This window comes from Xenopus laevis, chromosome 9_10S, assembly GCF_017654675.1.
Source record: "Xenopus laevis strain J_2021 chromosome 9_10S, Xenopus_laevis_v10.1, whole genome shotgun sequence".
Classification (NCBI taxonomy): domain Eukaryota; kingdom Metazoa; phylum Chordata; class Amphibia; order Anura; family Pipidae; genus Xenopus; species Xenopus laevis.
The window spans coordinates 107,551,864-107,605,827 of NC_054388.1; the positions used below are offsets into that span (position 1 = coordinate 107,551,864).

The following is a 53,964-nucleotide window of genomic DNA, read 5'->3' on the forward strand; positions in this document are numbered from 1 at the left end:
ATGTGGCATATATGCTAGGTATGGGATAACTGGGTGCTGTTGATCTATAGCTTCCATGGACAAATGGTGCCAGAGGGTATTATGAAGAAAAGTTTTGATTGGAGTGTACCAACTGCAGCAAGTTGCCTACTAACAGCCGAGCAAATATGGTAGCCATTGTGCGTTTGTTATGCCTTTTAGAATGCTGGTGCCCATTCAGTATTTGAGCAGAGGGAAGGAGTAAAGGTAAAGGTGACCAGAGGAGCTGCTATAGGATAATCCTTGTATGCTTTTAAAGGCCCAACACCCAAGCTTCATGTTTTAGACTTCATTACTTTAAACTCCCTTTTTTATGTTTCTGTTGATTACCTCTTGCTGCCTGCCGATTCCCAATCACCCCCCAATCTCTGTACCAACCCCCACTGCTGTACCCGCTGATCCGATAACTGATTAACATAAGGTTTTCAATTATTTTTATTTTTTGTTGTTGTTGATGTTGAGGGTTGGGGCAGTTGTGAAAAGGGGGGGACGTTTCTGTTTTATAAAGTTTTTTTTTTTGTCATTCTAAATAGTGTGATATATAGGGCGGGAGGGCATGGGTTAATAAGTGAGTTTTGTGCAATTGGCAAAGCTACTGGCAAAATAAAAAAAAAATATATTAAATCCTTCCTTGGTATATTGTCTGGCTTGTCATTTCTTCTCGGTTCTGGTAAGTGGTGTGAATCACCAGAGAGATGCCTGGTGGTCTGTTGGATATTGGGTGTCAGTGTGAAGGTATAGGGGTGAGGGAGACTTGAGTGGTAGATCCCAGAGATTAGGCACCGAGCTGCTGTCTTTCTACTCATCTCACTCAATATAGTCTGTATTGTTACTGAAATAATCAAGTTTATATTCACTATTCCTCTCTCAGCATCTGTTTCTCTTCATTCTCTCTTCATACAGCAGTTGGGTGTCAGATATTCATTGACAGTTAGATCCAATATATCTTATAGGGAGGCTCCTTTTGCCTAGAAGATGTATTAGAGATCACTCTATTAAAATCACCAGACATCATGTCTCTCTACATGCAGAATTTGTGCAAAAGGCAGTTATTTTGTTAGATTTTGTTTGTACTGGAATCAGTTATTTGAGTGAGCTCTAATACATCTGCTAGGAAAGGAGCCCCCCTATAAGATATATTGGATCTAACTGTCAGTGAATATCTGACACCCAACTGCTGCATGAAGACAGAATGAAGAGAAACAGACGCTGAGAGAGGGATAGTGAAGATAAACTTTATTATTTCAGAAACAGTACAGAATATTTAATTGATTGTATTTAGAAAGTTTCTTATTTTTGGTATGCTGAAGCTTATATTAAATTCTCATTTTCGCAATAGTTCCCCTTTAAAGGAGAAGGAAAGTAGTTTACCACTTGGGGGTGCCAAATGTTAGGCACCCCCAAGTGATTGTATTGACTTACCTGAAACCTCGGGCTGGTGCTCCCTATCAGCAGAAAACTGCAGTAAAATGAAAAAGCCAGCTTCTTAGTTAAAGGTCAGCCTTTTACTCTAATGCGCAGCTGCGAGAAGAAAGAAGAAGATGATTGCTCCGTGGTGCTCATTGGAATAACCACGGCCGGTGCAGTTTTCTGCTGATAGGGCCACTGGCCGGGGGTTTCAGGTAAGTAAATAAGGGATGCACCAAATCCACTTTTTTGGATTCGGCCGAACCCCCAAATCCTTTGCGAAAGATTTGGGCAAATATCGAATCTGAATACTAATTTACATATGCAAATTGGGGTTGGGAAGGGGGAAAATGTTTTACTCGTTTTTTAACAAAAAGTCACTCCCCGCCCCTACTTTGCATTTGCAAATTAGGATTCGGTTCAGCCAGGAAGAAGAATTCGGCCGGGTTGGGTACTTGGAGGTATGGGGCAGGTCTGTCTCTGCTACAATGTATCGAGTCCGTACCAGAGAACAGATCATCCTGTTTTCAAATCTAATTACATTTACAGTTGAATTTTAGATTTTAAATGGGACCAAAAAATGGCGTACAATCAGGGAAAATGTAAAACAAGGGAAATGCATTATTACCCTTTATATTTTGGTGGGACCACGAAAAAAGGGTCTAAAATGTGAGCATGGAAGCTTCTGCAAGGTTATCACTGTACAAATAAACGTTAAACTATTAAATGATTGTTTATTGGAAAGTGGCTTTCATTTATCATTTTTTTTAATATAAAAAAGTAAATGGGCTTCTCCCTTGGTCTTTCCTTGGTTCTTAATAGGCTACAGGATCAGGTACAGAGGGTGGTTGTTAATGAAACATTCTCTGTTGGAGTAAGGTTCTTAGTGGGGTCCCTCAGGGCTCGGTATTGGGTCCACTTTTATTTAACTTGTTTATTAATGACTTAGGGGAGGGTGTTGTAAGCAGGGATGGGTGAATTTGACCCGTTTCAATTCGCCGCCGGCGAAATGTCGCAGACGCCCATTAAAGTCTATGGGCGTCAAAAAAATTGTCGCGCGGCGAAACTGTTTTGACGCGCGTCTTTTTTTTTTTGACGCACGCTGCCATACGAGTCTATGGGCGTCATTTTTTCGGCGAAACGAGGCGAAAAAATTCGCCCATCCCTAGTTGTAAGTAATGTATCAGTGTTTGCAGATGACACAAAACTATCAGCCCAATTAATTCCATCCAGGATGTGGCACTTGCAACAGGATCTTGTCAAACTGGCAATCTGGGCAGCTAAGTGGCAAATGAGATTCAATGTTGATAAATGTAAAGTCCTGCACCTGGGATGTAACAATATCCACTTATACCCTTAATGGGACTGCACTAGGTAAATCCATAATGGAGACGGAGCTTGGAGTCCTTGTAGATGATAAACTTGTCTGTAGCAAGCAATGCCAGTCAGCAGCATCAAGGGCAAATAAGGTCTTGAGCTGTATTAAATGGGGCAAAGAGTCACGGGAGGAGGGGGTCATTCTTCCACTGTATAGAGCACTGGTAAGGCCCCATCTAGAATATGCCGTACAGTTTTGGTCTCCATCACTCAAACAGGACATTATTGTATTAGAGAGGGTACAGAGAAGGGCAACTAAGCTGGTAAAGGGAAAATCTTAGCTATGAGGAAAGACTGGCCAAATTGGGGATGTTCCCGCTGGAGAAGAGGCGCTTAAGGGGAGATATGATAACTATGTATAAATATATAAGGGGATCATATAATAATCTCTCTAATGATTTATTTACCAGTAGGTCTTTCCAGCTGACACAAGGTCACCCATTCCGATTAGAAGAAAAGAGGTTCCAGCTAAATATTGGGAAGGGGTTTGTTACAGTGAGAGCTGTGAAGATGTGGAATTGTCTCCCTGAATCAGTGGTACAGGCTGATACATTAGATAGGTATAAGAAGGGGTTGGATGGTGTTTAGCAAGTAAGGGAATACAGGGATATGGGAAATAGCTCATAGTACAAGTTGATCCAGGGACTGGTCCCATTGCCATTTTGGAGTCAGGAAGGAATTTTTCCCTCTCTGAGGCAAATTGGAGAGGCTTCAGATGGGTTTTTTGCCTTCCTCTGGATCAACTGGCAGTTAGGCAGGTTATATATAGAGTTGACAGGTAGAACTGTTACTATGTTATTAATAACAATTATAGGTTGATAGTGAGACGTCACTGTGTTAATCTAAAAGGATGAAATCCTCCTGATCTGTAAAGCAAGGACACAGGCAGCACTGCGGGGAAGGGAGGAGCTTGTATCTACAGAACTTATTCCCAAAGCGATTAGTTGGATAAGTAAAGTGAACATTCAGGCAAGCTTGTCACTGTTCATTATTTCAAGCGGTGACAGCAGTGAAGGGAACTAATAATTGCAGCCACTCAGTACACTGGTACCTAATCTCACCGCCGCCATCTCTATGACACTCATTAGCTCAGTTTCCCAGTCCTGTAGCCAATCACTGCTCCACAGACAGCACGATGACCAATGAGCTCACAGCAACATCACAATCCTCTTCCAATCAGCGGCGGGAAGGGTTACCTTCCCAGGTAGTAAAAGAACAGTGGAAAGCGCTGGTAGAAACCAGAGCCAATCAGATACGACAGCGAGCATCTCTTGCCCAATAGCGGCGCGGGGCGGAGTCTTTGCCGGCTCTGTAAATCTGTATGTTAGGACTCTGCGTTCCACTGAGCGCAGGATGGCTACGGCGGCCGCATCGGCGAGTAACACGGAGAGGGGCGTTTTGGTAAGTGCAGAGCATTATGCTGCTGGCTCCTTGGCCTTAGCATCTGCTATTGCAGCATCCTTGTCCGTGACGGAGCCGTGAAGCTGCTGCAGGTTGCAGTTGGTCGATTGAGAGGATGTTGTCATTGAGAGGTTCTGCAGCAGCGGTTCCCTTATCCAGTCAGTCTTCTAGTTCAGTTGTGCTAATTATACAAATATTGTATTTGAAATATAATGAATCAGTGTCTCCTTCCAGGACCTTGGCCTTAGGGGTGTCATGTCCTTTCCCAGGCCCTGGAAGTCATTCTTCATTCAGTATATCATATAGCCCCCCCATCTGCTGTTCTTTATCTTTCTACAGGGTCCTGGCTAGGGTTGTGACCTGGCGGTATTTTACTAATGATGGCTCATCCCAATGTTATTAAAGGAGAATTCAACCCTTTTACAAAAAAAACTCGTACCCCCCCCACCCCATGTAGACCCCTCCCCCCAGCCAACCCCCTAGGGAAATGCCCCATACTTTACACTTACCCCTTGGTGCAGATTCAGGCATTGGAGTTCCACACATCCATCTTCCAAATCTTCGGCAAGCTGAGTGGGAGATCGGCATGTTGGTGCATGTGCAGTTGGAGCAATTTGCCCGTTTGCGACAACTGCGCATGCGCCAAAACAAACGAAAATTGCTAAAGTGCAGAAGAAAACAAAAAGACCCGGAAGATGGCTGCGTGGCACTCTGATGTCAGAATCTGCGCCGAGGGGTAAGTATAAAGTATGGGGCATTTCCCCGGGGATGGGGAGGGGGTACGGGTTTTTTGTAAACAAGTTGTATTCTCCTTTAATAATATAGGAAGGCCGGTATGTTTTTGCAGAAACGGTGGCAACCCTAGTCGTGGCCCTAGAGAAATGTTTAATAGGAATTGAACACTCACTCCAAGAGCCATACGGTGCCGATAAAACTAGATATTTATTCCAAGATCGCTAAAACAAAAGGTCCTAACGCGTTTCATACCTAGAGTTACATAATTATGGTACCTATGATTGCGTATCTCTAGATACAAAACACATTAGGACCTTTTTGTTTTAGCGATCTTGGAATAAATATCTAGTTTTATCGGCACCGTTTGGCTCCTGGAGTGCGTGTTCCATTCAAATTATCGCTGGTATTACTCCCCAAGCTACGGGGTCGGGTTGCTGCACACTAGCCATTTGATGCCATCGGTGAGTGTGGTAAATTTACTGTTTTAACTATTGTACACCGTAATGTGAAGAGGCTGAACCTGAACACGATATTTACACCCAGGTCCAACTTTGTGCTGGGTGAGCTACACTTTGTAACACATTCATTTTTACGGGTGGGATTGAACCGCAATTGTCCATAGTCTGTGTGTAAATGTTTAATAGGCACAAGGTGCGGCCCCCTGATTCCACATAGGGACGGGAGCCACACACGACTGCTATAGATCATTAAAAAAAACCCTATTTGGATAATGAATGTCAGTATTAACCTTCCCTGCCCTTCGCTGAGCTGCTGTAAGAGTAATGTTGCACGGCTGACTGCAGATTCCGCATGGATGTGTTGTGTATGGTGTAAACAATGGCTTCCCTCGTCCTGGAATGGGCTCTCTGGGCTGATGTTATTGTTGCCTTGCTTGTGAAATGACTGTGGAACAGGTACAGGCATGTGGCTTTGAATCACTTGTGTTGTGCAACAAAGTGTTAAGACAATACCTTGTCACGCCCACGTGCACATGGGACATCCACATTTGTGCACTAACCTCGCATACCGGAGCATTTTTCTTTGGCCATGTGCATGCATAATAATCCTTGTTTAAAGGGGAACTAAACCCAATATCTTTTACATTGGAAAACTGCTTAGAACTTTAACTTTTTTTTGTCATAAGGCGACCTTTATTATTTTAGGGGCTTATATCCCCTTTAATGTATGCCTGTCTCCAATTCTTCAGAATGATTCAATAGCTGGCAGTAGCTCACAGCAATTTCCAGGAATTTGTTTTGGCTGCCGACCCAGGATGTTGGGGGGGGGATCACATGAAGCTTGATCTAAATGCCAGTAGCGCTGCTCCCACTACACACATAATGGGGATTTTATAGTCATATACATTCAGTAAACCGAGAGAGAATACATTTACAAGCAGTGCATCCATATTGCACATCTGGACAATTAGCCTAGACTCTGAAACAATGAAGCAGAAGCCAGATATTCTGACATTATTTCATGAGTTAAAGGGGTTGTTCACCATTCAGATACATTTTATTATGATGTAGAGAGGAATATTCTGTGACAATTTGCAATTGGTTTTCATTTTTTTTTTTTTTCATTATTTCTGTTTTTTTGAGTTATTTAGCTTTTTATTCAGCAGCTCTTCAATTTGTATTTTAAGCAATCTGGTCCAAATTTCGCTAGCAACCATACATTGATTTGAATAAGAGACTCGAATATGAATAGGAGAGGCCTGGATGCAAAGATGAGTAATAAAAATTAGCAGTTACAATACATTTTAGCCTTACAGAGCATTTGTTTTTTTTTTTAGAAGGGGTCAGTGACCCCCATTTGAAAGCTGCAGTCAGGAGGAGTAAAAGGCAAATAACCATAAAACTATAAAAAGTACTAATGAAAAAGTTACTTAAACTTGGCCATTCTATAACATTTAAGGGCAGAGACACACGCTGTGATTAGGGGAGAATAGTCGCCCGGTGACAAATCTTGAAACATTGTGTTTTATCTGGGTCAAGAGCCTATGTCTCAATAAAGGCGTTTTACGAAAATACATTCATGGATGGTGCTGTCTGTGATACAAAGGATTCGGAGTAAAGAAGCACAAGCGACTCGGTTGTTCTAAAAGGAGATGAGAGGAAGGAAGAGGCGATGGGTAGATAATAGCAGAGGAGCTATTTACATCTCAAGGACAAAAGTTTATACTGGCATTATGTGGGGAAGTTTTAACTGAACTGGGTGCAATTGTTATCTTTTGTGAATAGCTTTATAGGGGCGGTTCAAGGGGTAACAGCCTCATATAATTTGATAATGTGTTGTAATGGCCTATAGCAGTTGCACAGATATTACAATCCAGCACTGTACAGGTAGGGCCCTATAATCTGAACTCTGGCTCAGCTCTTTGGAAGTCTCATGACTTATGATTTAAAGGTTACGTTTCCCTTTGCACATGACTGCCTCAGGTGATTGCGGTGTCATTCACTTCTTGTGTTATTGCTAAGATCCCCTGTACAAAACACAACTCCGCAAGAACGGCATCTTGTGTTTGCTCATAGCCTGTACAGAGAGATACCATAAAACTATGGCAGCATAGGTATTCCCCTGTACTTAGCACAATTCAGCAGGAACAGCCCCTAAGTTTGCTCATAGTCTGTACAGAGAGATAACATAAAACTATGGCAGCATAGGTATTCCCCTGTACTAAGCACAATTCGGCAGGAACAGTCCCCTAAGTTTGCTCATAGCCTGTACAGAGAGATACCATACCATAAAACTATAGCAGCATAGGTATTCCTCTGTACTAAGCACAATTCAGCAGGAACAGCCCCCTAAGTTTGCTCATAGCCTGTACAGAGAGATACCATAAAACTATGGCAGCATAGATATTCCCCTGTACTAAGCAGAATTCTGCAGGAACAGTCCCCTAAATTAGCTAATAGTCTGTACAGTATCGGGTCGGCCCTCACATCACTACAGCATAGGTATTCCCCTGTTCTAAGCAAAATTCTGTAGGAATCCTCGATTCGTACGATTTTTGGACCGTGTGTGGAGAGTCCCGACATTTTTCATCCGGCGTAGATCGGTCGTTTGGTCGATCGGACAGGTTAAATGATTTCTGTCGGCTGCGGGTAATATCTCTGCGTGTATTACCGATCATATGATTTTCAGTGGGAGACTGACACTAGCTTTGTAGGACATAACCATCATATGATTGCTGTCAGGGGCAGGACATCGACTGATCTTTTCTTTTCTACTTTATTTGATCGGAATGGTTAGTGGCAGGTCGTGAGATGGGGACGTCTGATCGTACGAGGATTTGTACGATCAGATCTTTGCGTCTGTGGCCAGCTTTACTCAATCCCTTATATTAAAACATGTGAAGTGATAAGAATGATCGGTATTAGATAGATGTCTGAGTCCTAGACTAGAGTGATAGCTAGGATGTCAGCCATAATGCAGGGCAGGACTGCTGTTTTATGAAAGAAAGGAAGGGGACTATTTGATCACACTTCCCCATCCAGGCACGTTTCTCTATACAAATGTTATTTTTTGATATCAGCGTCCCCTGGCTAGAAGAATCATTCTGTTTACCATAAGCCATTTCTAGGGTATGGCTGAAGGATTTAAATAGTGAAGTAAAATTAAAAATGTCTGCCCTGCAGGTGCAAATGCTGTTTGACAGCCTTCATGTCCAAGCAAACAAGTAGCCTTCGAATATGAGGGGATTGTGGGAGTCAAGCTCCATTCAGAAGTGATGACAATAGTAATAGCCGAGTCACTTTTTTTTTTTTTTTAAAGGACATGAAAGCAGTTTTGCGCCCCACCAGTTCTCCTATATTCGTTTACCTCAGAAACACTGACAAATGGATTCACAGTGCATTTGAAGCGCTTGCAGCTGCCATCTTTGTGCAGGAGCCCCTGACTTCCTGTCACTCTGTGTCATTTCTGTGTAAAATGCAGATACTGCCATTAGAGCATAAGGCTTGAATTACTGCACATACTCTGTACCCATGTGCTGGGGCTACAACATTAGAGGGAATTTATGGGTTGGCCTAAAACCTGTTGCAGCCAGTAGCAGGCCTAACTCTACTCAGGGCCTTCTAAGCTGGTGCTGTCTCCCTCGCCCCATTGCTGTTATTGACCCTGCCCCAACCCCCTCTGGCGATGCATCTGCTGTACCCTGCCAACGTCTCGCTTCCCAGAGAGTCAGCCTTGTGTTTCTAAATTGTGAGGGAACATTGGCTTAGGTTGGGCTGGAGCAGAAGTGCTGCCACCAAGAATTCTGTATGAGGAAATTCCAATATGGCACTTGTTCAATATCAGACTTTGTCTTTTAAGCCAAATCTGCAACAAAGGGTTAAATGGGTAATGCCCTAATGATAAACATTGGTTATTGTCACCCAAGTTCTAGAGGAGGCCTGTCTTGCTTAGGGTGGACAGAACTATCCTGCCTGTGTAACCCTTCTGTTTGTATTGTGGGCACTAACCTTGTTTATATGCCCTGCAGCGCAATGTGTATCAGTCTCAATGCCTCATTCCAGATCTGTGCCCTTTACTATCAGAGCTCAGGATACAAAACAAACATATTGGGCAAGCAAACTGCTTGCTTGGCACCTGAGGCCAATTTCAACATACCTTTGTTTTGGAGAATACCTAGCCTGCCATAGTTTTATGGTCTGTATACACAGATTTTAGGGGGCTGTTCCTATAAGATTGTGCTTGGTACAGGGGAATACCTATGCTGCCATATTTTTATGGGATCTCTCTGTACAGACTATGAGCAAACTTAGGGGCTGTTCCTATAAGATTGTGCTTGGTACAGGGGAATACCTATGCTGCCATATTTTTATGGGATCTCTCTGTACAGACTATGAGCAAACTTAGGGGGCTGTTCCTGCTGAATTGTGTTTAGTACAGGGGAATACCTATGCTGCCATATTTTTATGGGATCTCTCTGTACAGACTATGAGCAAACTTAGGGGGCTGTTCCTGCTGAATTCTGTTTAGTACAGAGGAATATCTATGCTGCCATAGTTTTATGGGATCTCTCTGTACAGACTATGAGCAAACTTAGGGGACTGTTCCTGCAGAATTGTGCTTAGTACAGGGAATACCTATGCTGCCATAGTTTTATGGGATCTCTCTGTACAGACTATGAGCAAACTTAGGGGGCTGTTCCTGCAGAATTGTGCTTAGTACAGGGAATACCTATGCTGCCATAGTTTTATTGTATCTCTGTACAGACTATGAACAAACTTAGGGGACTGTTCCTACAGAATTGTGCTTAGTACAGGGAATACCTATGCTGCCATAGTTTTATGGGATCTCTCTGTACAGACTATGAGCAAACTTAGGGGACTGTTCCTGCTGAATTGTGCTTAGTACAGGGAATACCTATGCTGCCATAGTTTTATGGGATCTCTCTGTACAGACTATTCTATTGTATTTTTGCAGTGCTGCCTTTGACTTCTGAATCAATATAGCAGAAGATTGAGAACAGAAATATATAGCTGAAATGGAAGTAGTTTTTTTTTTTTTCAGCCAAAAGTGATTGGTTGATATTTTGCTTGAAAAGAATGTTGAAGCTCTTGTACATAAATAGGGCGAGGCAAGATAGACTGGTAGACAACGATTGAGAAACTGTTTCGGAATAAATCTCGTCAGCATTTCAGAAATAAATATTGGCCAAATTCAGCACTTTATTAATAGGTCTCTGAACGGAAAGTAAACTTTAATTTGTATTAAAGTAGATGTAAAACCAATATAATTCTAAGCAGCTTTCCGATATGTATTTATTGCATTTCAAAGTTGTTTGTAGATGTAACCACTATTGATGCAGTCTGTCTGTTTTATATTCTCTGCACTGCTCGCCCTGACTCCTGAAACAATGTAATTTTTTGCCTGTTCTTATATCTTCTAGGAGGAAGAATTCAAATGGCTCCTGAAAGAGGAGGTCCATTCTGTACTGAAACAGTTGCAGGACATCTTGAAGGTCGGTATCTGCACAGCAGTTTCAGCGCTCAGAATGGCAGCTGCTACCAACCAAAAAAGGGCCTCTGAGTTCTACACCTTCAAAAAACTAGTCTGTGTGTAACTAGGTCAATCAATGTACACAGTGGGATATTAGGAGGTTTTATCAGATGATATGGATCCCCAGGGTTAATTAAACTTGTGGGGGGGTCGGTGTGCTTTAGCACTCCTGTGTGTATTAACTCCCTTCTGCTGCTTCTGTCCCCTCCTTATTACATTGTAACAGACCTTTACACCACAATGCTAAGCAGTGATTTCTATTATCCTTATTATTTACAGTAGGGGGTACATTATCACTTCTAATACATGAGTGACACTGAGTTCCCTGTATAACTCAGCCTGCAGCCTTGTGTCTTTATATGGTCACAGAACAACCCCTCAGTGACTTCTAATATCCTTATCATTTACAGTAGGGGGTACATTATCCCTTATAATACATGAGTGATACTCAGAGTTCCCTGTATAACTCAGCCTGCAGCCTTGTGTCTTTATATGGTCACAGAACCCCTCAGTGACTTCTAATATCCTTATCATTTACAGTAGAGGGGTACATTATCCCTTATAATGAGTGATAATCAGATTTCCTGCAGCCTTCCGTCTTTATATGGTCACAAAACCCTTCAGTGACTTCTAATATCCTTATCATTTACAGTAGGGGGTACATTATCCCTTATAATACATGAGTGATACTCAGAGTTCCCTGTATAACTCAGCCTGCAACCTTTTACTACATTCCTAACAAATTTTTTGTCTGATTCAGGAAGCTTCCCGGAGGTTCACGCTTCCCACCGGTGTAGGTGAGGGCCCCGCCAAACAAGAGAGCTTTGCAGTGGGAGCCACAAGGTGAGCACTACCAGCCAATTCTACCTCCACCAGCGTCCTTAGCTGCTATAGGATAAAGAAATTAGCACTATTTACATTTTAGTAGTAAGGGACACCGTTTGGATTTAGTCATTTGCTTCCCCAAAGTAAAGATTAGGCCTGGATTTGGCACAGCCTCCTCATATAATTGCGAATAAATAAGGATGTCTGTGTGTCTGAGTGACCATCTTCTGCTCATGTTTTGCAGCTCGGATCAAGTAAAGGGCATATTGACTCTCCAAGGGGACACCTTGTGTCAGGCTGTGAGTATCCTGCTAAATTGTAGCCAATTAATAGTGCTATCCCTAATTAATTGCGCTGTTACTTTAAACATGTGTGTGTATATATAAATTCCCTCCATTCCACATCAGTGGGCTTCATTCCACTCTGGGCTCTTTATGGCCACTTGCACCAAAACATTGCCAATTTGTGCTCCCCTTAGGAGGTGAATCTGAAAACCCTGCGGACCAATCAGCTCTTACACTTTGCCTTCCGTGATGACAAGCAGTGGAAAATGCAGCAGGTAATGAGGGGCGTTCGGTCATAGAGGGAAGGAACGTCATTAGCTAGTGATGAGCGAATTTATTCGCCAGCCATGGATTTGCGGGGAAATTCTGAATTTCGCCATGTCCGAATTTTTTCAGCCCATAAAAAAAACACCCATTGACGTTAATGCATTTGGAGAAAAAAGCCACCATAAAAAATAACGCCCAATGACTTAAAAGCATTTGGAGAAAAAAGTTGCAATAAAATATATGCCCATTGACTTTAATGCATAGAACAAAAAAAAGTCACCATAAAAAAAACGCCCATTGATTTAAATACATTAAGACAAAAAAAAGCGCCATAAGAAAAAACTCCCATTGACTTTAATGCATTAGAACAAAAAAAGTCGCCATAAAAAAAAAAAAACGCCCATTGATTTAAATGCATTAGGACAAAAAAGCGACATAAGAAAAAACGCCCATTGACTAATGCATTTGGAACAAGAAAAATTGTCACACATAAAAACGGCCATTGGCATTAAGCAAAATGTCGCCGTTTAGCGTTTTTTTTTTTTGTGAAGCAAAACGGGACAGATTCACTCATCACTAGAAGCCAGACAGTCACCGTGATCAAGGATCGCCAAGCTGACATATACATGTGACATGTTGGCCTTATTTGCCTGCTTGATTTATTTGACAGATTCAAGATGCTCGAAACCACGTCAACCAGGCCATTTACTTACTGACCAACCGCGGAGAGAACTACACGTTCCAGACTGGGGCGGAGGTGTTGAAGGTGAGTATGGCATCTGTGCCCAAGTCATGACTGTATCTTTCATTCTTCTTGTATTATTGGGGTATCTAATGTCCGGCTTGAATCGGTAGCCTCCAGCTCCCTGTAGGGCATGAAACGCGTCCGCACTGTCTCCAATCAATTCATTTCTGCCTTCTGTTTTGTGCCACCTTGTGGCCGTCTGTAGCTGATGGATGCGGTAATGCTTCAGCTGACCCGGGCTCGCAATCGACTGACCACGCCAGCCACTATGACCCTGCCAGAAGTAGCCACCAGTGGGCTCACGGTAACTGCACTTACTTTATGGGACAGGGCTTGTTCTAGGACGCTTGGGGTGGGCTTGGCTATTTCCAACTTCTGTGAGTCAACAGCCAAAGTGATTGCCTCCCCAACCAATATCTGACTAATTGTGCCTTGATCACACATCTCATTTGAATGCTGGAAAGTTCCATTATGCCAGGACCAAACCAAGATTACATTGCTCTCCTAACAGGACTGCATTCCCCTCCCCCAAGATATGGGATTGATTATAAGTCTAGAACATTAATTCCATGCATATTTCTGCCACACAGTGCAATCTATTGTCACCCACTAGAGGGCACAACTCTCTATCTCTCTGTCTAGATATATTAAATCCTTGGTCCCACCTAATTAAAGGGGAAGTAAAGTGTAAAATAGAATAAGGCTAGAAATGCTGTATTTTGTATACTAAACATGAACTTACTGCACCACAAGCCTAATCAAACAAATTATTTATGCTTTCAAAGTTGGCCACAGGGGGTCACCATCTTGTATATCTTTGTTATACATCTTTGCAAGACTAAGACTGTGCACATGCTCAGTGCGGTCTGGGCTGTTTAGGGATCGTCATAAATGATCAAAACAGCACAAGTCAAATAATATCTGCCAGAAGCCGATACAACAAGACTGATTAATAATCAGAATATACAGACTGCACTGGGTCCTGTGTTGTCATGTAATCTAATATGGATTTTATAGTTTTTGTATTGTTTAATACACACTTTCTCCAACTCTGCAGAACCAGTGGCTGCAGCAAAATAATCCTCCAAATAGAATCCCAGTTTATCTGTTTAAATCTGTCTCCATGATCTTTGTCCCTGCAGCTGGAGTTGGAAACAGTAAAGGGGATGTAAAGGCAAAAATAAAATCCAATACAAATCTCTACACAGTCGCCGACTGCTCTACAGGGAAACAAACAAAGCTGCTTGAGTTCTGCATGACTGGGAAGTAAGGCGGGGGCTCCCCCTGCTGTTCATAAGTATGATTGTTTCCCTGCAGAGCAGTTAGGGACTGTCTGGAACGATGATCAATTAGCGATGGTGTGATGGAGGGTAAAATAACTGGTGCTCGGCACCTCCTCATTTATTATGTATTGTCTTTTGTTCTCAGAAAATGTTCACTCCCTCGCTCCCGTCTGACATTCTGCTGAATTTCTATGTCAACGTGAACAAGCTGTGCCTGTTGGTGTACCAGCTGCATGCCCTCCAGCCAAACTCCACCAAGGTAACCGGGGCTGAAAGCTCTTATTGTATCTGTATCTTTAATACACAAGCTGGGCTCTGTACAAACTGCCTATAGTATACTCTGAGCAGCAGGGGGCACTCCTGTTACAGATTCATGGTATTAGCAGTATAAAACTGCTAGTATCATGAAAACAAAAAAAAAGAACATTTTGGTTCTGGTTAGACCAGGGTGGACTCTTTGTTTCTAATACATGTGCATAAATGAGCTATCCCTTCATGTGAGCGTTTACAGTGCCTTGCAAAAGTCTTTACCCCCCCTTGGCATTTTTCATGTTTTGTTGCGGTACCATGTCAGAAAAGGTGTGTTTATACTGACAGATCATGTAACACTTAGGAGCAGGTTGAATTTTGGAATGAAAAAAATTAAAAAATAGCTCGAAATTCTGTGTTCTTCGACTAAGGAATAGTCCAAATTTGATTCGAATTTAAATATTCGACTTCGACCATTCGCCATCTAAAACCTGCCGAATTGCGGTTTTAGGCTACGGGAGACTTCCTAGAACCCATTTGGAGCCAGTTGGTGGACTTTGAAAAATCGAAGTTTTTTTTGGAAAAAACTTTTAAATCGAATTCAATCGAATGTGCTATTCCTTCGATTCGTATGATTCTAATCTGGGCAAATACGGGCCTATTCGACCAAAAAAAAAAAAAGTTGACTTAAATTTCGGTTTTTGAATTCATATTTCGTAGTTTTTTCAATTCGAAATTCGACCCTTGATAAATATGCCCCTTAGATTGCACACAGGTGGACTTCATTCCACTAATTATGTGACTTTTGAAGGTAATTGGTCGCACCAGGATTTTTAAGGGGCTTCATGGCAAAGGGGGTGAATACATATGCACATGCCAATTTTCAGTTTTTTATTTATTTTTTTTAATCCTTTTTTTTTTAATATATATATATATATATATATATATATATATATATATATATATATATATATATATATAATCACGAAGAAAAAACCGCACTCACAGGTCTTGTCAATGGTGAAAAAGAAAAAAACTTTTATTTCAACGTTTCGGCGCAATGACTTGGGCCGTCTTCAGGAAGTGAAACAATACAAAACAAATGCTGGGTTTTTTAAGTGTTTATATTTTTTTTTCTCATTTTACTTTACCAACTTAGACTCTTTTGTGCAGATCCATCACATAAAATAAGACACATTTAAATTACAGGTTGGAATGTAACAAAATAGGTAAAAAGCCAAGGGGGGGGGGTGAATACTTTTGCAAGGCAGTGCACCTCTGAATAAGGAATAACATAAATCCTGCTGTTCCATGACAATATGAAAGCACGAGGAGACCTTGAGTAAAGTAGCTCCCGTTTTTTTTTCCTATATAAAAGGAAATAAATAAATAAGGGTATGCTTTGCCTTTAATCTCTGTTCAGACGAAATCTGTCCTGCTTTTGTCTCCAGAATTTCCGACCATCTGGCAGTGCCGTCTTGCATAATCCAGGAGCCATGTTGTGAGTACACACGTGTGTCCATATCACAAAACATAAGGTTGTTTCTGTCCAGAACATTAACCCTAATTTGATTTATGATCATTCGCTCCACCCTTAAAGGAGAAGGAAAGGTTAAAACTAAGTAAGCTTTATCAGAAAGGTCTATATAAATACACCAGTAAACCCTCAAAGTAATGCTGCTCTGAGTCCTCTGTCAAAAGAAACACCACATTTCTTTCCTTTTATTGTGTACTCATGGGCTTCTGATCCTACCTAAACCTTCTTTCAGCTTAAACCTCCAGGGCTTGGGCTTGAGCATGCTCAGTCTGCTTCCTTCCCCTCCCTGCTGTAATCTGAGCCCAGAGCTAGGAGTGAGCAGGGAGAGACTCAGGCAGGAAGTGATGTTACACCAAGCTAATATGGCAGCTGCTATCCTAAACAAACAGAGAGCTTCTAGAGCTGATTACTCAGGAATGGTAAAGCATTCTGCAGAATAAATAAAATGTTATAGCTTGTACTATTGTGGCTAATTGGCAATAAACTGCTTTGGTAGCTTTCCTTCTCCTTTAAAGGCTTGCATATAAACACCTCTGTATTCCATTAACTCCCTGTTTATTAAAGGGGTGGTTCACCTTTAAATTAACTTTTCCTATATTATAGAATAACCAATTATAAGCAGCTTTTCAATTGGTCTTCATTGTTTATTTTTTATAGTTTCCTAATTATTTGCCTTCTTCTTCTGACTCTTTCCATCTTTCAAATGGGGGTCAACTTTTTATTACTCCTCTTTCTATTCAGGCCTCTCCTATTTATATTCCAGTCTCTTATTCAGATCAGGGCATGGTTGCTAGGGGAATTTGGACCCTAGTAACCAGATGGCTGAAATTACAAACTGGAGAGCTGCTGAATAAAAAGCTAAATAACTCATAAACCTCAAATAATAAAAAATGAAAACGAATTGCAAATTGTCTCAGAATACCATTCTCTACATCACACTAAAATTTAACGCAAAAGTGAACGACCCCTTTAATCCCCAAAGTGCTGTTGAACTACATCTTGCAACATTCTTTGACATATTAGCAAGAGAAAGAGCAAGCATGCTGGGGGTTGTAGTCCAGCAACATCTTTATTTTCACCAATATCGTCGGGCAGATTATCTCCATAGACTTTATCAAGGTCTAAATCTAACCTGAAGACAGGAACATGTATTTAAAGTTGTTGTTCACCTTTTAAATTAACCTTTAGTATGATGTAGAGAGTGATATTCTGAGACAATTTGCAATTGGTTTTCATTTTTTATTATTTGTAGTTTTTGAGTTATTTAGCTTTTTATTCAGCAGCTCTTCAGTTTGCAATTCCAGCAGTCTGGTTGCTAGGGTCCAAATTCCCCTAGCAACCATGCATTGATTTGAATAAAAGACTGGAATATGAATAGGAGAGGCCTGAATAGAAAGACGAGTAATGAAAAGTAGCAATAGAAAAATAATCTGCAGCTTTACAGAGCCATTACTTTTTAGATGGGGTCCTTTGAAAGCTGGAAAAAGTCAGAAGAAAAACTATAACAAACTATAATAAATAAATAACCAAGACCAATTGGAAAGTTGCTTAGAAATGGCCATTCTATAACATACTAAAAAAAAAATGTTAACCACCCCTTTAAAGGACCAGTAACATCAAATTATTTTTAAAATCATTCACAAAGACAAAATGTTGAAATCGTTAAGTCTTTATTTATAAATAACTTACCGAAACTCCGTTTGCGCTCCTCTTCAGAAAAGGCGATCTATGATCATCGTGGCGCTCTCGCTTTATCCTCCCTGCTTTCCTTATAGGAGATAGCCAGGGAGGAGAAATCGTGAGCCGCACAATGGATCGTCACCTTTTCTGAAGAGCAGCGCAAGCGGAGTTTCTGTCAGTTATTTCATAATAAAAACTTAGCGATTTCAAAGTTGTCTTTGTGTTTTCTTTTTTGTTGTATGCTAACAATTTTTTTTTTATTTTTAAACATTTTTTGTTGCTGGTCCTTTAATATATACATATCCAGCATGTTCAGCCTCACAGGCTGATAATAGCCAGTCTATAGAGAGCTCACATCAACGTCTCATTAACAGTGAACTGAACAGTCAGCGATTTGAAGTCAGCCATGTCCATAAAGTGGAATGCCTGGTGCCGTGGCTGAATGATGCTCTGGTCTTCTTCACCGTATCACTGCAGCTCTGCCAGCAACTAAAGGACAAGGTAAGGCAAAGAAACATTTACTGTGTCATCATCAGGACCCGATATCCAAGCGCTACAGCAGCCCTTGAATTCAAACTTGAGTTTGGAGGGCTGTAGCCTCTAAAAAAATAAGGCATTGTGGGACTAGTTTTGAATGCAGTACATCACATACAAATAAATTGCAAAAACCAACAAAATTTGCGAGATTAAAGGAAAAGTAAACCCCCATATTTTTTTCCTTTGCTGATCTTTTTCGCAGTTCCTCCAATGGATCACCAAATCAAGATACAATTATAAATCAGCGCCACAGGCAATGGAAAAAAAAATTAACATAGTCGTGCAATATTGTTACTATTCAGTGCAGTCGCCAGGGTGTTGCAGCACTAATCTGTGCGTGTGTCTTGAACCATAGAAAGTCTATGCACAGATTTTTCTTGTGTGTTCTAAGGTGCTATAAGGATTAAATATTCAGTGCGAATTACCCTGCAGTTGATATTGATTCATTGATGCTGTTTTGATTCAGGAATCTCTTAAATTGCCAATCCCACCAGAGAGTGGAGAAGCCACATACTGATTCTTATTGATTGAAGAAAACACTGTTGCACCTTATTATAATTTTTTTGAAGAAAGCACTACAAGCACCTTGTTTGACTTGATTATAATTGAATTTTAGAGATTGCACTTTGTAGAGATCACTATAGCCCTTTAGAACGCACAAGACAAATCTGTGCATAGGCTTTCTATGGTTCCAGACACACACACAGACTAGTGTTGCAACACCCTGGTGACTGCACTGGATATTAACAATACTGCACTAGGTTCTGTTATTTGTTTATGATTGTATCTTGACATACAAATAAATGTAAGTAAAAAAGGTGTATACCGTGGCTAACTGGCTATGTAGGATTTACCAAGAACACACCATTAATGCCAGGCCTTTCTCTTCCAGATCTCTGTGTTTTCCAGTTACTGGAACTTCAGATCATACTAAGGAGAAGCGTTGGTAGACTCCTCCCTTTTCCCTGGTGGCTTTATAGACTGCTGCCTACACCGTGTTCTACACTAGCCATTGGCCAGTTGGCTGTCGGGATTCTGGGAAGAGAACCGTCAGCCATTGTTTGATCATCCGCAGGTCGATTCCCTGCAGTGAAACACTACAGACACACACTCGCTTCCACACAGACTGTCTGTGACGTTATGGACCCTGCACCTACATTTGTACACCGTCACGATTATCCTTGGCCTTGTGTTGCACCACTCTTGTAAATGTTTAATATGTGTGTGTATATATATATATATATATATATATATATATATATATATATATATATATATATATATATATATATATATATATATATATATATTGTATTTATTCACTTTGGGCACATTTCACAGGGATAAGGTACTAATGAGACTAATAAAGGGAGGCATTGTCCTCAGATGTTAAAGAGATGGAGCGGGATTAACTGAAGCATCTGGCGCACACACACAACCACACCTTTGGTCATGTGCAACAGAGTCTATATAAGCCTGCTCCATCTGTTTGTGAGTTAGGGTTAAGGTGCCATAGATGTAGAGATCCGCTCATTTGGCGATGTCGCCAAATGAGTGGATCTCTCCCTTATATGGCCACATTAAAGTGGATGATAGGCTGATCCGATCGTGAGCCCTAGGGCCCAACAATCGGATCAGAATGAATTGGATACGGGCGGTTGGATTGCGGGGCTGCATAGACACACAGATTTTTAACCTGCCTGATCGACATCTGCCCGACTTTGGGCCAGATGTCGATCGGGAAAGCCCGTCGAATGACTCGTTCTGTCTGCATCTTTTATCCCCGTCTTTGGGGGCCTTTAGTATGGTAGTCCAGATCCAATCAAGTCATAGTAGCCTGCACGGCGACTGGAAAGTGCTGAATCATCAGATACAGGTAGAATTCTATTGTTTCTGTCTCTATATCTGACAATTCAGTTCTACACATGGCCATAGACATAGCAATTACGATCTTTCTTGGAAAACATGTTCCAAGAAAGATTGTTTGTTTCAATACACACGTGTAGAGCTGAATCGTCAGATATACAGAGAAAAATAATAGAATTCTACCTGTACAGGTATAGGATCCCTTATCCGGAAACCCGATATCCAGAAAGCTCCGAATTACGGAATGGCTCTCATTTTATCCAAATAATCCAAATTTTTAAAAATGATTTCCTTTTTCTGTGTAATAATAAAACAGTAACTTGTACTTGATCCCAACTAAGATATAATTAATCCTTATTGGAAGCAAAACCAGCCTATTGGGTTTATTTCATGTTTAAATGAATATCTAGTAGACTTAAGGCATGAAGACCCAAATTACAGAAAGATCCGTTATCTGGAAAACCCCAGGTCCCGATCATTCTGGATAACAGGTCCCATACCTGTATCTGACAATTCAGCACTAACAATGGCCGATGTGCTTTCAAAGGCGCCCAATCAAAATTTTCCTTCCGATGAGCTGACCGATATCCAAGACTTCTGCCGATATTGGTCGTCTCGTCTCCCACCATAGACGCACCGAATATCGTATGAAAACTCGATGTTGGTGCATCAATGGCCACCTTAAAGGGATTGTTCACCTTCCAAACACTTTTTTCAATTCAGTTGTTTTTAGACTGTTTCCCAGAAATAAAAACGTTTTTCAATTACTTACCATTATTTATTTTTTACTTATTTTCCAAACTCTAAGGGGCACATTTACTTAGGGTCGAATATCGAGGGTTAATTAACCCTCAATATTCGCCCGTCGAAGTAAAATCCTTCGACTTCAAATATCGAAGTCGAAGGATTTAGCGCATTTCCTACGTTCGTACGATCGAAGAAAAAATCCTTCGATCGAAGGATTTTAATCAGAAATTGGTTTGGTAATATTTTGGTAACATTGTACCACGGTAGGTTTTAGGTGGTGAAGTAGGTGGTCGAAGTTTTTTTTAAAGAGACAGTACTTCGACTATTGAATTGTCGAATAGTCGAACGATTTTTAGTTCGAATCGTTCGATTCGATGGTCGAAGTAGCCAAAAAAATACTTCGAAATTCGTAAGTATTTTTTATTCTATTCCTTCACTCGAGCTAAGTAAATGTGCCCCTTGGTGTAAAGTTGGATGTTGGTGTCTCTGGTGTTAGAGTCTGGCAACTCAGTAATTCAGGTGCAGACTCTGAACTGTTACAATTTACAACATTTAGTTGATACATTATTCAGCAGTATCTGGGGAATATCAGCAACTATTCAATTCAATTCTAACAGCTGCCTGTAATAAAAATCCAGCAGGGACAAAGATAAGAAAAACCGTTTACAGGGTCGGCGACCCCCCTCTCCTAGAGCTGCTTCAGAAGGTGAAAAATTACACTTTACTCTTCAATATTATAAAAATGGTCACATAGAGAATAGAAAGTCATTGGAAAAAGTCGTTATTTCTGGTGATCTATCTGAAAACAACTAGTGGTTTGTTGAACCACCCCTTTAATAGTGGATTTTGCAGACGTGGAGTGAGCTTTTCCATGGAGTTGACTGTCCCAGAATCCTTTGCAGGCCCATCTTCTTTTGTCCACGTTGTCTTTTTATTCTGTATATAGGACCAAAGCCTTTAATGAGTTGGTTATCTGTGATGTGCTGGATAAAAGGGAATGTATTTCATTGGACATTCGTTTGTTTTGTTACAGGAATCCTGTATATTTATGGATTTATTGCTTCTTCCATTCCTTGTTTTTGTACTGTCACATGTGCATGAATAAAGTTGTTTGTGAATTATGTATTAAATAGCCAGTGCTCTTCTTTGCCCCCTATACCAAATTTAAAATTCTCCTTTTTTTGGTCAAAACTGCCAAATTCGATTAGGGAATTATCCAAACTTGATTCAAGTTTTTTAAAAAGATTTGAATTTGATTTCTGCTAATTATCATTAGGCTTGGGCGAATTTAACCCGTTTCGTTTCGACAAAAATTCGCCGGCGGTGAAATGTTGCCGATGCCCATTAAAGTCTATGGGCATCAAGAAATTTGACGCACGACACCATACAAGTCTATAGGCGTCATTTCCGCGGCGAAACAAGGCGAACAAATTGACCCTTCCCTACTTATCATACTCTGGCCTTCTCTGAAGAATTCAAATTCGACTATTTGCCACCTAAAACCTGCCGAATGACCGTAGATCGTAAGTCAATCAGAGAGGTGCAGTGATCAATTTGGAGTTGTTTGTAGCTGTACTGACATTCAAGTTTTGTTTTTTTGGAGAAAAAACTCAAATCGAGTTTTGTCGAATTACATTTGCATTACATTAGAGTTGGTCCTAGTTTTACATATTTGATTTTATTAATAAATAGTCAAATATTCTCATTTTGAGTAAGATCAAATTCAGGTGAGTTAAAAAAAAAAAAAAAAAACTCGCATGAATTCGAATTTCGACCCTTGATAAATGTCACTCTAAGTGTTGGGCATTTGGGTATTTCCTTTTTTTTTTTTTTTATGACCCGCCTTCTTGATTGCTTTCTGTTCTTTTTGCTGTTCTACCTCCCAAAGACCTCGGGTTACCCGCAAAAACCTGTAGTACCCTGCAGGTTGCGGGTAGAAGTTCCGAGGGCGTATATAGACGCGGTTCTGCGGGTCTTCTCAATAGCGTTTTTTACTCCTTTTTTCTGATCAAGTCTACTTCGGGTGATAGAAAAATTCCAGTGGCACACTGAATGCTGAAAAAGGGTAAAATGTATTCACCCCAAACACATACAGAAAAAGGCAACGTTTCGGACCACTCGGGCCCTTTATCAAGATCAGACTTCCCTCTTCTCACTAACTTACACTTATGTAGTTGGCCAAAATGAGCAGCAGGTGGCGCTTGGGTTTCAAATGTACCTGTGTGACCCGTATGGCAGGTGGTACCACAAAGGGTACATGGTCAGGGGTGGAAGCACTCTGCCATTGTGTTGTTGTCTGCTTCGGGTGATGTCAGTTCCGGTTTACAATGACATCACTTACTGATTCTTGATGGTCAGCGGGTCCGGGTTGCGGAAAAGGTACTTGCGGGTCGAGGAGTGGGTCCAAGCGGGTAAGAATGCGGCTTGTGGGTCTGGGTTGCGGATTGCAGGTTGCAGGTACAGGTCTGGTATGGGCTCCAAAAAATGGACCCGCGCAGGACTCTAACGTCCCCCACCAATCTTGTAACTCTGAAACTCTCACCTCTGTCTCAAAGCCGAAGTGAGTGACTGTCCAAACCAAAGGGAGATTATAATGGTCCAGAACAGAGAATTCAATTTCAATTCATTTATAATTCAAAACCTCATTAGGTGCCATGTGGAGCTTTTAAGGACCTGGAACTCCCAGAATTCCATGCGGCCAAAAAAACAAGGTCGGATAAAAATGCTGTAATTGTTAGTGTCACCTCAGCCTCATAAACAGGTGACTTTAAAGGCAACTGTCACTGTTCCTAAATGGAAACTTGGGGTGCATAGAACCCACCCTCAATCTGCATCAGTTATAACCAGTTATACAAGCCACACCTCCAACCCCCCATAATAATATATTCTAGCACAAAAGCAGGCCCACCCAGTCCAGATCACAGTTAAAAGACCACACAGACCTCAGCACTAAAAAAGTAACCTCCTCACACACAAGTTATAAAAAGCTATTTATGGTCAGGACCCTCTTATAAGTTAAAAAAAAACATTAGTGCCAGGGCCCCCCTTACAAGTTAAAAAAAACTGGGCCCCCAAAGAATATTTTTTTTTAAAAAAAACATTGGTGCCAGGGCCCCCCTTACAAAATTAGCGCCTCAAAAAATATTTAAAAAAAAACCTTGGTGGCAGGGGCCTATAGAATATTAAAATAATACATTGGTGGCCAGGGGATTAAAAAAACAAAAAACAAAAAACACAAACTGGTGTTCAGTAGAATTGAACTTGTGGCTTCAGGACTTGAACTTCGCCTCCTTTCATGACTTCGCGTCTTTTCGCCGCTTTGGGACTTCGGCTGTTCGGCACTTCCGCATTTTGGCTGTTTGGGACTTTGAAAATGGGCACAGGCTTCGGCGCTCTCAAGGGGGGCCTGGCTCTTTCAAAATGCAGCACTGCCGGGCCCCCCCTTCATGACCCAGGCCACTTGTCCCCCCTGTCCCCCCCTGATGTCGGCCCTGCTCAAAAGAACTGTCTGACTATGGTTGGTGAACTGCCCCTTTAAAGGATAAGTAAACCTTTACAATAAGTGAATGTAAAATGAATGAGGAGGCTATTCTAAGCACTTTTGTCTTTTACATTCATTATTTATTTTCTTTTTATTCCAAGATATTAAGGGATACATGTGCTGTTAATATGAATGAATTTTATTACAACAGCGCCACCTGCTGGTCAGTTTCCCACCAGTCTGACCAGCAAGTAGTCAAGGAAGTTGTCAGGAGAAAGAGGCTGCTCTGATGTTCTTCTGCTTAGGAAAACAATTAGAAATCTTTCTCAAATCTTTCCTAAGCAGAAGAACATCAGAGCAGCCGCTTTCTTCTTTTTACTTCTAGAAGGGATCTGCAAAATCAGTCTGATCAGCCTTCTGGAAGGAGTGGGTGAGTCGTAGTTGCTTCATGATGATTTGGAGCGATTCTGTTCTTCCCTTATAACTGTGGTGTTATCCTTTATTTAAATAGAGCATCACAGGGAGAACATACAAACCGTAAAACCCCAGCAATGCAAGGTTGCTGTGCCAACCACTCATCTCTATAAGTTCTTTAAGCATGTGTCTGTCTTTCTAAGGGCCAGAACTAAAGGGTGGAGGAGAGAGGGGAAAGAAAGCCTACGAAGTTCTTACCTTGGCTGCCCATTTATGTAGGCCTGGCTCTGCTAAGAATTTTTTCCTTGCTTTGGATTGGATCCAGACTTTCACATGTCCATTAGTCCCACCTCCTGGCAACGGATACTTTTACACACTCACTCAACACACATCTTGGACACGTTCTTTCCAGGAATAAATCGATTCTTCAAATCCTTTTATTTCATTAAGTACATAAAAGCATGCTTGCATTGTTTCAGTGCATTTAACAACTCCTGACGCATTTCGTGCCCCATATCCCGGCTCATCCTCAGAGTATGACACATCATTCATAATTTACAGCTTTATAGGTATCCCTAATTGTGTTCAATTGTTCAAAGGAATATCTTTAAATTTTAGAATTTTCCCAAAGGAATTTAGTTGCCTGTTGTGGAAAATTAGCCACACCCTTCACAACTGAGCACATCTTTAGGCCTTATCTCTTACAAAGATCCAGTGGGCATATTTTCTTCCCCCACTATACTAATGACTACAAGTACGGCTTCTACATATAAATGAAATATAAAAAAAATCATATGCCATAAGATTGTCCTTTCAGTGATTAAAAGGAGGCGTGCCCATCTACACGCCCTATTCCGAAGCTTTTCTTATTGGGCGTCACTTTGGTATTAGCAACACTAACATTTATTCATTTATATCTCAACCGTGAAAAAAAAAAACACGGCTTCATCTCAGAAGTTTCTTGGGCCATCCACTGGCTCGTTGAGCTGCCAGTCACAAGAGGGAAAGGAGGGGTTACGGCTCCATCGCTGGGTTGTCAATGCCAACTTGTTGCTTGTAATGTTTCTGGAAAAGAAGATACGTAGATGACAACTGTTACACAGATGGACCCGCTGCCTTTCCCAAAGCTCTTATCCTCCCACAGATACGACATGGCCAAATGCATGAGGCCACCACTTCTTACTACTGGAATTGCCTATGCATAAAACAAGTGCCCCAACACCATACATTGAAGTTCTAGATCTAGACCAGTGGTCCCCAACCTTTTTTACTCGTGAGCCATATTTGAGTGTAAAAAGAGTTGGAGAGCAACACAAGCATGAAAAAGTCCATGGGGATGTCAAATAAAGGCTGTTATTGGCTGTTTGGTAGCCCCTATGAGGACTGGCAGCCTACAGGAGGCTCTGTTTGGCAGAACAACTGGTTTTTATGCAACCAAAACAAGCCTGGAATTCAAAAATAAGCCCCTGCTTTAAGGCCACTTGGAGCAACATCCGAGGGGTTGGTGAGCAACATGTGGCTCGTGAGCTGCTGGTTGGGGACCACTGATCTAGACAATTCCAAGCCTCCTTCATTGTGGCAACAGTTTGAGGAAGGCACTTTCCTGTTACAGCAGGATAATAACCAAGTGTACAAAACAAGGTCAATACAGAATATGTGAAGAGATGGTAAAATAAAGAACTTGACTGGCCTGCGCAGAGCCCCAACCACAGCCCAACTGAACACTTGTGGGATTAATTGGAACCCTGGAATCTTTGCCCAACCTTCTCCATTTCAGTGGAGTAAAATCCCACCAGTAACGTTCCACCATCTAGTGGGAACCTTCTCAGAAGAGTAGAGGCTGCTACAGCAGCAAAGGGAAGAACATCTTCATGTTTTGGGAATGTTGGACATGGCTGGTGTCCAGATCGTATGGCCATATACTGTACCACTAAAAGCACATTCTACATACAGGATAGTTTTAGAAATAGCTGGGGTAGGTGGCAAAGAACTCTCCACTCTTGCCAAGAAGTTAGAACTAAATACACAGAAAGAGAAATAGAAATCTTACTATGACCAATCAAGTTGGAAAACATTTTTTTAAATTCCATATTTTTATATTGTTTGTCCTTTGTATTTGTACGATGGAGTTGAAAGTAATAATTATATTCCTCTTGTAGGCTTTGCCTAGCTGTTATAAAAGTGCTACTAACTACTTGCAGATTCAGGTTCTATAATCAAGAAACGATAGCTGTAATAGTATGGGTGTACACTGAGCTCGGCATTGAGATGACTCAATGACTGTTTATTGGCCGATAGTATTATCTCACTGTGCAGCCATATAACAGTAACAAGAGATCACATGACGGCGTTATCTCGTCATTGGCCGACACATTAAATGACAGCCTTCAAGTAATGGAGTTCTGCTCTGTCGTGCCTCTTATACTGCACATGTAAAGGCCAGATAAAGTTTTAACACTCTGGTTTTCAGACTATTTCGGCACAAGTCACCATTTGAAACCCAATATTTTATTTCTATTTCAACATTAACTACTAACCAGGTGACAGATCTAAAGAATTTTGCTGTGTAAACCATTTAGTAACAGTGCCTGGAATACATAGGGTAGGAAATAAATGGTCACCCTAAATCTCACCCTATCTGACTGTGTTTCCAGGACTTAATTCTCATACCCTGTATCCCCTTCGTGGGTAGCCCCATAGTTTGGGATCCATCACATTAAAGGATAAGTAAACCTTTAAAATAAGTGAATGTAAAATGGATGAGGGGGCTATTCTGAGCACTTTTGTCATTTTCATTCAATATTTATTTTGGTTTTATTCCAAGATATTAAGGGATACATGTAATGTTAATATGAATGAATTTTGTTACAACAGCGCCACCTGCTGGTCAGTTTCCCACCAAGTAGTCAAGGAAGAGGCTGCTCTGATGTTCTTCTACTTAATAAAACAATTAGAAACCTTTCTCAAATCTTTCCTAAGTAGAAGAACATCAGAGCAGCCTCTTTCTTTCTCCTGACAACTTCCTTGACTACTTGCTGGTCAGACTGGTGGGAAACTGACCAGCAGGTGGCGCTGTTGTAACAAAATTCATTCATATTAACAGTACATGTATCCCTTAATATCTTGGAATAAAAACAAAACAAATAATGAAATGTAAATGACAAAAGTGCATAGAATAGCCCCCTCATCAATTTTACATGCACTTATTTTTAAGGTTTACTTAGACTTTAAAGTGTTTTATACTTTATATAATTGATTTGGGGGCTTCTTTTAGGTACCTGCTTTGAGGTCCCACATTTGGTCTGGGCCCCTTTCAGCTCATAACTTGGTTACAGATATACAGTATGGCTTTCACATCAGGCCAAAAGAGGGTGCCTAACACAAGCCCCATGCCTCCTACCACTTGCCATCAACCCCACTCCATAGCTCACCTGCTTGCTGGCGGGCTACTTCTTATGGATGTGTAGTGCAAGACTAGAGTCCACCTTTTCACCCTCAGCTTCCTACCCCTAGTAGTGGTGGTAGTTGTTTTGGATTGGGTCATTTTGAAGGCTTCATTTCACTCTAAATGACCATCAAGCTGTATTCATCCCAGATATCAATCCAACTGGCCTTCAGTATGACCCACTCCAAAACAACTACCCCAGAGTTTGGGAACCACTGCTCTAGACCAGGGATCCCCAACCAGTAGCTCATGAGTAACATGTTGCTCTCCAAACCCTTGGATGTTGCTCTCAGTGGCCTCAAAACAGGTGCTTATTTTTGAATTCCAGGTTTGGAGACAAGTTTCAGTTGTATAAAAACGAGGTGCACTGCCAAACAGAGCCTCAATGTAGGTTGACAATCCACATAGGGGCTACTAAATGGCCAATCACAGCTCTTATTTGGCTCCCCAAGAACATTTTTCAGCTAGTGTTGCTCCCTAACACCTTTTACTTCTGATTATTGCTCACGGGTTCAAAAGGTTGGGGATTCCTGCTCTAGACTATGTACTAGAGAGCTGGGCAACTGTTGGGTGCTTGACATGAGCTCAATAGGGTAGAGGGAGTAAAATACAGAGATCTGCCGGGATGCAGGGAGCTGCTCTATCCCTCTAGAACTCAGCTTAGAAAGGCAACCATGACAGATATATTTTAGTTTCTGTCATAGAGAGAAAAAGAACATAAAATTGGGACAACTGCATGTCTCCATGAGTAGACCTGCAGTTATTTAAAGACACCAGTTCTCATGGAAGAACAAAGTGAATTATATCTGAAGTCTAGGAAAAAGAAGCAAAGGCAAATGGAGAACCATGGAAGACTCCTGCTTTACCTTTGGCCCATGGGATTCGCAGTCACAGCAACAGCAGCAGCAACATCTGATCAGGACCAAGATCACCAGCACCAGGATCAGGCCTAGAGAAAAGGGTAAGTGTAAGTAGAGAGCAACAACCAAATAATCTCACATTATATGACAAAAGGTTCCTTTATTACTAAAGGTTTTCCTATTCAGCCTTGTCCCCAGGGCCGCCATCAGGGGGGGACAGGGGGGACAAGTGTCCCGGGCCCGGGCATGAAGGGGGGCCCGGCAGTGCTGCAGTTTAGAAAGAGCCGGGCCCCCCTTGCCAGTGCCGAAGACCTGCGGCCAGCTGAACAGCCACGTCTCCAAGCAGCACCATCGATCCCCATTTGGTCCTGATATTTCGCTCGACTCCCCCCCCCCTCTCTTTCTCACGTGACTGGCAGACCCCGTGACCTTGGGAATACACAGGCTGGCGTCATGCAGAGGCAGCCAATTACAAGCACAAATGGGAGGTGCGGACGCGCGCATGTTGTAGGCGGGGCGTAGCTAGAGGGTAGATGGCTGGGTACAGGGCCGGGGTGCTTGGTGCTAGTACTTGGCGGCAGGTGCTGCCTCAACATTTGGCAGGGGTAGTCATGGGGGCGGCGAGTACCTGCCAGTGTCTTTCTTTCCCTGGGGTAGCGGGTGGCCTGGGAGCAAGGGGTTATATATGGCTCACAGTCACCATGCCTACAGGGCAGCGGGAAAGAACAGCCTCCCATTGGAACCACTTGGCTGGCAGTGAGGGGGATACAGAGCCGGGAGTTGGTGGAGGGAGTCGAACAGAAGCAGCAGGAAGGTGCTGGGCCTGGTCTTTGTGGTGGGGGCTCCCTAGGGGTTTTCCAGGCGCTGCAGTCGTCATTTGGAAACTGCTTTATGATGCTCTCCATGCAGGGCCGCCATCAGGGGGGAACAGGGGGGGAACAAGTGGCCCGGGCATGAAGGGGGGCCCGGCAGTGCTGCAGTTTAGAAAGCCAGAGGCAAAGATCTGTGGCCAGCCAAAAATGCAGAAAAGCCGAAGCGGTGAAAAGACCTGAAGCCACGAAAATAGCCGAAGCGCTGATAAGACCCGAAGTCATGAAAATAGCCAAAGCTGAAGTCCCGAAGCAGCAAAAAGACCCGAAGTCACGAAAACAGCCGAAATTCAAGTCCTGTAGCGGCGAAAAGACCCAAAGTCACGAAAAACAGCTGTAATTGAAGTCCTGAAGCGGCGAAAAGAACCAAAGTCACGAAAGGAGGCGAAGTTGAAGTCCTGAAGCCAAGAGTAAAATTCTACTGAACACCAATTTGTGTTTTTTTTTTTTAATCCCCTGGCCACCAATGTATTATTTTAATATTTTATAGGCCCCTGCCACCAATGTTTTTTTAAAAAAAAAAAATTTTTGGGGCCCCAATTTTTTTAACTTCTAAGGGGGGCCCTAGCACCAATGTTTTTTTTTTTTAAACTTATAAGGGGACCCTGACCATCAATAGCTTTTAATAACTTGTGTGGGGGGGGGGGGTTGCTTTTTTAGCACTGATTAACTGTGATGTGGAGTGGGCGGGGTCTGGTTGCCAGGGTGGGTGGGGCCTAGGGGCCCCCGAAAATGTTGTTGTACGGGGCCCCGTGATTTCTAATGGCGGCCCTGCTTGTCCCTATACTGTCACTTGCTACTGTCATATCTTTGTTGGAGCCACCACGCTCCTCATGCATCCTACTTAGGGTTGCCACCCGGCCGGTATTTTAACGGCCTAGCCGGTAAAATACCTGCCAAGGCCGGTATTACAAATTTACCGGCAATGTAGCTGCCAGTAAATTTGTAATACGATTAAAAGGAGCCCTCGGCCTGCCCCCAATCCCCTGGAACATCCCCTGGAACATCCCCTGAAACTTACCTTTTCTCTTCTTCTAGTGTCCGTGTCGTGGCCCCACCCACTTTGACATCACAGCCCGCCCCTTTTGAAGTCACATCCCGCCCCTTTGTGTCCCCGCCCCCCAGCAGCCGGTTTTTAAAAAGGTGGCAACCCTAATCCTACTCGTCACCTTTTATTAATTAGGGGGCTTCACCTTATAGGAATTAGGGATGCACCGAATCCCCTATTTTGGATTCGGCGGAACCCCCAAATCCTTCACAAAAGATTTGGCCGAATATCGAACTGAATTAGGGGTGGGAAGGGGGAACATTTTTTACTTGTTTTGTGACAAAAACTCACTCAATTTCCCTCCCTGTCCCTAATTTGCATATGCAGATTAGAATTTGGTTCGGCCAGGCAGAAGTATTGTGAATCCTCGCCGAATCCCAAACTGAATCCTGGATTAGGTGCATCCCTGGTAGGTATAAAATACTTGCCCAGATGAGTAATTAGTTCCCTATGGGGTCAGCCACATAATGTTCACTCTCAGGCCTCTCTGAAACCTCTTACCTATAAACACAAAGAAGATGACAAAGGCTGCAATATCCCAGTCGGACTGGAACATCTGCTTATTGGCCACCCGGCCCAGGATATCGTTCCACTGATCTTGAAACTGTTGCTGGATGTTGTTGGAAGACATCTTGGTGGCTTATTATCTTGTTGTCTTTCCTGCAGAATGAACAGAAGAAATACAGCTATAGAATATAGAGGTCTCATACGCCCCCCCCCCGATCTGCACCAACCACATTCCTCAAAATGGCCTTGCTCCCCAATAAATAGAATAGAGTAGCACCATTTATTTCCAGGTATAGGCACAATCAAAATAAGTCAGCGGTCCATTGAGAAGCCCTTTGTATAAACAAACCCCCTCTTTCCCCAGCTCTTTGGTTTAGCTAATTCCCTTGGAGTTAATCCTGAACCTTCCCACAGAGCTGCCAATTGCTCAGTTAACACAATGCACAAAATGTCCTCATGTGCTGTTGCCCTTAGGCTTTGAGATAAGGAGCAGCTCATTTTACAAAGAGTTCTCAGTGGGCTGATCATTTCTTTTTAGCTACCTTGAATGCACAATGGAGCTGGTAGAGCCCTTACTTTTCATTTTCCTGTTTGATGCCACAAAACCACAGATTTGTATTTATTTAAAAAAATTAAAGTTTTTTTTTAAAGGCAACGACAGACGTGGAGATTCGACAAATTGCCTCTTCTTTGGGCGACTAATCTCCCTGAATTGCCTTCCTTCTGTTTAGAATCTAAACCACCAGTGGGATGGCACTCAGATCGTCCCAAAGTTTCCTCGTTTGGCAACTTCGGAAAACGAAGCGAGTGCCATCCTGCCGGCGATTTACATTCTAGCCAGGGGGAAGGCAGTTCGGGGCCCGAAGAAGAGGCGATTTGTTGCCGGTCGACTGAATCTCCCCGAATCTCCAAGTGTGTCTTTGCCCTAAAGGTACATAAACCAAACATAGAAAATAAAAACCACACGCTATCTCTTAATTGCTCTCTCTAACACTATGTAATTAATCATTTCCAGGCAAACAAAGCAATGCCATTGACTCACACAGTCTTCCAGCAATCAGGTTAAAGGATCAGGATTAGCCCCAATTTTATTTATTTTCATTTTTTTTTTCATTTTTATGAACTTCTGACTAGAGCTGGATATTTTGACAGAGAAGAGTCTCGTGATGTTTCTCTGGTGATTTCTGACCCAAGACTTTCCTTTTCTCACTAACTTCATTTTCTGCTGAATGAAGCCAGTTGGCCAAAAAGATCAGCAGGCGGTGCAGTTTCAAATGCATCATAGTGGCAGTGCAAATACGGCTACCGTATATACTCGAGTATAAGCCGACCCGAGTATAAGCCGAGGTACCTAATTTTACCTACGAAAACTGGGAAAACTTATTGACTCGAGTATAAGCCTAGACACAACTACAGCTCTGTCTCCCAGCAGCGCACATTCTGCCAAAGCGACCCCCCCCAGCGATCAACCGGACTTCTTTGCAAAGTTGATGGTGACAGAGAATTGCCAAACGGATTACTGTGTGCATTGTCCCACTGTCGCACTACCATGTGCAGAGGGCGCTGTGTGATATTGCCATCACTGTTAATCCTTCATATAACCAACAGAGGGCGCTGTGTGATATTGCCATCACTGTTAATCTCTCGTATAACCAACAGAGGGCGCTGTGTAATATTGCAGTCACTGTTATTTTCATATAACCAACAGAGGGTGCACTGTTATTCTTTCATATAACCAACAGAGGGTGCTGTGTGATATTGCAGTCACTGTTATTCATATAACCAACAGAGGGCACTGTGTGATATTGCAGTCACTGTTATTCTTTCATATAACCAACAGAGGGCCCTGTGTGATATTGCAATCACTGTTATTCTTTCATATAACCAACAGAGGGCGCTGTGTGATATTGCAGTCACTGTTATTCTTTCATATAACCAACAGAGGGCGCTGTGTGATATTGCAGTCACTGTTATTCTTTCATATAACCAACAGAGGGCACTGTGTGATATTGCAGTCACTGTTATTCTTTCATATAACCAACAGAGGGCGCTGTGTGATATTGTAGTCACTGTAAATCTTTCATATAACCAACAGATGACGCTGTGTGATATTGCAGTCACTGTTATTCTTTCATATAACCAACAGATGGTGCTGTGTGATATTGCAGTCACTGTTATTCATATAACCAACAGAGGGCACTGTGTGATATTGCAGTCACTGTTATTCTTTCATATAACCAACAGAGGGCGCTGTGTGATATTGTAGTCACTGTAAATCTTTCATATAACCAACAGAGGGCGCTGTGTGATATTGCAGTCACTGTTATTCTTTCATATAACCAACAGATGACGCTGTGTGATATTGCAGTCACTGTTATTCTTTCATATAACCAACAGAGGGCGCACTGTTATTCTTTCATATAACCAACAGATGGCGCTGTGTGATATTGCAGTCACTGTAAATCTTTCATATAACCAACAGAGGGCATTGTGGGATATTGCAGTCTCTCCCCAAGTGAACTGTTGGTATAGGAATGATTAAAAGTGACTGAAATCTATCGGGTCTAAGCCGAGGCAGACTTTTTCAGCACATTTTGGATGCTGAAAAACTCGGCTTATACTCAGGTGTATACGGGTAATTTGAAAACTTGATTTAAAAAATAAATAAATAAATGCCAGTTGATTCAAGGGTTGATATTTCCTTTAATACAAGCAGGGAAGAGAATGTTTCTTGGCTTCATGGTTAATGTCTCTGGTTCTCACTAAAGCCGCATGGTCAATCATTATCTTATCGACTGAGCAATAGTAATAAAAGTTCACCTATTATATTATACAGCCGTGTCCTCTCTTTTTATGCTTCCTCCACCTCTCCGCGGGAATTCCAGCCAATCCCAAACTCGTCACTGCTTTTATCTCTGAATTGTCTTCTTCTTGTATCCCCAATATATTGCACTTCTATCAACATCATTCTAACAAGTCACTGACTGCATTAAAGGGGTTGTGCAGCTTTAAATTAACTGTTAGTATGACGCAGAGAGTGATATTCTGAGACAATTTGCAATTGGTTTTCATTTTTTATTATTTGTGGTTTAAGTTATTCAGCTTTTTATTCAGCAGCTCTACAATTTGTAATTTCAGGAGTCTGGTTGCTAGGGTCCAACCTGGCTGGCTTGGCACTGGTTACCATTGCTTCTTTGCTTATCTAAAATGGTTACAATAGTTTCTTTGCTTATCCTAAATTGTTACAATTGTTTCTTTGCTTATCATAAACTGTTACAATTGTTTCTTTGCTTATCCTAAATTGTTACAATTGTTTATTTGCTTATAAATTGTTACAGTTGTTTCTTTTCTTATCCTAAATTTTTAAAATAGTTTGCTTATCCTAAATTGTTACAATTGTTTCTTTGCTTATCCTAAATTGTTACAATTGTTTCTTTGCTTATCATAAATTGTTAAAATAGTTTGCTTATCCTAAATTGTTACAGTTGTTTCTTTGCTTATCCTAAATTGTTACAATTGTTTCTTTGCTTATCTTAAATTGTTACAATTATTTATTTGCTTATCCTAAATTGTTACAATTGTTTCTTTGCTTATCATAAATTGTTAAAATAGTTTATTTGCTTATCCTAAATTGTTACAATTGTTTCTTTGCTTATCCTAAATTGTTACAGTTGTTTCTTTGCTTATCTTAAATTGTTACAATTGTTTATTTGCTTATCCTAAATTGTTACAATTGTTTATTTGCTTATCCTAAATTGTTACATTGTTTCTTTGCTTATCATAAATTGTTAAAATAGTTTATTTGCTTATCCTAAATTGTTACAATTGTTTCTTTGCTTATCCTAAATTGTTACAGTTGTTTCTTTGCTTATCTTAAATTGTTACAATTGTTTATTTGCTTATCCTAAATTGTTACAATTGTTTATTTGCTTATCCTAAATTGTTACATTGTTTCTTTGCTTATCATAAATTGTTAAAATAGTTTCTTTGCTGATCCTAAATTGTTGCAATTGTTTCTTTGCTTATCCTAAATTGTTGCAATTGTTTCTTTGCTTATCCTAAATTGTTACAATGGTTTCTTTGCTTATCTTAAATTGTTACAATTGTTTCTTTGCTTATCCTAAATTGTTAAAATAGTTTCTTTGCTTATAAATTGTTACAATTGTTTCTTTGCTTATCATAAATTGTTGCAGTTGTTTCTTTGCTTATCCTAAATTGTGACAATTGTTTCTTTGCTTATTTTAAATTGTTACAATTGTTTCTTTGCTTATTTTAAATTGTTACAATTGTTTCTTTGGTTATCAAATTGTTACAATTGTTTCTTTGCTTATCTTAAATTGTTACAATTGTTTTTTTTTTGCTTATCTTAAACTGTTACAAAAGTATCTAAGTGCACCCGCCACGTATTCTGGGCTCTCTGCCAAAAGCCAATTAAGTCTTGGAAACTTTTTATCTTTTTCTGGCTGTTCAGTGCAGGAGATCAAAGAGAAAGTTGGGACATTTCAGTAACAATCCGGGACTGCGGGTTGAGCTGTCAAAATTGGGACTGTCCCGTGAAAAACAGGACAGCTGGGAGGTATGTTATCTTTAGCAATCCATCTGAAGAGCAATTTCAATCTATCTTGGTAGAACAGGTCAATTTACTGATATTTTGGGTCACTAAATTGAATTTGTTGTGGGGCCCAGTAACACAGAGTTACACGATCTCCATTGACAATAACTTTAGACTCGTCCGACCTTATAACGTGTCAAATGACACTTAGAGGATTGTTGAGAGATGAAGTTCAGCAACAGCTGCGGAGCTTAGTGGGAGACAGAACCAATATGGACCTTGTAAGCCTTCAGGGTACAACTACAAAGCCCCACTGTGCTCTCCTCTCCCCCCAATACACACACTGGCCCCAGGATTACCTGCTGTAGGTAGAAAGTCTCTCCTCATCGGGGCCCCTGGGTGATCAGTTTGTAGTTGCACAGACTCTGCTGCATTTCTCTTCCTGGTTCCTGGTGCAGTGGGTGTGGAGGCAGCTGCATTATTATCTGGGTGCCTTAGGGACTGACACCCTACAGGTGGGTGGGGACGGGGGAGGGTGCTCAGGTAACAACAAGGAAATGCTAAGCCTGTAAAAGAGGAATTCTGCCTGGCTCTATAGAAACCAGTTTAGCCTGCGTGAGCCAGGTCTGATACTCATCTCACATTAACGTGTACATTGTCTCCTTAGCGAAAGTTTTATTGATAATCACAAATTCCTAAACAACAAATCCCAGACACATGTTAAAACCTCATGCGGCCTGGCTGCTTAGTATTTAATTAGGATGCATTGCTGCATGGCTGCCCAGCAATCAGTACAGTCTGCAGCACGAGTCTGAATCAATTGCCGACCTCTCCGTATAAAGATTCGTATCAGTTCTTACAGGTGGGGCTGGCAATGACAAGCTGAATCTGAACATACACTGTCAGATTCGCTTCACCAGAAAATTTGCGAATCAAACGGAGAAAAATTTGCAAAACGCATTGAAGTCAATGGGCGTCCCAATAATTTTGACTCGTGACAATTTTTAAGTCTATTCTGACATGCGCCCAAATTTTTTTGACGCAGCAGATTTTTCGCTGGCGAAATGCGAAAATTCCCCTGCAAATTCGTGCCTGGTGAATTTTTTCACCCATCACTACTGTCAGGCTCTTACGAGTGGTTCTTCACTTTCTGAGGCCATTAGCAATTGCCAGTGCCGGGCCAAGCCGACTGGGCGCCCCTCGTGCTTGTTTTCGTGCGCGCGCTCCTCTCCCTGCGCGCACATGCTCAGAGCGATGGAGGGGGGGAGGGGAAAAACCGAAGAGGTGAGCTTGTCAAGGGAGGGCAGGGGGATATCACCAGATGAGAGGGGGAAAAGCCGGAGGGGAGGGGGAGAGAGCTGGAAGGGAATGGAGAGGGAGCGCGAACATGGACTAGGGGTATGCAGAAGACAGGTACCTGCCCAACGCCCCCTTTCGTTGCGCCCTAGGCAGGTGCCTCTTCTGCCTACCCCTAGTTCCGGCCCTGGCAATTGGTTTTCATTTTTTATTATTTGTGTTTTTCGAGTCATTTAGCTTTTTATTCAGCAGCTCTCCAGTTTGCAATTTCAACAATCTGGTTGCTAGGATCCAAATTACCCTAGCAACCATGCACTGATTTGAATAAGAGACAGGAATATGAAAAGGAGAAGCCCTGAATAGAAAGATGAGTAATGAAAAGTAGCAATAGCAATACATTTGTAGCCTTATAGGGCATTTGTTTTTAGATGGGGTCAGTGACCCCCGTTTGAAAGAAGCCCCACCCACCCTAGAAAGAGAAGAATAAGGCGAATGAATTAAAAACTATAAAAACGATAAATAATGCAGACCAACTGAAAAGTTGCTTAGAGTTGAAAAGGTAACTTAAAGGTGAAGCACCCATTTTATTAGGAAGGTTGCCAGGGCCAGTGACCAATGACAACCAGTAGAACTGGCAACTCCAGCTGATCACCGCTGCTTTATTATCAGACTGCTCTTCCAATCAATGCTCAGCAGGTGGCGCTGTGTCACCCCTCAGGTTATGCCTTTAAATACACTGACATAATAAACAGAAATTGACATAGAAATGCTTCAAAGAAGGTCTAAACCACAGACAAAGAATTGATAGTCAAATGAGTCTTCAATCCATCTTGGTAGAACAGGTCAATTTACCGATATTTTGGGTCACTAAATTGAATTTGCTGTGGGGCCCAGTAACACAGAGTTACACCTTATAACTTGTCAAGTGACACTTAGCGTAAAAACACACGCGGCGATCTTTTCTCTACTGTCGCTCGAAATTGCCTCGCTAGGCGATTTCGAGCGACAATAGAAAAAAGATCGCCGCGTGTGTTTTTACGCTGGCGATTCCCCATAGACGCCAGCGCAAAAGTTTCCCCAGCGATTGCGGCTTAAAAGTCGCGGCGAAAAGTCGCCGCGAGTCAGTGTCGGACTGGCCCGGCGGGACACCGGGAAAAAACCCGGTGGGCCCCGAACCTCGTGGGCCCCCGCCGGGCCAGACCCCCGTACATATAGAAATTTTCAGGAAAAAAAAGTTTTCGCCGATGCGCATCGCCGCTCGCGCATGCGCACAAGAAGCGCCGCTCGCGCATGCGCAAGAGAAGCGCCGATCGCGCATGCGCATGGCGGCGTTCCAGCGGCCGAATTCGGTGCGGCGCAGTAGGGGGCGGGGGGCCCTGGACCAGCAGTCCCGGTGGGCCCCGGGCCCCCCAGTCCGACCCTGCCGCGAGTCAAATCGCCGCGCTATCGCCTAGTGTGGCCTTAGCCTTAGAGGATTGTTGAGAGATGAAGTTCAGCAACAGCTGGGGAGCTTAGTGGGAGACAGAACTAATATGGTTAACTGATTAAAGTTAAAAAAAATAATTGGCGACCAGGGCCCCTTACAAGTTACAAGTTAAAAAAAATTGTGGCCCCAAAGAATATTTTTAAAAAAAAAACATTGGTGCCAGGGCCCCCCTAACAAGTTAAAAAAATTGGGGTCCCAGAGAATACTTTTAAAAAAACACATTGGTTGCAGGGCCCTGTAGAGTATTAAAATAATACATTGGTGGCCAGGGGATTAACAAAAAAAACAAAAAAACCCCACACATTGGTGTTCAGAGGAATTGAACTCGTGGCTTCAGGACTTCAAATTCGCCTGCTTTCGTGACTTTGGGTCATTTCGCTGCTTCGGGACTTCCGCATTTCGGCTGATCATGACATTGTGACTTCGGAAATGGCCGCACGGCTTTGGCGCCCCCCTTCAGGACACTTGTACCCCTGTCCCTTCCTGATGGCGGCCCTGCTAGTACCCTGGCCTTAAGGACAGAGTCACCTGTTTGGCAGTAAGAGCAGTTCTTTGTTTTTCTGTGCTCTGGAGCGATATCTCTATGTTCTCTCACTGGTATCTTCCTTTAGGGTAGAACTTAACAAGCGGTTTTACCTGCGATACCATTCGTTCGTGTCGCGTTGGATGCGCCGAATCTAAGGTAAATAATAGCAATGTTGGACATTGTCGCTGCGTGCATCCGACACGACACAATTGTCTGATGCGAACGCTGCATATTGCGTCTTCATCAAACAGTGGTGTTGTGTTAGTTGCACGCAGCGACAATGTCCGACATTCCTATTACTTACCTTAGATCCGGCGAATCCAACGCGACACCGCGCAATTCATCTCAGCACGCCGGAACGAATGCTATCGCAGGTAAAACCTTGTTTAGTTCTGTCTAAATTCTGCATCCATCAACCTCCCATGTGTATCATCTGCCCAATAAACTGTTTTATTTGTGGTGGGATACAGTGTGGTTAACCCTTCCTCCAACAGAGAGGAATGAGTCCGGGTTACATGTGCCCTACCGGGAGTTGCAGGGAGTTGCTATTGCCCAAAGTCACCTTGGTTAAGACCTATACAGGGACAAGGTGACAGTAAGCAACCCGTGTTCAAAAATATGTTGTATACTTATGAGGAGACTATGAGCAAACTTAGCTGGCTGTTCCTGCTGAATTGTGCTTAGTACAGGGGAATACCTATGCTGTCATAGTTTTATGGGATCTCTCTGTACAGACTATGAGCAAACTTAGGGGACTGTTCCTGCTGAATTGTGCTTAGTACAGGGAATACCTATGCTGCCATAGTTTTATGGGATCTCTCTGTACAGACTATGAGCAAACTTAGGGGACTGTTCCTGCTGAATTGTGCTTAGTACAGGGAATACCTATGCTGCCATAGTTTTATGGGATCTCTCTGTACAGACTATGAGCAAACTTAGGGGACTGTTCCTGCTGAATTGTGCTTAGTACAGGGAATACCTATGCTGCCATAGTTTTATGGGATCTCTCTGTACAGACTATGAGCAAACTTAGGGGACTGTTCCTGCTGAATTGTGCTTAGTACAGGGGAATCCTCTTGATTCATACTATAATAGTATCTCTGTGTACAGGCTATGGACATACCCACATGGACATTAAAAATATGAAGATGTGTTTGCTCTTAATAACTATTATTTAAGCACAATGAGATTAGATTGTGATTCTCCCACAAGTAATAAAATGCAGTAGTGCAGGAGAGTTGAATAATATACAGGCAACTCTATGACTGAGCCTGGGAGCACCGTTATGGGACCAGACACAAGACTGACAGTTTTGGCTTAGACAAGTGAATTCTGTAGCAACTTGCCATGGAGACTCAGCTGTCACAGGGAAGATGCCAGCGGCTCAGCCTGTCAGATAAGCAATGGGCCGTGTGCTAATCAGTGTGCGTGGCTGAACTACAAGTTTACAGACAGATAATTGTCTCTTGTGACTTAAGTCTTTCATTTTCATTCCATCCATTCCCTATGGCGTCACAGATTTACAACGGGAGAGATAGACTTTACATAAAGGAGCCTGGGCAGCTGGATACATCAACTTTGCTGAAAGGAACCTGAACACCTGAATATGTAGACAGAAACGGATGCCTGGATAGCTGGATAGATAGGCTTTACATTAAGGAGGCTAAATGGCTGGATAGATAGGCTTAACATAAAGGAGCCTGGATGGCTTGATAAATAGGCTTTAAAGATAAGGGCCTAAATGGCTGGATAGATTGGCCTTACAGAAAGGAGCATGGATGGTTTGATAGACAGGCTTTACATAAAGGAGCCTGGATGGCTGGTTTAATAGGTTTTGCAGAGAGGAGCCTGGATGGCTGAATAGATAGGCTTTACAAAAAGGAGCCTAAATGGCTGGATAGATAGGCTTTACAGAAAGGAGCATGGATGGCTTGATAGACAGGCTTTACAAAAAGGAACCTGGCTGGCTAGTTTAAAAGGCTTTGCAGAGAGGAGCCTGGATAGATGTTTAGATTTTCTTTACAGAAAGGAGCCTGGACAGCTAAGCAGATAGACTTTACAGAATGGAGTCTATATACAGCTCTACATGGAGTGCCTTGTCCATTGTCAGTGCAGAAGCTGGTCACCGTAGGGTTTACAAGAGAGAAGAGTCTCTGTATCTTGAAACTCTCATTTAGTCTTGTTGCCAATTTCTCATCACAATACAGAGTGTTCAGTTAAAGTAAATGAGTAAATCTATAGAGGGGAGGGGAGGCGTCAGTGAAAGTCTGGCTCATGTAATTAACGCCTGGAAGACCCGAGCGCTTACACTTTCATGTTGTCCTTTTATTGCTCCTAATTACTTTCTTATTGCTTTTCTGCTTTAATTATAGGAAATTATTGCAGCTTCTGTCTTGTCTGCCTCGGGAAATCTTTCCTCTCATGGCCTTAATCAGAGCCGTCTCCGTGGAGTGAGGATGGAGTAACTGCTCGGGGGCTGCAAGTGGAGGAAGAGAGTGGGTTAGACAGTGGAGCAAGATGGCGGTGGCACTTCAGTTGTTGGTGTTGCATCTCAATCTAAATATTTAATCACAAATGAGAATAAAAAGTGACTTTCACCCAGAACAAAATATCTAAAATATAATTTTTAAGTGTTTAGTTCTAGATCACACCCCGTTCTACCCGAATCCCACCCATTCAGATCTATTGGGATTCAGATAAGGGCCCTTAGGGGATGAGAACAGAAGCGAGTTCTTGTTTCTTTTCCTGCACAACTTAAAGGATGAGAAGTAGGTCAGATCCAGCAGACAAAGGAGGCCGGTAGAGATCCCTGGAGAATCGGGTAATTTTATTGCAATACATGATCAAGAGCCGAGTTTTAAAAAGAATTGTCTTAATAAGTCCTGAGTATTTAGTCAGTGTAACATAAACCCACTCTACTGAAGGGCACACATATAAGCTTAATTGTTTAAGGAGTCTGCCCCTTTAAAAGGTCCAAGTCTTATCCTGCATCTCATTGAGATGATTTTGCTGGGGAAACAAGATTATAAATTGAACAAATGTTTCATTTCCAGTACAAATACATTCCCTGCAGAAACAAACAAATCAGTCATATATACAGTAACATAGTTCCTAAATCCTGTTGCACCTCTCTGTCAATGGCTTGGGGGACTTATAGTCGCACACTAAACATTTCATTGGCACACAAATCTTATTAAGATTTTCCTTTGAGGCCTCTGGACTTCTGAGCTCAGTAGGGCAAGATGGGGTCAGTAGAAGAAAATGATAAAAGTAGGGCAAGATATCTCAATATGAGAACAAGATGGTGACAGAAGGGCAAGTTGGAGACAATAAGGCAAGTTGGGGACAGTAAAGAAGATGTGACAGCAGGACAAGGTGATGATATTAGAATAAGATGGCAACAGTAGGGAAACATGGGGAGGGTAGAAGATGATGAAGAGAGTAGGAGGAAATGGACAGTAGAAGAAGATGGAGACAGTATGGCAAGATGGAGACAGTAAGAGAAGATGGAGGCAGTAGGGCAAGCTGGAGACAGTAGGAGATGATGGTGCCAGTAGAAGAAGATGGAGAGAGTGGGAGAAGATGAGACAGTAGGGCAAGATGGAGACAGTAGGGAAAGATAGAGACAGAGGAGATGATGATGACAGTAGAAGAAGATGAAAACAGTGGGAGAAGATGGAGACAGTAGGGAAAGATGGAAACAGTAAGAGAAGATGGAGACAGTAGGGCAAGATGGAGACAATAAGAGAAGATGGAGACAGTAGGGCAAGATGGAGAGAGTAGGAGAACATGGAGACAGTAGGAGATGATGGAGACAGTAGAGTAAGATGGAGACAGTAGCGAAAGATGGAGACAGTGGGAGAAGATGGAGCCAGTAGCGAAAGATGGAGACAGTGGGAGAAGATGGAGACAGTATCAGAAGATGGAGACAGTAGGGCAAGATGCCGACAGATTAGTGAAGATGGAAAGGATAAGGTGGAGACAGTGGGGGAAGATAGAGACAACAGAGCAAGATAGATACAGTAGGGAAAGATGGAGACAGTGGGAGAAGATGGAGACAGTAGGGCAAGATAGAGACAGATAAGTTGGAAATAGTAGGAGACAATGGAGAGAAGGATAGAGTGGAGACAGTGGGAGACGATAGAGACAATAGAGCAAGATAGATATAGTTGGGTGAAGATAGATACAGTAGGGTAAAGATAGAGACAGTAGGAGAAGATAGATGGAGACAGGAGGAAAAACTGATTACAGTAGGGCAAGATAGAGACAGTATAAGATGACAGTAAGAAAAAAAGGAGTAAGGCAAGGTGGAGATAATAGGAGAAGAAGATGGCAAAAACTGGACAAAATGTAAACAGTAGGGCAATTTGGGGACGGCTGAGGAAGATGGTGACAATGGGACAAGAAGGTGATTTTAGTACAATATGGCAACAGTAGGGGTAGCTGCATCCTCATTTTTTAGGAAGCACTGGGGACGCACAGGAGAGTAGCTGAGTGGACATAATCACATCTCACTGGTAGATCCTTTTTCATCTTTGCTTTAAGTCAGATGTCATTGAACTACAGCTCCCAGCTTGCTTTAACAATTGATATCATATTGAATAAGGGGAGTTGTGGCCCACCAACATTTAGGTGGGGCAGTACTGCTGTGCAAGGTTATGTTCCCTTTAAAAAAAATACCAAAAAAGTCCTGATAGCCTGGCGCTGAAGCGAATGCCCATGTAACACTAATACTGAGTGGCATCTAGGAGATGGGGTGAGATCTGTGTGCTGGTGCTGAATAGGTTTGGATCCATTATGTACATGCAGCTGACAGCCCCTGTTTCAGTACAGTACTGAGTGTCTGTGCTATGGCCAGTGAAGAGTAACAGGTCCCATTTGTGGGGTCTGCTCCCCCTATAAATACTCCACTGAGTGGCAGTGAAAAGGTGAAATTCAGCAACAATGGAGAAAGTGAGGTTCCAAGAGTAAACCCACACACCAACCCATTATAGATAGTGTCCTGGCTGGTACTGAACTAGGACCCCAGTGCTGCAAGTTATCATCCACAGCATCAGCACAATGGTCGGCTCCATAGATTTTACATTTGGTGGCACTTAAAGGTGTAAAGTAAGAGTATTTATCCCCCACATTTGGTCTATTCATCTTTAAGGGATCCTGTGTTAGGGAGTAGGGATGTAGCGAACAGTTCGCCTGCGAACTTGTTCGCGTGAACTTCGACCGTTCGCGTCCGCCTAATGTTCGCGAACGTTTGGGAACGTTCGCAATTTGAGTTCGCGACCATTCGACCGCTAAAATCGAACGATTTCCATTCGTTCGAACGATTTCCATTCGTTCGAACGATTAAAATCCCTCGACCGTTCGATTCGAATGAAAATCCTTCGATCGAACGATGAAAATCCTTCAAACGTTCGAATCGAACGAAAAATCCTTCGAACGTTCGAATCGAACGATTTTGCGGGTGTTCGAAGCTCGCGAACGGTTCGCGAACCGTTCGCATTTTTTGCCGGTGTTCGCGAACGGCGTTCGCGAACACCAAAACGGCGGTTCGCTACATCCCTATTAGGGAGCTGTTATCTGGTTACCTTCCCATTGTTCTTTTGTTTGGCTGCTGGGGGGGGGAAAAAGGGAGGGAGGTGATATGACTCCAACTTGCAGTACAGCAGTAAAGAGTGATTGAAGTTTATCAGAGCACAAGTCACATGACTTGGGGCAGCTGGGAAATTGACAATATGTCTAGCCCCATGTCAGCTTATACACTGGTCTCAAGTGGAGCAGGGGGCTTGGGAAGGGATATGGGCCAAAAAACTCCTGTTAGGGAGCTGCTATCTGGTTACCTTCCCATTGTTCTTTTGTTAGGCTGCTGGGGGGGGAAGGGAGGGGGCGATATCACTCTAACTTGCAATACAGCAGTAAAGAGTGACTGAAGTTTATCAGAGCACATGACTGGGGGCAGCTGGGAAACTCTGTTTGAAAGCTGAATAGAATCAGAAGAAAATGGTAAATAATTCAAAAACTATAAAACTATAAAAAAAAAAGATAATACAGACCAATTGAAAAGCTGCTTAGAATTGGTCATTCTATAACATACTGAAAGTTAACTTAAAGGTGAACCGCCCTTTAAGCCAAATTCAGCAGGAAAAGTTGGAGGTTATAGTGGATCTTTAAATGACAAACCGGGAGATGAGAGTATAATTTAGTATAATTAATAGCAATAAATATCTACTCTCACAATCATTCTGCCTAGCTTTTCTATACTTAACTAGAGAAAAAGACAAATAAAAGACCTGTCTGAAAAAGTAAATACATATAAAACAGTTGACAGAGTTGTGTGGATCCCATCATTATATCTTTCATGCAAACTTACCCTTTAATATCTGCAGCAATAACTCTATATCATATCTGTTTATCTACGTATAGCAGCTCAGTTGAATTCCACTACAAAGAGGCAAATTGGAATCATTATGTGTTATATAAAGGCTGCCGGGAGAGTGAGAGGGACAGAATGAGATTAAGAGAGAGAGAGAGTGAGACAGAAAGAAAGAGAGAGAGAGAGAATGACATTGTGAGAGTCAGGGAATAGAATCAGAAATGAATGGGAAGTTGCGACTCTATACAAGTCCTTTACAGAGAGGAGCTGATTGATGGGGGAGCGGGGAGATTGCTATAGACAATGGCACAATAAGGAAGGAAGAGGCGGGTACAATAGGGTATGATGCCATTAAAATTGTATTTTTTTCTTCTCTAACAGAAAAGTGAGCTTCTAAAACTCATAAAGTTTATTTTAAAGGAGAAGTATGCCATTATTATAAACATATATTTTATGGGCTTTTTGGTTTGGATTTCCTGCATTCAAGGTATTGCCGTCACTCCTGCTATCCTTCCTATCCAAATGGGCAATGGGCACTCAATGTGATTCTGGGTGGTCTGTCCCTGCCCATGGAGATCATAGGGGTTCAGCAATAAATATTTAGTGGTTTTGTTTCTTCTCCATTTTTCTTTTGCAAATGCTGTTTTGCTTGTATGCATGGGCAGGGTTGTTGCATGGAACGGAGAGGCTCCATATGCCCACCCGACCAGTCCACAAACTGCCAGTTTTACCCACTCCTTGTGGGGTATCTTGGCAGTACTGTTTCCTTCAGGCCGTGGCATGGCATGACTAGTAGCCCTGGGCATATACCAGCTTATACACTGGTCTCAAGTGGAGCAGGGGGCTTGGGAAGGGATATGGCCCAAAAAACTCCTGTTAGGGAGCTGCTATCTGGTTACCTTCCCATTGTTCTTTTGTTAGGCTGCTGGGAGGGGGCAATATCACTGCAACTTGCAATACAGCAGTAAAGAGTGACTGAAGTTTATCAGAGCACATGACTGGGGGCAGTTGGGAAACTGACAATATGTCTAGCCCCATGTCAGATTTCAAAATTGAATATAAAAAATCTGTTTGCTCTTTTGAAAAACGGATTTCAGTGCAGAATTCTGCTGGAGCAGCACTATTAACTGATTCATTTTCAAAAAAACATGTTTTCCCATGACAGTATCCCTTTGACTTTTACTATGATATAGAATGGCTAATTCTAAGCATTCATTTGGTCTTCATTTTTTTGTTTATTATAGTTTTTGAATTATTTGATTTCTTCTTCTGACTCCTCAGCTTTCAAATGGGGGTCAGTGACCCCCATCCAAAAAACTCGGCTCTGTAAGGCTACAAATGTATTGTTATTGCTACTTTTTATTACTCGTCTTTCTATTCAAACCTCTCCTATTTATATTCCAGCCTCTTATTCAAAACAGTCCATAGCTGTTAGGCCAATTTGGACCCTAGTAACCAGACTGCTGAAATTGCAAACTGGAGAGCTGCCGGATAAAAAGCAAAATAACTCAAAAACCACAAATAACAAAAAATGAAAACCAATTGCAAATTGTCTCAGAATATCACTCTCTACACCAGTCATCCCCAACCAGTAACTCGTGAGTAACATGTTGCTCTCCAACCCCTTGGATGTTGCTCCAGTGGCCTCAAAACAGGTGATTATTTTTTTTAATTCCTGGCTTGGAGGCAAGTTTTAGCTACATAAAAACCTTATGTATTGCCAGACAGAGCCTCCTGTAGGCTGCAAGTCCTAGGGGCTACCAATAGCCAATCACAGCCCATATTTCACACCCCAGGAACTTTTTGAATGCTTGTGTTGCTATCCAACTTTTGTTTTTACATTTGCATGTGGCTCACAGGTAAAAAAAGGTTGGGGACCGCTGCTCTACACCATACCAAAAATTAATTTAAAGGTGAACACTACTTTAAGTGAAGCATGTAGCACCCACTGATAGCTTAAAGGCTATTGTTGTAGTTCAACAACACTAGCGGTACAACAGGTGCCCGACAAGGCATCTCAAATGAAACACACGGCCTGCTGGTCTGATGGATAATGCTTTAAGATCTAGCAGGGTATAGGATGAATGGACCCAGTGGGGAGATCTGTGCATTACTCACATAGTATCTATGTATAGAGAATTTCTTGGAACCCCCTGCTGTTAATTAGCACATCCTGCACCTTCAGTTTCCATTGGAGATCATGATCCGCTTGTCCCTTCTTCTAAATGCTCAATAGGAGCTTCACAATGTCCCTCTCCAGATGCCATGGATCTCACTTGCTTCCCATTAGCAATGACATTGTAGAACTGGCCAAACTCACCACTGTCCAGGTCCGGACTGAGAATTAAAATAGGCCCTGGCATTTCAGGTACACAGAGGCCCAAAAAGCCTCCACCAGCCCACTTATTACTGACTTGCTATGGGACCTTCTAGCAGCCCCTCTGGTATTTGCCAGAACCAACAGATTGCCAGTCCGGGCCTGCCACTGTCATTGTGCAAAGTGTCCCTGTTGTCTGACAGCCCAGAAGGGCCACACACTTTCACTCTGATTAAAGCCAATTTCCTTCTAATGGTGCCAATTAATGGGCAGAAGTGGGTTGCCCTGACCTGTTTCTCCAGGGATGCGGCCCGGGATGAATATGAATGTAGCCCAGCTTGAAACGCTTGGTTCCCGAGGAAATAGGAGGAGGGGGGGACTCTGCCCATTGCCCAGTTAGTAATAATAATATAATAATACGTCTATTTAATATCCAGGTGTCCCATATTCCAGTGTATAGCTCCATCTGGTTATCCAACTGGCATTGTAGTTCTTTTCTGTTTATTTCCTTTACTTTTACAAATCAAACATGTTTGTGTATTTCATGTGTTAGAGAAGAAATAACTGCAGCACCTCTTTGTTGCAAAAGTGAAAAGGTTGTGTTTATTGGTCAGAAACCATCAGGCAACGTTTTGGGCTTATTCTCGCCCTTTCTCAAGCCTGTATTTCATGTGTGGCCGCAGACAAATTTTCTTTTTCCAATGTGGCCCGGCGAGCCAAAAGTTTGGACACCCCTAATTTATCTGGTAACACTTGTATGTGAAGAAGTTTATTAGAAGATCTGATTGCGGCCAAGCCCTCCAGTGTATAGAGCAGTGTGAAGGGCAAGTATTGGAAGAATTGATGCCCAGGGAATCACAGAGGGTAATTTAATGGCAAGCAGAGAGAATGGCGCCACCCGGGGGAGACACAGAGGAATAAAGCGAATTAGCAGAGAAGCCACAGAAAGGATAAAATGCTCAGAACCTTGTTATGTGGAACTTGGGAACCGACCGAACGGCAGCGCAGAGAGGATTATGATCTGAGAATCAATGAGCCGAGACTGAGAGTCTTTAACCAGTGATACAGATGCAACTGTCATTCAGCCCCACATTCCAGTAGCAAGAAATAGGAAAATCTAATTTAATATTTGCAATGGAGCACGTGCAAACTTGCGTTGATTTTGGCATATCCAAATTGCACCGGGCACAGCACGATTGCACCAAATACAATAACACCGGAATTCTGGGGGAAAAATGGCATTGGCACTTGAAATGGCACTTTGCTCGTTGCAAATGTCTCTTTTTTTTAGGATTGGGCAGGAAGGGCAGTATCGGACTAGGACACCAGAGGCCCACCGGGAGTTTTCCTGGTATCCTGATGAACCAGTCCAACACTGAGGAAGGGCATCAGCACAGGCTCGACTGGGCCAGTAGGAGACCCAGTGGTCCCCAGCCTTTGTGGGCCGTGTTGACCCAAGCCTGCTCAGTTCCAAATAGAGTGGGCAGCCCCCATTTCTGATCACAGAAGTTAAAATATGTGTGGATGGGCAGACATGCAGGGAAGGGCAGTTTGGGGCCCTGAGGTAGCTCCGGCGGGCCCCACACACACCAGTCCAACTCTCTGCCAGGCAATGCCCCCACTAGGGCTGCCCCATGTCCAGTTTTCACCTGGACAGCCTGGTTTTTGGAAGGGCTGTTTGGGTCAAAACTGCCTGCCGGTTTTCCAAATTAGGAAAACTGAGCAGGGTTCCCTGAGATTAATTCGGCAATAACTCTGCCCCCTGATACATCACCCCAAAAAGTGGCAACTCTAACCTGCGCTGCTAAATTAAGCAACTGCTTCAATATTGGTGCCATTCGACATGGGTGTTCACTTATTTTTATACATATTTGGCAGCAAAAAAAGTGTGTGTTGCTTTTTAAGAAACAAAATGGTACCCATTTCAGTGCCTTGCACCACTTGGGCAACTGGTTTAATCAGTCCCAGGGTTCCTGTGTGTCTGGGAAACTTCTCTCATTAACTGCCAGTCTGCAACTGCCCCCGCTTGGCAGGCTCTGCCTCTGTATATTCTATGCAACAGATGTCAGAGGAGCAACCCACACACCTGAATATATAAACTCAATACTGACTGTAGTAGGATCTCTGTGTTCCTTCCGATTTCAGCTCCGATGAGAAACCTTCGACCCCAGCGACGTGCGGAAAACGCATCTTTAAATGAGCAGAGCTTGTTAGAATGCAAATAGGAACCCAACTGGGAACCTTGAGATTCAGCGGCATATGTAAAGAGGAGCTCAGATAAGCCTGCCCCATGGAAATATTCATTAATGAGCGAGAAATTGTCCCTAGTACAGGGGATTGTCTATGCAGTATCTCTCTATTCAGGCTATGAGCAAACTTGGGAGGCTGTTCCTGCTAATTGTGCTTAGTATCTTTCCTAATAACACATTTATGATAAATCTCTGTACCAGTGGTGGAACTGGAAATTACTGGGCCCCACAGCAAATTATTTTTCAGGCCCCAGTTTTGTCTAGAGGTTGACCTGTTTTATCAATATTTATTAAAATTGTATATGAATTTCGGCTTCATGGGCCCCTATACCTCCTGGGCCCCCGTGCAGCCGCAGGGTCTGCTTCCTCTGTAATTACACCCCTGCTCCGTACAGGCAAGCCAACCAACAAGAGAGTTGTTTTCAGTGACTAGAGTGTGGCAGGCCCATCTGTAGAAAAATCTTCAGAGGAGCCTGGCGCACTCCCATCCCCATCCTCCTGCTCACATCCCATCCCACCTCTGCCCCACCCATGCCCTGTCTCTGCCCCACCCATGCCCTGTCTCTGCCCCACCCATGCCCTGTCTCTGCCCCACCCATGCCCTGTCTCTGCCCCACCCATGCCCTGTCTCTGCCCCACCCATGCCCTGTCTCTGCCCCACCCATGCCCTGTCTCTGCCCCACCCATGCCCTGTCTTTGCCCCACCCATGCCCTGTCTCTGCAACACCTCACTCCGCCCATGTCCCGCCCCAACTCTTTTCACTCCTGGCCCGGCTTGCTTGCCTTACTCACCTGTAAGAGAGAGCGGCTCGGGAGGAGGGTTTTTTTTTATTAGCTATAGAGGAGGCAGACCCCACAGTCCAGAACTTCTTGTTCCCTGGGCCCCCCCTGTGACTGAGGGGTGTAGTGTTGCCACCTCACCACTTTAAAACCGATCACATATGGAATCCACAGCCTGCATGGCTAATTAGCGATTCATTTAGATGCATGATGTATGGCTGCACATAAATCAGTTCAGTCTGCAGCATGCATCTAAATGAATAGCTAATTAGCCATGCAGGTTGTGGATTCCATACGTGATCGGTTTTAAAGGGGTGAGGTGGTAACCCTAGCGGGGTCAGCTTCCTCTATAGTTATGACACTGGTCGCTTCTGCTATAGAAAGGCCCATTAACAAGCCTGTTGCTGCTATGGGAGATTGTGAGGTTCTTATGGGCCCTCTCTATAGTTAAGTCCATAAATATATATATATATATATATATATATATATATATATATATATATATATATATTTCTGTTTGCATGTAATAGGATGACAGTGGGAACGCTGAAGGCTGCACAGAAAGGAGCTGCACGGGGAGCAGAAACAGAGGCTGAGTATGGAGCGGTCTCTCATTAACCATCAATTATAACAAACAAGGGAAAGTTGTGCTCACCACTGATTTTTAAAAACATTAAGTGGGGGTGCAATGAGGCTGTGACCACAAAATACATATAGACAAATACAAGAGTCCTCTGCACTCAACCCATTATCAATATACAGAAAGAAAGAGGCTGCTCTGATGTTCTTCTGCTTAGGAAAAAAGTAGAAACATTTCTAAATCTTTCCTAAGCAGAAGAAGATCAGAGCAGCCTCTTTCTTTCTCCTGACAACTTCCTTGACTACTTGGTGGTCAGACTGGTGGGAAACTGACCAGCAGGTGGCGCTGTTGTAACAAAACCCATTCATATTAACAGTACATGTATCCCTTAATATCTTGGAATAAAAACAAAATAAATAATGAATGTAAATGACAAAAATGCTTAGAATAGCACTCTCATCAATTCTACATTCACTTATTTTAATGGTTTACTTATCCTTTAAGGACATTGAGAATTTTGTGCCTTTAGGTACTACAAATGCCTTCCCCTTTAAACAAAACAGGGATTGTTTGTCCATATATTTAAGCCGGCCACATCATCCCATATCTGGCCAGTCCCACACTCAACTTTCTTCTGATTTATTAAAGGCCCCCCTTGACAGTGCTTCGGCACTGTCAAGGGGGGCCCAGCTATTTCAAAAAGTGCAGCACAGCTGGGCCCCCCTTCAGGCCCAGGCCCGGTACAGCAGTACCCTCTGTCCCCCCCTAATGACGGCCCTGGGACCCAGTAATATCTAGTAACGCCACTGGTAGTCACTGCTTTTTCCCTATTCGAATCAACATAACTTCTCCTCCCTTCCCCACACACACAACCAGCCCAATCCTTGGCATATATTTCATCAGCAATGTGGAGCAGAGATAAAACTCCAGTATACAAAAAACTCTTCATCCCACCTAGCAAAATGTAATTTATTATTTACATTAAAAACATATGAGACAGCCCATTACACTGCTTCCAGCTCTGATGGGTTTGATGCTTCATAGATGTAAATCATGGAAATGACTTGCTTATCCTCCTTGGCTGCCATTGTTCAGCAATTTTATGGCCAGAGTATTGGACCAGCGGCAAGTCTCCCAGCACAAAACACACAAAGACTGTGTAGAATGATATCTGATGCAGTGAGCTATAATCTAGGTTTCATTCATGAATCAGGCCTGAGTGACAGATATGTGACAGTTATGGGTTTGGTGCCCTCGGTGCAGGTGCTCCTTATTGCGACGAGTATAATGATGTTTATTAAGAACCAACATTTATTGGTGGATCCCTATCTAGGGTGGCTTAGTGCAACATCGCTTGCGGATATAAACTATAAATCTCCACCGGTTTCCTCTAAAGGTCACACCACTACTTGCAAGTGTCAGTTTTTTTCTCATATCCCAAAGGCATTGGTTTTCAGAGGATCCATTCCATGTGTGATTTAGTCCATAGTCAAGAATGTCTTTTTTGTTTTTTCATTAAAAATCATCCGTATGGTTTGCTTGACACTATGATCCTTTGAGGATTCTAAATGAGCAGGTTGGACTAATGCAACTCAATGCGAATCTCTATTAAAGACAGACAGAAAGGGGATTGTAAACCTTTCATCCAATTTTTATTGTTATTCTCGTGACGTATTTGAGCAGAAGCAGATGATATAGGCAATAAATCTTTTATTGGCCAACTCACATATTAAGGGTTAGAGCATTATGGGAAAAGCAGTCCAGTAACATTACTCATGGATTTCTAAATCATCACTATTAACACCAGGGGTTTCAGCCATTAAAGCCTTTGCAATGTCGCCCCTAGCGCTTACCTTAACATTACCAGCCGGGGTTCAGGGGGGCCACAATCGCTATCACGGAGAGCGCAATTTTCGGATTTAATAACTGCCATTTTGCAGCCCCAGGTAACTTCAGGAGAACTGCCGCCGGAGGAGAGGTGCTCATCTTACTTCATGGCAGAAACACTCCCAGCAGGTCTGGACTGAGACTCCAAATAGAACTTGGCATTTCAGGTACACAGAGACCCAAACAGCCCCCCACCTGCCCAATAAATAGTGATTGTCAATGGCAACTTACAGCAACTTACTTACAGCATTCACCAGAAGCCACGGATTGCCAGTCCCGCCTGACCCCCAGGCATGGCCTCTTCCAAATAAACCAATTAGTTTTTGAGCT

The 53,964-nt window shown here is 42.5% G+C and overlaps 2 protein-coding genes across 2 annotated transcripts; one reads left to right on the forward strand and one right to left on the reverse strand.

Annotated features, from left to right (window-relative positions):
* Window positions 1-4,052: 4,052 nt before the first annotated feature.
* On the forward strand, window positions 4,053-22,090 carry rogdi.S (rogdi homolog S homeolog). The gene is made up of 12 exons (XM_041578512.1): window positions 4,053-4,203; window positions 10,838-10,909; window positions 11,708-11,790; window positions 12,017-12,071; window positions 12,251-12,331; window positions 12,994-13,089; window positions 13,274-13,372; window positions 14,497-14,610; window positions 16,052-16,101; window positions 18,192-18,318; window positions 19,247-19,580; window positions 19,657-22,090. Exons 1-11 carry the CDS (start codon window positions 4,156-4,158, stop codon window positions 19,286-19,288), a joined length of 867 nt encoding a protein of 288 aa, XP_041434446.1. The 5' UTR covers window positions 4,053-4,155; the 3' UTR covers window positions 19,289-19,580; window positions 19,657-22,090.
* Window positions 22,091-25,285: 3,195 nt separating this feature from the next.
* Window positions 25,286-36,727, reverse strand: smim22.S (small integral membrane protein 22 S homeolog). The gene is made up of 4 exons (XM_018239346.2): window positions 36,503-36,727; window positions 31,586-31,744; window positions 29,174-29,256; window positions 25,286-25,927 (listed from the first exon to the last, which is right to left on the reverse strand). Exons 2-4 carry the CDS (start codon window positions 31,713-31,715, stop codon window positions 25,877-25,879), a joined length of 264 nt encoding a protein of 87 aa, XP_018094835.1. The 5' UTR covers window positions 31,716-31,744; window positions 36,503-36,727; the 3' UTR covers window positions 25,286-25,876.
* Between the last annotated feature and the right edge of the window lie 17,237 nt (window positions 36,728-53,964).

What these genes read in the sequence shown, in the direction of transcription:
- rogdi.S (XM_041578512.1), top strand. Translation starts at nt 4,156, where the DNA reads ATGGCTACGGCGGCCGCATCGGCGAGTAACACGGAGAGGGGCGTTTTG. An exon ending in ACACGGAGAGGGGCGTTTTG is followed by an intron (nt 4,204 to 10,837) that starts GTAAGTGCAGAG and finishes TATATCTTCTAG; the next exon opens with GAGGAAGAATTCAAATGGCT. An exon ending in AGCAGTGGAAAATGCAGCAG is followed by an intron (nt 12,332 to 12,993) that starts GTAATGAGGGGC and finishes TTTATTTGACAG; the next exon opens with ATTCAAGATGCTCGAAACCA.
- smim22.S (XM_018239346.2), bottom strand. Translation starts at nt 31,715, where the DNA reads ATGTCTTCCAACAACATCCAGCAACAGTTTCAAGATCAGTGGAACGAT. An exon ending in CATCTTCTTTGTGTTTATAG is followed by an intron (nt 29,257 to 31,585) that starts GTAAGAGGTTTC and finishes CCTTTTCTCTAG; the next exon opens with GCCTGATCCTGGTGCTGGTG. An exon ending in GCGAATCCCATGGGCCAAAG is followed by an intron (nt 25,928 to 29,173) that starts GTAAAGCAGGAG and finishes CTTCTTTTCCAG; the next exon opens with AAACATTACAAGCAACAAGT.